We start from the raw sequence: 72,089 nt of genomic DNA, 5'->3' as shown, positions 1-72,089 counted from the left end.
TTTTCCCTGTGCTTCCTTACCTCCCATAGGCTTTCTCATAGTCCATACGTAGGGAGACACTAGCAATTATTTTTTTCGATTATTTAATTTTCCCCTGCACTCCCTGCTTGCTATTGGTATCTCATGGGTCATATGCACACATCAGCAATAGTATTTTTAAGGATTGTTCCATTTTGCCCTGCACCCCCTGCCTGCCACAGGCATCTCTCAGACCTTAATGGCACATAAAGTAAACGTATCAATCTGGAATGAATACATTATTGATAATTATTTCTGATGACCTCACTAAATTATATTGACTGTAGATTCAAATTTCAAAAGTCACATTTCACTGATTGTATTTATTGTTTGTTTGCTGTTGTGTGCACAAATAGAGAAGAGAAGAGACATCACACACACAGTACTGCCAGACAGAAGGCTGACAGTGACACCATCTGAGTCCTCCTCTGTTTCCACATGTACAGTTATGTGACAACTGCCAGAGATAAGAAATAACTTGAATATGGCAACAAAGAAGAATGTACCTGCCTAGTAAGTGGCCAGTGAGGAGGAGAAGAAGAAGGATATTGGCCCCACTGGGCAGCAAAAGGCTGACAGCAGCACTCCCACGTCAATAGCACCACCCCAACCTAATGCTAAGCCCAAACGCATGTCTCTCAGTGATGCAGCCACTGCAGTCATGGTGATGATCAGTGAGACTGAACTGGATCTGTTTCAACCGCAAAATACCCTATTGCAGCAGAAAAGTGGAAAACCTCAACGGTTCTCCCTGAGGTAGGAGCAGATCGGGAAGTTGAGCGTCATGCTGAGAAAGATGTTGCTCCCAAGCCATTGGCCTCACAATCTCCATAAATAAAAGGAAATGATACTTCACCCTGTTCTCCAAGCCCCCCTTCTAATGTTCTGGACATGGATTGGACCCCGGCCTGACAGACAAGGGAAAATGGAAATTCTTGAAAGCCTTACAATTAGGGGAATTGGCAGTGATGATGAAGAGCCAGTGATTGTCAATAAGAAGAGAGGCTCAGAAGACACCATTATGACCCCTCATATTCAATCTGCTCAGAGTGATGTGGTTCCTCCAGCTTCCATATTTGTATGACCCCAGCCAAGACAAGCATTCACCACTATCACAGTCAAAGCACGTCCTACAGAGAGGCAAACAACAGAGCCACCTACCTCCAGGACTTCAGGCATTAGCAACGAAACACTAAAAAAGTTATCCTTCCTAGTGTGGTACTTCTTTACAATTACAAGCAGGAGGATAACATTGCAATATGCTCCCTTTGCCATGGGAATGTTCATCAAGGTAAGCCAGGTTTGCACTACGATAATGGAGGCCAAATGTCCCATCTGCGAAACAATCGCCGAATTCAGTGGAGTACCAGCTTATAAGGATAACCGCTGGTGGTGGCTGTGGTGATGAGAGAGAGGAAGCAGCTCAATTCACAGTGAATGAAGAAGGTGGTCATTAAAAAGAAGAGGATGAAGGCATTACACAAAGCAGCCCAGTTTCTTGCAGAGTGCCACCATCACCGGCATCAGCAACCTCCAAATGACACAAGAGTCAGGCGCAAGACACTTATTGCATCTAACACCTCCTGGTTCTCTCCAGAAGTGGTCTGTGTCAGTGGTACCACAAAAGAAAACAATCCTAGCTACTAATAAGGGCATGTTTATGCATGACAGGCTCTACAAACGCTACCATCCAAAGGAACATTTGTACAACAGGAGGCGGGTTAAAATATTAGTGCTGGACTGCCTCCATTTTTTCCTTATGGAAGAAGAGGGAATTTTAGAATTTGTAGTGGCCATATGCCTTAATTGGAAGATTCTCAGCAAGACCTATTTTGAAAGAGTTGCTGTTCAAGTGCTGTATAATAGTGTGCTGCAATTGGTTGGCTAAGCTATGCAGCATAGTGCTGTTCACCATATTCACCTGATGACAGACATGCAGACTAGTTGTCAAACAACTGATTATATGTGTATCACTGTATACTGGTCCCAGTTAAAAAAGGTGACTTAAAGGTTTGCCAGTGTGAGCAAAGAAGCAAATGAGCTAGGTCAGAGTTTAATTGTTTACTTGGCTGTTAATCCAAGGTTGAAAGGAGAGATCTTGTCCTATAAAGCAGTACATATGTGCCACAATTATTGATTTATCGCACAAAAAAATACTAGGCTCTTTTATTCCATTTTCAGAAGGGGATGTTTTACTTTACAAGATGGGGATTGTCATTCAAGCAAGAGATGTGGAAGAAGAACAGCTGGAAGTTAAAAGCTTGGGCAAATGTTCCGGTGTGAGGCCTTCAACCTCTTGGGAAGGCAGTACTGTTGTCTCATGGCCAACACTGTCATCACCAGCAACACCAGCAACAGAAGAATTCAAACCAAACTTGGCAATTGTGTTGTTTCAAGTGGCAGGGTTTAAGGCAATACAAAGGTGAAGGCATCAGAGTTCATGCAAGTGGTAGCACCAACAACCCTTCCGAGGATGGGGTGTCTTCTGAGTGTGTGTTCAATGCAGCTGGCACAGTTGTCACAGTCAGAAGGATCAGTCCCTAACCTCAAAACACAGAAAGATTTACCATGACATTTTACTTACAAAAATGTTTGCAACGGATTCTCCGAGCTGTCTAGTTTTTAACAATGTGCAGGTTTGCTGGGTTTCCCTAGATGTCCCCTGAGTTAGGGCCCAAAATCCACAGCCACTCACTTTGCAAGAAAAGGGTCAGTTTTGAGTGAATAAATGTGATGTATCCATGTTGTGCTTTAGGTCTTTCCCTGTCACTGGCACTAGGCCTACCAATACAAGTGAGGTACTATTTTAATTTGAAGACTCGGGTGTACGCCAAGGCTCTTCACAAAGTCCCACCCTCTTTAATTAATATGTTACTCTACTGGCCAGCCACAATAAACATTGGCTTTTCTGTGATATCCTATGCTAAAGACACTCAGATCATTGTCTCAGTGACCCAAAACTTACAGGACATAGCAACTAGATTTCACAACTGCATGCAACGTGTCAGCAGGTGGAAACTTAAGAACTGCCCACAATTGAATTTGGGTAAAACCAAGGTCCTCATATTTGAATACATCTTTTTTGTCACCCAGTTGGTGGCCACAAGAACAAGGTATGCTACCCATACCGGCAACCAAGGCAAAACATTTAGGAATTATTTTTCATAATACTCTTTCTTTGAAGAGCCAGATTAGTGCTGTTACCTCCTCCATCTTCCTTACATTACAACTTCTCAGGAAAGTGTTTCCATTCATACCTGATGAGCTATAAAAAACAGTGGTCTCAGCTCTCATTTTGTCTAAGTTAGACTATTGCAAAGCTCTCGTGGTTAATCTTCAGAAAATACTTCTGTGTAAACTACAGCCCATCAGAATGTGGCTGCCTGGCCCCAGTTGGGATTGTCGGATATCAGCCTGCCAAAGAGTCCCTTAGTCTGCTTCATTGCTGTTCTGTAAAAAAAGCTGATCGACTTTAAAGCCTTGTGCACCACCTTTAGGATCTTGCAAAACTCCGGAACTGAATATTTAAAGGTTGCACTGGTATGCCCCTCTCAGAGCTCTCTGCTCCTCTACAGTCAGCCTCACAGTAGTCCCTATGTTCAGGTTGGTTAGTTAGGGAGGCAGATGTTTCATCATCACTGCATCTAAACTGTGGAACACCATTCCTTCTAATTTAAAAAACTCCTTTGGACTGCTTCAGTTCAGGAAGGAACTTATCACCTGGCTTTTTAGCCAATTGGCCTTACTTTGTTCTTCTGTATAGGTCTAGCTGCCTCTTTTCCTTTCCAGCCAAATCTTCTCCAATTTGGATATCAGCGCCTAGACGCCCTTGGGCATTAGTTCCCATTTTAGTCTGGGTAAAACAAGCTGGGGAGAGCCATGCAAGTTACTCTACACTGGATTCTCCCATGTAGACAAATCTGATGTATCCATATTGCCTTTTAGCCTGTTTCCTGTTGTGGGCACTAGGCCTACCCAAAGTGAGGTGCCATTTTACCATTGGTAGAGGAATGCTTGGTGGAAGGAAGTATGGCTTCTTGCAGATTTCAGAACTTTCCATCACAAAAATATGAAGAAAATTTGGTTTTTAGTCAAATGGTGAGGTTTGCAAGGTATTCCGGGTGAAATAACCTGTTCCACACAAGTAACCCCACCCAGGATTTCCCGAGCTGTCTAGTTTTAAAAACATGTGAGGGTTTGCAAGGTTTCCCAAGCTTCTGTCTGAGCTAAGATCCAAATCTACAGCCACCCAGTTTGAAATAAAACGGGCAAATTTTGAGAAGAAAAATTAGATGTATTCGCAGGCACCAGGATTACCCACACAGTTTTGGTACCATTTTCATCAGAAGACATGGAGAGCTTTGAATAGTAGGATATTTGATATTACCAATTGGATTTTGCTGCATTTGTGCCTTCTTAATGTAAGCCAGTGTTTAAGAAAGAAGACATTTTGAGAAAAATACCCTCTAAATCATATGCTCCCTCATGTACCCATAAATTTAGAGATGTGCAAATAACCACTGCTCCTAAATTCCATATCTTGTTTCCCATTTTCAAAATATATAGGTTATCTTGATACCTATTTTTCACTCTAGCTATTTCACGATATGAATTGGTCTATACTTACTACACAATGAAAAACAATAGTATGGCTCAGTTCAGTTGTTGGCTCTAGGTAACTCGGGTTCTTGAAGAACCTACAAACTCCAAATATCACTACAACCAAAAGGGACTAGCAAACGTAAGGGTCTACTGCTTTTGTAAATTGGCCGTCGTGACAAATAGTTACAGATAAAAACATTTACATAAATGGCTGTTTTTTCCTACTCATTTTCAATATTAGTTTAGTTTCACTGAGAAAACCAATCTACACACATACACCCTTTGCTAAATTGAAATCTTTTCCACTTTTCAGAAATGTATAGCTTTCCTGGCTCATCTTAGGTTTTTACCCTAGTTTACACCATAGACTGGAAGTTGGTTGGAAGCACATAAAATAGGAAAAACTGGCTACCTCTTTGAAAAATATGAAAACTGTGATTACAAAATTATGTTTTTTGATTCAGCTCTTCATATTCCTAAAAGTCTTGAAGAGGGCGACTCTAGCGCAGCAAACCATTAATTGATGCCATTTTCCTGGAAGTGAAACAGACACTTTTATCCCCAAAAACTCCAGGGGTATCCACAAGCTATTTGTACCTGTACAATCCAAAAGGATGTTATAGAAAAAACACACACATTTGGCATGAATATCTTATGTGGACAAAAACATTAATTCAGGCCTAAGCATGAACTACCTCAAATAGCCAAAAAGGGCTCAGCACTGGGGGTGGATGGGATGCCCATTCATTAGTGCGTTAAGCAAGATTCTTACAGTACCCATAAGACAAACACTCTTCAATCCAGGGCACTCCTAGCAAACAGTATGGTGCACATCTGCAAAGCACTTCATCGTCTTGTCAGTGTTAGGAAGGGCTTTGCAAATGCAGTAACAATGGGGGGCGTTGCATGAATCCAGATGGCCACCTCCGGCTTAGTTCCGGCGGTGAATAACCTTAGTTGACAGTTTTTGGAACGATATTGGGCTAGTCTTACAGCATGTTTCAGCTTGCCGTAGCTCCATACTGCTGTCGCTTCAGAAGGCTGTGTTTGCTATTCCATAGTTCATCAAATTAAGGGAGATTTCCTTCTTCAGCCTTTCACCAGGTGTCTGCCTGCAGGTACTTCCGAGTTTTCTGTCAGGAGGGTAGAGTCACTTTGAGGAAAGGGTGCAGCTCAAGCCTTGGCCACTCCCAGAGCTAGTATTAGCTGCTGTACAGCTCAGTATCAAAGTTTTCTTTTTCTGGCTGAATAATTTGTTGTTTATTTTTGTGCCTTGCCTTATATTAATGATTTTTTGGTATTTGAGCCAAAAATATCCGTCTTAAGAAAAATACTTCTCTTCCTGTTGAATCCAAATTAGAAGAAACTAATAAACTTTCATTACCCACATTACTTTAGGAAATACAAACTGTTTGATATAACACTGATACTATTGAGTCAGATATACAATATATATAAGAAAGTATGAGACAATGTTAAAAAATTTCAAGTAATAAAGCAACAAATTACAGTTTCATGCCTATGGCAGCAACAATGGTACCAATGAGTAAATTACTACTTGACTTAGAAAATCGTAATTGACAGTACAACTTGGGAATATTTTATATACTGGATAATGTGGAAGGTAATGACTTTAGGTTGTATTTGGAAAATCTCTTACCTGTTCTTTTACGTATAACATTTCTAGGAAAATGTGAGGTTGATAAGGCACACAGATACCCTTCTCATCGCAGTCCTAACCATAGAAACCACGTCTAATCATATGCAAAGTTTTATGTCATCAGCATTTAATACTGAAACGGAAGGTGGCAGGAGATATTCCTTCCTTGATGGTTAATGAGATCAAAAATATAATTCATCAAGACTTTGCCAAGGAGCCTATTATGATCTGCAAAGAGTTTGCTGATATTCAACCAAGACTGAGAAGCTCTGGTTTTAAGTATGAACTTTTTGACCTATAAACTATGCGAATTTGGAAAGATGGTTTTGCCAAGTCCTTTCAGCATTGGGAGGATCTTCAACTCTTCTTAGCTCAGCATTCACAGCTTTCCATGGAAACAAATGACTCTGTTACTTGAATATTTGGTTTAGGTTTCTTATAACTAGCATCGATAATAGAGTTCTTTGTAAGGGCATGTAGAGTTAGGTCATTCGTGTTGCGCGTGTGCGTGATTCAAAGTACTATTTATATTTTCTTTTAATGTTGCTATTTTTAGTTGTTTTATTATTTTATGTTGTTTTTATGTTTGTCTGTGTCTTCTTTTTTCCCTTTTATCACAATGTTAGACCTACTTATTCTTCTGTCAGTCTATCTGGTTATTTCTTTTCCTTTCTCTTTCTTATTTTACGAAGACGTCTAATATAAAAGGTATTACAATGGTATTTTTTCATGTTAAATGTTTACAACACCCTGTTAAATGTACTAATGTTTTAGATTATTTAGCTAGACATAAGACTGATATATGTTTACTTCAGGAGACCCATATAGATGATACTGTTTTCTCTAATATAAAAAAAAATGTGTAGGCACTATTATTTTTTCCACTACACACGTTAGGAAAAATGGAGTTGCTATCCCCTTTGCAAAAAAATAACATCTTCAAATTTTGCACAAATGCTCCGATTTTAAGCAAATTTAACAACACAATTTTGTGTCCCATTAATGTGTATGGTCCAACCAATGATTACCTAGATTTTTGGTCTCTATTTACTAGTGAAGCACTAAAATTGGGTAATGTACCACTTATTATAGGAGACTTTAATATTACATGTGACCCCTTGTTGAATAGAATTTCCCAACTCAAATATCATCATCCAAAAGTTTATTTCACTCTAGAATGTTTTTTAGAACCACCAAGTTGATAAATGTTTTGCGTTTGCATCAGCCAACAGACAAATAATTTACTTTCTTTACTAATCCTTATAATTCCTATTCTCAGATTGAATATTTATTAACATCCCATAATTTAATGCATTCTATATAGATATTTCTGATGATGTGCTTATCTCTTGCACTTTATATCCTACCTCTTCTCAACCATCTCAAGGTATATGGCGCATAATTCCAATAATGTCATTAATGAAAAAACAGGCCAAGAATGTTGTCAGCAACTCATGACTATTTTTCATTTACTCCTGGTGGTTATATGTCACGTGTCACTCAATGGGATGCATTTAAGGCATGTTAGAGGAGGGACAATTTCAATTATGGCAATTGATAATAAATCATTTAATTTAAGGATTGAAGAATTAGATAACCAAACAGCTAAATGCACTTGTTCATTTGTTATTTCTCCTCATATCATATATAAATTACATCTGCAAAAACTTCGGTATGAACTGAACGCCATTCTAAGAAAAAGAGCTGGTATACAGATTTCCAATAACAAAGCTAAATATTGTTTTAATGCTAACAGATCTAGAAGATGTTCGGCAAAGTATCACAGTATTAAGAAATATCAAAATTACATTAATGCTATTCAAACACCTAGTGGTCAAATAGCTTTATCTCATAAAGAAATAATTAATACATTTATGAATTTCTATTCAACTGTATATAACAAACTTCCAGCTAATGATATGTTACATATTGACAACTTTGTGGATCGGTTACTTTACCTAAACCTACTTGGTCAGTTGGAAATAAATCAGATTTACCAATTACTTTATAGTTCAAATCTTTTTATTATTGTTATATAACCAAAAAACAAATACAAGTGCCAGCCCGGAACATGGCGCAGTTCTGGGCTACACAGAGCCCTGCGATAGAAACATGAAAGTCAGCAACTTATGAACTAACAAACACCCAACCTACCCATCCCCCTCCCACCCTCCATTCAACTTCGCTTCAGCTCTGAGCATGTATACTTTGTAGCCATATATTATAACTGCTGTAGGGATGTTGACGTTCTTGACTCCAGCAGTCAGAGTAGGAGCAGGTATTTAGGGCATGTTAATTTACGAAATACTTGTGTCAATAGGGACAAGAAGGGGAGCCATAACTCGCGAGAGTCAGACCCTTTTCTAGCAAGTGTGTAAGGATATTTTTCATGGCTATGCCTAAAGCTATGCTGATTAAGCATTCTTGTCTAGATTTCAGTAGGTAATTCAGTGGATCTGGCACTCCCAGCAGAATATGTGCAGGAAATCTAAGTAGTTGGGTCTCGAAGTGTTTATCAATCTCGTCTAATACCTGGGACCAGTAATGTTGAGGTCAGGGGCATTCTCAAAGTAAGTATACCAGTGTACCTCTGCAGCCGCAATTTCTCCAGCAATCTGCGCTCTTTGATGGGTTAATCTTGTGTACTCTCTCTGGTGTGTAGTACCAGTAGGTTGCGATCTTTGTGAGCATGTTCGTTAGAGCCATGTTGCTAGCTGTGTGTCGCGCTCTGTGACAGATACCCTCCCATTTTTTGTTGCTTAAGGGTCTCCCTATATAATTTTCCCATCTACCATGCCCAGTGTTGTGCATATGCATGTTCCGTGCATTCAGCACCTTGTATAGGTCGGAGATCATTCCCTTGTCCGTGGACTTGGATAGGAACCATTTCTTATAAATAGTGAGATGACGTTTAGCGGTGTCTATTTTGAGGATGTAGTACCCAATGCCTGAGTTGTAGGTACCGTAGACGCTTTGTTTCTGGGCTGCCAAAGTCTGCTTTAATCTATTGGAACTAGAGCATCCCTTCCACATAAAAAAAATGCCCCACGGCACGACACTCAGAACGGAGCCACAACATCAACTTTGTCTCGCCCATCCCTGGTTTAAAGTCTGGGTTATTGAACAGTGAGGTCATGGGGTGATGGAAATGTTGTAAGATTGTGTCTAACATTGACCTGATCCCGGACACCTAAATACTATGTGGTCTATGTGCCTTCTTTAGAAAGGGGATTTTCATCAATGACGTGCTGGCTACTGCCCTGTCCTGGAATAACCAGTGCATTTCTGATTCGGTGGGGATCCATTCCACTAGGTAGCGCACCAGCGCTGCCTGAATGTCAGGGATTCCAACCCCCCCCCCCTCGCCAGGTGATAGAAAGCTAAGGATTTTCTTCATCCTGGGTTTGCAGCCCTGCCAAATGAACTTCATGATCTCCGTTTGTAGTTTGTGTATCATGCTTGGTGGCGGGCATAGCAGGAGTGTTTGCAACAAGTGCAGAATTTTGGGGAGGATCATCTTCATGGTAGCTGCTGATCTACCCAGGCAAGAGATTGAGTGATGTTTCCACCTATGAATGTCAGCCCTGAAATGGTGGAGTATATTACTATAGTTGACTGTGGATGTGGTGTGCATGGACGCCGTTATTTGAATTCCCAGGTATGAGATTGTGTCGTGTGACCATTGAAACTGGTGTTCTTTCTTAAGGCGTTCCACTGTTTGGGGGGAAGTGAGAGGTCGAGGGCCACAGATTATCCCATGTTCAATTTGAAGCTGGATGCCCTGCTGAAACATTCTACTTCTGTGAGAAAGGCCCCTAGTGATGTGTCAGGTACGTTAAGGGTGACCAGGACATCGTCCACGTATAGGCTTATGATATGTTCATCCTTCCGAATGGGACGCCATGTATCTGTGGATGTGTCCAAACTCTATGCACTAGCGGCTCCATGTATAGTGCAAAAATCAAAGGTGACAGAGGGCATCCCTGCCTTGTGCCTCGAGCTCTCTTGAGTGGGGCCGACCCATGCCCATTGACTCTCACCGTTGCTGTGGGGAAGCAATAACAATTTGAAATCTGTGTGCAGAATGGCTCCCCGAGGCCAAAATGGGACAAGACTTGCTTAAGTCTGTGCGCTAATATACCTGTCAAGAGCTTTAGATCTAAGTTAAGCAGCAAGATGGGCCGGAAAAAGCTGCCGGGAGATTTGTCTTTCCCAGGTTTGGGAATAACTATAATAACAGCATAGCATGGAGGCCGGGATTGTGCCAGGCCTAGTCTGGTCAGTAATGGAGCAACCTCTGGGCAGAAAGTTTTATAGAAGGCCGCTGTGTAACCATCTGGGCCTGGTGATTTAGCTAACTTTAGCCTTGAGATTGCTGATATCACTTCCTCAATACGTAGCTCCTCTTCTAAAATTGCAGTGTGATCTGGGGACAGTTTAGAAGTTTGCGCGCCTTGGAGATATCTAATGCCCTCTGTACCATCAAGCCCTTGCCCTGCATAAAGCTGTTCGTAAAAGGTCCGGAATGTCTCAGCAATTGCAACATCGTCTGACACTTAGTTTGCTCCTAGATCAAGTATCGTGGGGATGCTTTGCTTCTGCCTGCTCTCCCGGAGCTTATGTGCTAAGCGTCTACCACATTTATCCCCCCTACATAGAAGGAGTGGCCCAGCCACAGGGCTGCTTATTCTGCCCTGTCCAAGTCTAGTGCAGCTAGTTGTGAGCGAAGCGGCGATAGTTGGCGTCATACCCTGGGTGCCCCGGTCCTCTGGTGTATACGCTCCAATTTCTTAACCTGTAGGGATAGGCTCTCTCATTTCTCCCTCCGGAGTTTATTTTCAGCGGCTGAGATTGCTAAGAACTTGCCTCTCATCACCAGTTTAAATGCGCTCCATAGGGTTGCTGCGCTAGTCTCTGGGGTGTCATTATGTGTCAAATAGTCTCCCGTCACCTGCTTAATGTGCTCCACTACCTCTTTGCGTTGGAGGAGTGTGTCCCTCAGGCACCACTGCATATAGGGGCGAGTCTGAGGGGGAAGGGACACCGTTGTCACCACCGCTGCTTGATCTGAGAGTGTTGCTGTGAGTATCTCCATGTTGGATGTCAGAGTCTGTAGTTGTCTGGAGCGCTATAAGTAATCCAATCTTGCAAATGTTTTATGGGCGTTGGAGAAGTAGGAGTATTCTCTTGCTTGGGGGTGGGAGGGCCTCCAGAGGTCGATCAGGCCTAGCTCCTGCAACCTAGCATGTCCTTCTTTGGATAATGCACCCACTTGCCCGTATCTTTGAGCTGACCTGCCTGTGGTGTTGTTAAAGACTAGGTTGAGGTCTCCCCCCAGTAAAATGTAGCATTCATCCTTAGTAAAAACCTCTGTCAGTGCTGTGTGTAGGAATCCCTTCTGCCCCTCATTCAGTACGTAGATCGTTCCCACCGTTAGTCCCTGACCTCCAACTGAAAAGCAATAGGTGAGCAGTCTCCCTTAGATCACCACCTCTTTCTGCAGCACCCTTCCCTGGATTGCCTTAGCCAACAAGATGGCAACCTCCGCTGTTTTAGTGGAATTAGAGGAAAACAGTTGGGAGGGTAACACCCTAGCTTTAAGCCTGTAACAATCCCTAGATAAGAGGTGAGTTTCTTGCAACAGGCATATATCGGCTTTTGTTGGTTCCAGGTAAGAAATATCACGCGGCGTTTGATTGGGTTGTTAAGTCCCCTCACACAGAGGGAGAGGATTTTAAGGTTAATGTGTTGCATTTTTGGCGTATGAACTTGTTTTTGGCCTAGACCATCTACTGCCTAATAATTCCAGCCAGGCTGTGACCATGTCCTGTGTAGGGTCAAGTAAAGTCAAGATATGTGGTGAATGGAGGTCCCCCCAACTATCCTTTAAAAAAAGTGTCCCCTAATGACATAAACTACATTACCTAACATGAAATTTGAAGTCTGTCCTGTGGCCAATCGTGACCACTCAGAAAAGAATATGGAGCCCATTTTGTGGCCCAGCTGTCTCCACCTCTCCCCCCACCACCCGCTAAAGAAATCTCCAAAAGTTGACCCCCATCCGGTGTGCTTAGTTATCTTCAGTTTTCGCCAACACAGCAGGGAGAGACTCCAGGACCTTCTGCTGTCCTTTCGTAATTTCAGCTTGATCTGGTTTGTGCGGGCTCCAGTGGTGACCCTGCCTTCGCAAGCTCAGTCGCTGTTCCCCACCTGCAGATGACCCTTCATCTCCACCCCTTGCTCTCCAGGGGGATCCAACCCCAACTGTTGGCATGCTTCCATAAAAGAACGCATCTGCCAGAGCCTGCCGTTCTAGTAGTGACCCCATGCGTATGCAATGTTTTCATTTCGCTGGTAGGCGGTCACTGGGCAGAACTTTTGTAATGTTAGTGCGGTCAGGTCTTGAAAAAGGGTGGGAGTTTGAACTCAGAACGAGAGAGGGTGCATTGTCCTTGCTTTGGGTAGTAGGTCTTCTTTGGTTTGGAAATCATGCCCACAGACCAGTATGACCTCCGGGGGGGGGGGGGGGGCTTGGTCAGAGCGAGGAACCCCTACTCTGTGTGCTCTGTCCAATATGAGAGTTGTGCCTTGAGGATTGCCCAGTACGTGGTTGAAGATGTAATGCACAAATCCAAATATGTTGCTCGCCTCTGCCTTTGGTGCCACTCCACGGATCCGTATGTCTTTTTTCCGGGAGCAATTTTCAAGATCCTCCAAGTGAGTATGTACATTCTTGTATCTTGTTCCTGTAGGCGGATAATTTCTTGTCTCATGGCCTCAGTGTCCCCCTCAAGGTTATTACCTGAATTTTCCAGCGCTGCCACTCTGTCCCTGAGGGGGTCTGTGTCCCTTCGAATCTCCTTTATCTCTAAAGTAAGTTCCTTCTTGACAGTTTGAAGGTCCTCCTTCAGTAACAGAGTTAGGGACTCCAAGAATGCTAGGGTCACTGGCTCCTCTACTGCCGAAGTCACTAATGTATGTGGCGTTTCTCCAACGGAGGGCATATTGCTCACATTGCCACCCGTTGACTTCATGAGCATGTCTTTAAGGGAGCGGTCTTTTTTCACTCGGCTAGTGGTCATACTTCCACCTCTGCACTCTCCCCGGCTGCGTCGAAAGTCCCATGCCTTCCCCCCTTGTGCCGGTCTTTGCTGCCTCTGATGGTCTTAGCCTGAGACCCCTTGGCCCCCACCGCTCTCTCTGCTCTGGTGGACCAGTCAGGAGATCTACAGACCAGGTTTCTGTGCCCCTCCACTGCTGTCGACTCAGTCACCAAATACAGTGCTTGTTAGGCCGACTGTCATGCCCCCTCGGCCCATGGGCGTAACCGCTACAGCTCCGGGGATTTCCAGCTAATCTCTAGGCAGGACGGCCTGATGTGCATCAGCGTGGCAGTCCCGCATCCATGCTGCACCCAACCAAAGGGGGACTTCCATATTGTGAGGTATTTTGAAATATGTTTTGAATTACGAGGAGTCGAGATCTGCAACCTGCGACAAACGTGTGTTCCCAGGTTTCTGCCTCCCGGTGTTCTACGGGTTTGTCTTCTGGCCTCCCCAGCTGGCTCGGTGGCGCTCTGCACTTTGCTAAACCCCTATGCCACCTCTGCAGGCCCATGTTAATGTGTTGTCTTCTCCGGGGCGGGCCCTTCACCACACCGGTGCACTACGCAGCTATCAGCCACAGTCGCTTGGTGTTTTCCCCCGAAGACGTCTCACCTTCAGCTTAACGCCCAACCTTCAGGCCTTGTCACTTCAAATCGTTGTGTGCACTTTCTGGTGCCCGCAAGTTCCTGGAGGGTCGCCGCCAGGCCCACCTCTAAACTCTGACTGGGCACCACTATCTCAGCTTTCAGGGGGAGCACGCCAGGAGCATTGCCTCTCTTTCCTCGGTGCCTCCACTCTTTCGCTCGCTGCTCCGGACGGCTACACCTTGGGTCATGGGGCACGCTTCCCGGGGTCCACAACGCTTGGGAGGCCGCTTGGCTCATGGTTAGGCCCAACTCCTAGCTCCGGCAAGATGCCATGGCTGCAACCTCGTCCTACCAGGGGGATCGCACTGGAACCCTCATTTGATGACTCTTACATCCTTTCCTTGGGGCTCCTACCATCACACCTCCGGCGCTAGCGTCTCTGGGCAGCCAGTCTTCCCAGAGCAGTGACTCTGCTTATTCCGCTCCTAGCGCCCCATGGTCCGCTGCCGATGCTAGTGGTTCCGCTCTCCTTGCAACTTTTTCCAGGAGCCCCAACGAGTCGTGTCTCATGGCCGAGATTGTGCCATTCTACCTATCATGCAGTGGCTGCAGTGCTATGGGAAAAGTGCTGTAAGGATGGTGGTGGGAGGGAGGGACAGCAAGACACATCCTACCTCGCCACCATCTTGGCCACACCCCTACCAATTACTTTAGATGAAATACATTAAGTTATTAAAGCTCTTAAGTTACTTAAATCGCCAGGTCCAGATAACATCCCTGCAGAATTGTATATCTCCTCACCTTTGTTCTCATTTACTCAAACTTTTTTACTACTGGATACTTCTCGGTCCTTTATTGAAGCTTTGATTATAGTTCCCAAACCTGATAAAAAACCCTTCTCAAAATACTAATTATCTATCCATCTCTTTATTCAATCAAGATTGTAAACTTCATGCAAAGATTCTTACAACTAAGTTGACTTCTGTGCTTCCTAACATAGTGCATATTGATCAATCTGGTTTAATGAAAAATAGGAGTTCAGTTAATATTGTTAGATAAATATTTCATGAAATTGAAGCTGGATCATCACTACCTCATCCAGCCGGGGTCTTGGTATTAGATGCGGAAAAGGCTTTTGATAAATTCCATTGGCAGTATATTTTCCGTACATTATATGCATTTAATTTTGGTACCTCCTTTGTGCGCATGATTTCAGTTCTATATTCTGGTCCCTCTGCCAAACTTTATATTAATGATCAAACAATTTGTTTCCTTTGTAGAGGTGCCTGACAGGGTTGCCCCTTATCTCCTTTGCTTTTCCTTCTTGCTATTGAACCTTTCCGAATTACTATTAGAAATTGTATGGAAATTGAAGGCCTTAATATACATAAAGTTTCTATTAAAACATCAGCATATGCTGATGATATGCTCCTATATATTGGTAATCTGGAATCTTCTATTCCTCCATTATTAAATCTAATTAACATACACTCTAAGATTTCAGCATCTACATTAGACATTAATAAAACTGAATTGTTACCTTTAAATGTTCAATGTAGAATTGCTATTCTCCCAAACAAAGAAATATTTTGGCAGAAAGACAAACTAAAATATCTTGGTATATTAATTTCAAATGTTTGCCGGATCTGGATAGCAGGATGTGACTAAAGGCCACGTGACATCATGGTACGGCCTCTGAAGCGGCTGTGGCGGGGTTTCAGCTGTTTGCTAATCAATACAGGCAGCTGAGTCCAGCCCCTGGCACTTCAACCGAGGAGGTGAGAGCAGTTGCAGGCTGCTTAAATAAATCAATGTTCAATGTCAGTCAATTTATTAATTCTACTGCCACACAAGACCTGACTGAGGCCAGTAGGAGTGTCACAGTGCACTGTGCACAGCACTTATCACACTGCTGGTAATGTGTCCTCCGACATTCGCAGTCAATCCCAACTTTTCCCTCGCAGGTGGTGTCAGGGTGCTAAAAATGCATGGCTAATGCATTTTAGTGCTGTGATGTGGCCCACCACACAAACATGCATTATTCTTGACAGGGCTGTCTCTATTATACCTTTCATAGGACTCCAAAGGTGAAAAGACGCCTAAAAAGCATATAAACCACCCACCTGTTTAATATTAGCAGCCAAAACCGCCTCAACATCCCATCTTCTTGTCAATACCTGATGGTTACGATAATAGGACCACTGGAAAGCGTATATTCTCTGCTTTCTGACGTAGAATATTTGCCCACAATTCACTTTGAGCCCAGAGCATGGGTCATACAGGCTACATGGAGAAATATAGGCCATTACTTACCTTTCTATCGGATTCTTGAAGGTTTTCTGACTAATAAATCTGCATTCCTTATGCTTTTGGAAGAAAAACGTGGCCAGATTGATTACACTTTTCATTGGTGAGCAGGCAAGGTCCTTTTAACCCACTCCAGCTACATCACCCTAGTGGAACCTGGGAACAGATTTACGAAGATGTTGCATCGGGTTGCATCACTTTTGTGAAACAGCACCATCACAACATCATGTTTGTTATTCACTGACTTTGCGTGTCTTTGCATGGCTTAGTAAATGCAAAGTAATGCAAGGCAGTTCTATGTGCTGGCTTGCATTGGGAAGGTATTCCATGGGTGGAGCATGGGTGTTCCTTTGCATCCACCCATGGACTATGGCACATTTCCAGATTTACAAAGACTTGTAAACCAAGGAGTGTGACAAAATGGTACGCATTCCTCAGTGGGGTGTAACAATGAGAAATATCTTAATATCTTCTCGTTAATTCCTCTTCAGAGAAAGAGAAAAACACTGTTATGGATTGTTTTTGTGCACTAAGGTGTCCTTTACTGCACAAAAACCATCCTGCCTGTAACCTAGACACCCTTGTACCATGATGCATTGGAGCCTGGACTGTCGCTAGGCAGCACGCAATGCACCAGTGCTAGGAGGTAGCAGAGTGCTCCATATCTTAGTTGATATGGTGCATTTCTACTGTCTCCCTTTCACTCAATGATGTGCAGCAACTTTGCCTGTTGCCCTGCGTTGCATCAAAAATTAGCAATTCTGCTTCTTGGTGTCAAATGTTATCTCCACTGTGATAGAGGTCATGTCGACGGAAAGTGGAGAATTTCAACTATTAAGAGACACCACCCGATGGAGTCATTCCTTGAAAGCACAGAAAGTAGCACTCTTTTCTCCTCCCTCTGAAAATACGTAGAAACCAGGAACTGTTTTCTTGGAAACCGATCCTGCAACAAATGTCACCACATTTAACATGAGTGCATGCGTTGTAGGATGGATCAAAACCGTTAACTGGAGTTAGATAAAATACTTTGGATAGTGCAGGTCTCCCAGTGGTGGGTGCTTGGATATGACTTTTCCATCCACTGCTCACGATGGGTTGTCCATTCTGCAGCAGGTGTTTTATGAATGGAAACCACTGTTCTTGATCAATAAGACTGAACATTCATTCCAAGGTTTACTGTTTCCCCTGAAATTATTTTGCCGACTCGATCTGGGTTTAAGCGTGTCTTTAGTCAATCAATACCTTCCCTCAACTGGCGCAAACGGATGTATGACGTTACAACGCACACTTTTACAACGCATGCACTTACAACGCATTTTTTACAACGCATAATCCATTACAACGCATGACATTACAACGCATGACACTACAACGCATTTTTAAAAAATACCTTTACAACGCACTACCATTACAATGCATAATACCTTTACAACGCATACCATTACAACGCATACTATTAAATTACATTTAAGGTAAGTATTAGATAGTATAGGGGTAAAAATTACTATTCTAACTCCAGGGGGTGCAACAGTAGGGTAAGTGTTGGATAGTGTAGGGGTAAAAATTACTATTCTAACTCCAGGGGGTGCAACAGTAGGGTAAGTGTTGGATAGTGTAGGGGTAAAAATTACTATTCTAACTCCAGGGGGTGCAACAGTAGGGTAAGTGTTGGATAGTGTAGGGGTAAAAATTACTATTCTAACTCCAGGGGGTGCAACAGTAGGGAAAGTGTTGGATAGTATAGGGGTAAAAATTACTATTCTAACTCCAGGGGGTGCAACAGTAGGGTAAGTGTTGGATAGTATAGGGGTAAAAATTACTATTCTAACTCCAGGGGGTGCATCAGTAGGGTAAGTGTTGGATAGTATAGGGGTAAAAATTACTATTCTAACTCCAGGGGGTGCATCAGTAGGGTAAGTGTTGGATAGTATAGGGGTAAAAATTACTATTCTAACTCCAGGGGGTGCATCAGTAGGGTAAGTGTTGGATAGTATAGGGGTAAAAATTACTATTCTAACTCCAGGGGGTGCATCAGTAGGGTAAGTGTTGGATAGTATAGGGGTAAAAATTACTATTCTAACTCCAGGGGGTGCATCAGTAGGGTAAGTGTTGGATAGTATAGTGTAATATTATGCGTTGTAATGGTATGCGTTGTAATGGCAGTATGCGTTGTAATGGAATGCGTTGTAAAGGTAGTTTTTAAAAATGCGTTGTAGTGTCATGCGTTGTAATATCATGCGTTGTAATGGATTATGCGTTGTAAAAAATGCGTTGTAATGGTAGTGCGTTGTAAAAGTTGCGTTGTAAAGGTTGTTCCCCGGCGCAAACGTGCGCCACCCCTCCCCATCCGCCTACGGCCAATGCCTGTCCCGGTAGTCCGGGACATGATCAGGCATGGCGACTTGACATTTCCCCCTTTTGTAAATTAGCATGTACCTTAAGTCCTTATTCTTTAAAGTTCTTGAATAAGTCGAATTGGCCTTCAAGTAGTCCTCTGGGTCTGGCGAGGAGGATGTTGTTCTCTGGATTCATCTGCGTTGGTTACACGAAGGCGTTCTTCAAGTTTGACCACTCCTGGATCTGAGGTGTCTGTGTCTCTGTCCGTTTCGTCTTCTCGACTGTAAGCTGCTGGATGACACTTCTTGAAGTGTGATATGTTTCTCGTGATTCTCTTTGTTGCGGAAGCAGCTGTGATCATCGTTCCTTTCTTCTTCATTACTTGTAACGGGTGGGCATGATATCGGCTATCCGCTTTAGTTTTCTGTTCCTGCTTTACTAGGACCCAATCTTCTTCGTGGATATTGGATGTTTTTGCATGGCGCTGATTGTCGGCGTAGTCTTTCATCTTTGCTTTCTTGTCTCTATCAATGTCCATCAGTGTCTCATGATCTAAAGTCGGGAGTCTGAATTGTATGACTGCATCCAATGTCGGGATTCTGGTGCGTGGGGTTCTCCCGAGCATTAGGGTAGCGGGGTACCTGTTGGTGGTGCTGTGTGGTGTGGTTCTGTATGCTCTTAGTACTTCGTTAAGCGCAGGTTGAATGTCACGCTGTGACAACTCGGCTTGTTGTATTGTTTCCTTCAGGGTGGCCATGAAGTGCTCAATCATCCCATTGGCTTGTGGCCATAAGGGGGTGATTTTCCGGTGTTTGAAGTTCAGATGGTTGCGAATTCTTTGAACTCGCGTCCATTGAAAGCCGGTCCATTGTCCGTCTTCAGAGCAGATGCTCTTGTGGATGGTAATTGGTGTGCAATGGGGAAGCGAGAATATTCATCCATGATGACGACCACATATTTCCCAGACTTTAGTGGGCCAAAGAAGTCAACAGCAACTTGATGCCATACGCTGCCCAGAAGATCAGACATCTGCAGTGGGGTGGGTCCCACTAGTTGGCATTGTGGGCAATCGTGAAGCATGGCTTCTACCATTTGATCAAGGGATGGGAACCAAACCCGCTCTCTCAGTGCTTTCTTTGGGGCTACGGCACCTCTGTGGCCTTCATGGGCTAAATTAACAGTCCCTTGACGTAGTTGGTGAGGAATGACGATCCTCCTGTCTCTCAGTAGTAGTCCATCCGCACTGATTGTGAGGTCATCCTTGACGTGTTTGAAGGATGACAGTTCATGCATGTTGATAGCAGTGGTATTTTGGGAAGTCTCCAGATGTCTCCATGATTCTGCTCGAATGCGTTGCATGACGTCTTGGAGTGTGATATCCGTGGCAGTGGCGTCTGTAATGGCATCTAATGGGACAGCAGCTGGGCACGCTTGGTCAATAACGAAGTGAAAGTATTCTTCGGCTAGCGAAGTGCGTGTCTGTGTCAGTATTTGACGATGGCGTGAGAAGCAGTCCTCTGGGTTCTCTGCCTTTCCTGGTTTGTGAATAATGGTGTAAGTGTAATCCTGCAAGCGGATCCCCCATCTCTCGATCCTTGGAGGCATCTTTGCTCGAGGGTTGCCGAAGATGGTAATCAAGGCCTGGTGGTCAGTAATAAGTGTGAAGTGCTTCCCATAGACAAACAGATGAAAATGCTCACATGCCCACACGACGGCCAGACTTTCTTTCTCAGGTTTCGAGTACGCCTTCTCAGTGTCAGTGAGGCTGTGGCTTGCATAGGCTATGATGTGACGCTGGTCCCTGTCATCATCGTACTGGGCAAGAATGGCGCCGAGACCTACGGGGCTAGCGTCAACGGTGACTTCTGTTTTCTGTTTGGGATTGAAGTAAGCCAAGTGTGCCAGCGCCCTTGATCTTGTTGAACGCATGATCACATGCCTTGGACCAGTGGAATGGTTGGTCTTATCTCGTTAGCTCTCGCAGTGGATAGCTGATGGTGGTATAGTCTTTAATGTATCTGGCACAATAGCTGGCCATGCCCAGAAATGACCGAATGTCACTGATATCACGAGGTTGCGGGGTGTCAGCGAGTGCTGAGACTTTGTCAGGGTATGGTCTCATGTCGTCTTCAGAGAAGATGTGGCCGTAGAATTTGAGAGTTGACTTGTGGAATTCACACTTGTCTCTGTTGAGTGTGGTGTTGGCATTGAGAAGGGCATGGCACACGTGGTCTAGGGCTTTGTCATGGTCGTCGCGTGTCGTACCAAATACGAGTATGTCGTCACTGTAGTTGAATGAGTTAGGAATATGATGTATCACTCGCCGAACGGCTTCTTGGAAGATTTCTGCTGCTTACGAAATGCCAAAATTAAGGCATTTGTTTCAGAAGAGTCCTTGATGGGTGGTAAACGTTGTAATATATCTCGACTTCTCATGGAGTTCGAGCTGGTGGTATCCTTTTTTGAGGTCTAATTTCGATAAGACCATCGCTCCAATCAAACGAGTAATCATGTCGCTGATATGGGGTCCAGGATGTCTCTCCCGTTCTATGGCCGTATTCGGGGCACGCTTGTCCACGCACAGGCGCACCTTGTTTTCATGATCTCGTTTTGGGACCACTACCACAGGAGACACCCATGGAGTGGGTCCAGATGACCGCTCTATGATGTCAGCTCGCAGCAGATCTTGGAGCTCGTCATCGACAGCTTGTTGGAGGTGGAACGGTACTTTCCTGTGGTGTTGGGCCACTGGTGTTATTTGCTCATTGATGTGGAGTTTGACTTTGATGTTGGCCAGTTTTCCTAGGCCTGAGAACAGCTTCAGAAACTTGTTGATCATGTCAGGTGAGTCGTCGACTTTAAATAGGATCTCTACTAACCTCAGCCGTTCCGCTGTGGGTAGGCCGAGTAGACAGTCAGCAGCTTCAGGGCCTTCTATGACGTGGGTTTGGGCCTGAATTCTCCTGTCCTTGTAAGTAAGCGTTGCGGGAAAATGTCCTAGACATGGCAATGGCTCTTTGGACATCCATGTGTAGACGCGTACTGAGGCCTGTTCTAGCTTCGGTTTCGGGCACATCTTTTCATATGCATTGTGCAGATATAGTTCAGTGATGCTCCCGTGTCCAGGAAAAACTTGGCGGAATAATTTCCCATTCGAATGTCTAATCAGGGGTATTTCTTCAACCGGTCTGGGTCTGCCACCATGCATACGTAATCGTCACTGTCTTGTGATATGGGAGTGAGTGCGGACGATTCTTTTGATGATGACCAGTGAGATCGATATGAAGCTTGAGACTGGGTGCTAGAACTGGATGAGCTGGTTGAACGGTCTCTTCTTTCGTGCACTGCCCTCACGTGGTGGCATATCCCGACGCTTCGTCTGACCGGTCTTGTTTCTTTGCGCCGTGTTTGGCAAAGTGATTGTCTCTCCGGTACCTGCGGCATTGTTGCCCTAGGGCTGGGCAGGTGCCGGTGTGTGGATATTCCAGGCCGCAGCGGTAGCAGTGTGGTGGTTGTTTCTGGGTTTTACTGGTTCTGGCCTTACAGTGAGACGAACTTGTGAGTTTGTCAGGTTTCCGATGATCTGGCCGACGCTTTGTGTCTGTCCGGGATTGGACTCGGAGGGCTTGTTCTCGCTTTTCTGTTTTCCCGGCTTCCATTTTCTTGACATGCTCTTCAGCCTGATCATTTATGCGAGTAAGTTCTTCAATGTCATCAAGCGAGTAGTGTTTTTTGAGTAGTCGATGTCGCAGTGACTCTCACTGGCATCCTTCGATAATGCATAAGCGAAGCGCATCTTCAGTATTAAAGTTGTTTAACTCAGAGTGGCGTGCCAGATGCTTTGGTCGTGGAATGAAGTCGCCCATAGATTCATCGCGTTCTTGGGACGCAAGGTTGAAGGTGTAGCGTTCGTATCCTAGGTTACGTTTTTGGAGAAATTTCCTGTTCAGAGCGTCCTTCCCATCTTCATAGGATGCAGCGTTTGCTGGGGGCAATTCTTTGATTATTTGTCCAATGTCTTTGCCCACTAAGTTTCTCAGAGCTATAAGTTGATGGTCAGGGTCTTCTACACTTGAACCTTTCATGAAGTCTTCGAAATCTTCCAGCCAGCTCTTCCACTTGTGGCCCATCCTGTTTCCTGAAGTCAGTATTAGAGGTTCGGGGGACGCAGGAACGATACACCCATTAGTAGGGGACCATGTGGCACTGGCGGCGCGGCTGGAGCTAATCCTGGTGGTGCATTTTGCGTGGAATCAGTTCGGGTGGACATGGTGATGTATTGCTATTTCCACTGTCCCTCCTGATGCATCCCACTGCGCTTGCACAGCTTCAAATCTCCTTTTGGTGGGCTCAGGGTGCTTTTCTTCCCCTTGCCTGACCTCAAAATGGCTGCTGGACTGGTGTAATGTCTTCCTATGGGGATGCGCCTGACCTTAAAATGGCCACCGAGCGTGATGCTTGTATGCCAGTTCAAACGTGTGAAAGACGGTGTTCTTACCCCAGCGCTGTATTTTCAGCTCTTTCAGGCCTCAGGGACTTGCCTCTCCGGGTGTTCTTGTGGGGCTGCAGAGTGAGCAGATCAGCAGTGCTTATTTACTTGGCCGGATGATATGTCTCTCTTTGGCTGGACGCTGCTCGCTGCTGTCCACTCGTGTTTAGCTGAGGGGAGTGTCCTCGCATCCCACCCTCCCCTGAAATGATTTCGCCGACGCGATCTGGGTTTAAGCGCGTCTTTAGTCATTCAATACTTTCCCTCAACTGGCGCGCACTCGCGCCGCCACTACCCATCCGCTTATGGCCAATGCCTGTCCCGGAAGTCCGGGACATGATCAGGCATGGCGATGTGACACAAGGGTAAGAAAAGCAGCTCTACCTTTGCAGCACACATGGAAACACCCAAAGGGACCTCTCACTTTTATTTTGAACCACTGAGTACCACACCTGCATTACATCACTCACGCTTACATGCCTGTATCAATTGCACACTGTCTGCATAGGTATGCTGAGCCACCCTAGTGGTGCTCAGAGGCTACACGAAGAACTTCTGCTGAGCCCCTATAAATGAAGCATGTAGGAAGCAATATACCAGCGATGACACGTGTCACATACAATTAAAATGAGTCCTTCCTTCTCTGCCTGTGACTGGTAAATTAAGACCTTATACCCCTTTCCCTATGGATTTGGTTCTCATTAGCTGTGAACAGTTGTCTTAAGAGAGTGAGGTTGTTTCTGAATCATTAGCTCCAAATCCCCCAGAGGACATTATTGCTCACTGCTGGCATCCCTGGCAAAACAGTCCCCTGAGCAAGAACATGAGAGATATATAGTGTCATTTAGATACGCATTGCCTCATTGGACCATTGACTTGCGGTGAGGACAGAAGTAAAGCGATGCAGTTCAGAAAAAGGATATACAGCGCCGTTGAAAGGCAAGACCCTGACACTCTTCCAGTGCACATGCTATGACTATCTCCAGCGTCTTCATCGGCTTTGTCATTCGTGATAGTCTTGTAATGACACCAGAGATCTGCAGGACCGGCTGCTGCTTTTTCCAAGTTTGTGCTTGTTCGTTCATTACATTATTGTCTGATGTCATCGCTGCAAATAGAAAATCATGGCAGGGTAGATGGAGATGTTCAGGCTGGTGTCCCTCCTTTCATGCGCAGCTCATAAACACAGATCAGGAATATTTTGCATGAAAATAAATGAAAGGTAAGGCCATAACAATACATTGTTTCTGATTCCCTGAGATGGAAGAAACAAGGGTTATATTAATTTTCTGTGTATCCACCACAGTACATCTCAGACAACATCAGTGCAGAGGTTCATGCGCATAAATTAAATACATATTAGATATAGCACAAGCAGTGAAAATGAGGACTTGTCCAAATAATTGAAAAGATACAAGTACTGGGCACAAATATAGTTCACCAATTTTGAGCTCCTCCTTCCATGCCATGTTAATGTTAAGGACATTTATTGCAATATTCCACCCTCCTTTAGGTACCTACGTACAGTAGCGAAGTAGTTACCTAAAAAACTGCAAAGGTATCAGTAGTACCAAAGGGAAATAGAGTTGTGGTAATGATCACATCACAAAGGGAGGGCTGTGGTGCAGCAGCCAGAGTGGCTGACTCGGGAAAGCAGAAATCATGGTTCGATGCCGGTGCCAGCTCACCATCATATGACTCTGAGCAATAGCTCGCTTGAAGGCATATTTTCAAGCCCCTATCTCCACCACAACTTTACTTTTAGTGACGTTGTGATGGCTAATGAGGCCTCACCCTATTTACAAGGCAGCATAAAGCCACTTAATGTAATACTGCCTTGTAAATAAGGCATCCCTTTCACACTGTATGTAGCCTGAAAGAGGTGGGTAGTGGGTGTTGTGGTGAGTGTTTCACCGCAACACCCATTGATTTTTGATGCTGCCCCCTATTTACAAGGGCATTGTAAATAGGAGGCAGCGCCAAAATTAAGACCAGGGAAAACCTGGACTTAAACAGGCGAAATGAGGAGAAGCGCTTTATTTCTCTGCGTTTTTGCTGTTTCCATGTGTACTGTAGTGTGCGGCACACATAGAAACAGCGAATTGCCTATGATTGTTTATGTGCAGGAAGGTCCGCCTTCCTGCACATAAACAATCATTTAAAAAAATGCAGTTTTGCAACTTCATTGTGTGCTGCATTAAGCAGCACACATTGAAGTTACACAACGGCATTTAAAGATTGTTTATGTGCAGTAAGGGGGTCCTTCCTGCAAATAAACAATCTTCCCCACAATGCAGCCATTATGGTGCAAGGGCGCCTGCGTTGGTGCTAAGCAGCTGAAATCAGCGCTAGCAGAAATGCAGTGGTGCGCCCCATTCTTGTGAATACGGCACATCCCTGCATTTTCAGAATGGAGAAGTGTGTCGTTAGCAATGTTTGCATAACGCCACCCTTCTCCATTCTGCTGTAAAGTAAGCCTGGGCAAAGCACTACGCTACGCTTGCGTAGATTGCAAAGTTTGCGCTACGTCGCACTACCCAAATTGCACGTAGCACAGTGCAAACACACGTAGCGTAGTGCAGCGGTCATTTTTTGCTTTCACGCGGTCCTCAACATCAAGTTGGCGACCGCGAGCAAGCAAAATGACATCCCGGCGAGACTTTTTACTCGTTCACGATCAGCAACATCAAGTTGGCGATCGTGAGCGTGGAAAATAAACCTCCCGGCGAGATTCTCAACACGGGGAGGTCAGGTTTCTCATTGTGAGTGGTCGCGTATACTCGCAACCGCTCGTGATGAGAAACTACCTGTCCACGTTGAGAAAGCTGCAGCTCGAGTAAAAATCTACTCAAGCGGCAGAAAACTACAGCTCGCACTGTGCAAGATGCTGTTATCAATGATTGCACAGTGCCGGATGCTTGTCCGCACTGTGCAATCATTGAAAACGGCATCTTGCACAGTGCGAACAGGGTACTACGCAGTTCACGAAGTGCTACACGTAGCTCGCATAGTGAGAAGTGCACTTTGCGTAGCTACGCATAGCGCTACTTTGCGAACTACACCCAGGGTTACTGTAAAGATGCCCCTTAGTCTCCCTGACAGCCCCCAGCACCTTGAATCCTCAAGGGGTGATATGTTCCTGCTTTACAAGTATGGATTATTACTGGTATATCACTGGAATGTGACAGGATTTGAAACTCTGTACTGGCTTCCTATGGCATAGGTTTTGTATTTTAAAATGTCTTGCAAACTGCACCAAGAGCGTTACCACTGTGGGCTGCCATTTCTGATTAGCAGGATTAAACAATATCCACCAATAAAATACTGAAAATCCTAGCACCTTCAAGATATGATACCGATTGATATGTTTCAATACAGGAAGCTGTGAAATGACCTTCCACTGGCGCTTAGAGATGCTGAACCTCAACCAGGTGTTTCATCCTTTCCTGTGATGATTACTGTGACAGGCTGTTCATGTATGATTAAGACCCAACCTCTAAACCTTGCAGTTTTTATAAATGACTATATTGTGCTAACTGAAGACCTTAGATGAGGGGAGCCAATCAACAATACATTGCAGAGTCTTCATGAAGTGCCTCATTCAACGTCATGTGTGGCACTGACAGGGCTACACACTTTGTTTTATATATATGCGTGTTTCTCTCATATAGCCTTGTTGATGCTGGATATCTCTGCACCGTGTTTGCAAATCAGGGTGGTGTGTGAGATTTCACAGCGCCAATTCTAGGACGCAAATGCGTCAATATCTTATGCCGGCTTCACAGCAGGCGTAAGACTGATGCAGGCACATTTAAAATTAGACTTTCCCATATAAAATGATCCATTGCTGGAGTTGCGACACTTTTGTGACACACTCCAGCAATGCCTCATTTTTGCGCCTACAGATACATCAGAAATACTGACGTATCTGTGACTCCTTGCGACATGATGCGTCCTACTGTAAATATGATGCATCATTACTGCCGCAAGGAGGGTGCAATGAAAAGTGACGCATCGCTGCGTCACTTTTCATAAATGAGGCCCAAAGTTCTTTAATCTTTTCAGAAGGCCAGGAGCGTGTGGGTCACACTGAGGTAAAGGGGAAGATTATTCCAGAGCTTGGACTTCATACGGTAAATACCCAGGCATTCTCGTTAGATTTTCCCAGCAGAGGAAAGGGGCTTGGTCAGAAAAAGAAAGTTGAGGAGAGAAGTTGGCCCAACGGCTAGGGCGGTCGACCTTGAATCTGGGGAACTGGGTTCGAGTCTCGGCAATGACGCTGAATATCCTGCGATTCTGGGCAAATCACTTAATCACCCGTGGGCAGATTTACAAGCCCCATGCACCACATTAATGCTGCCGCTGTGACGCAGCGGTGGTGTAAACCATGCGCCACGTTGCGCCTTATTTACAATGTGACACATCTAGCGAGATGCGTCGCGTTGTAAAGCCGTGCGACACATGAAACCTGCTTTAGGTTTCATGTGGGTGTTCCGGCGCAGGGTGGGCACTACGTCGCAGGAACGTTTCGTAAAAGTGACGCAGTGAAATTTACAAGATTTCACTGAGTCACTTTTACGTCCATGCTGCGTCAAAACCCTGCGCCTGCTTGAAGCAGGCGTAAGGAGTGACGCAGCATGTTAGGCATAGGGCGCCCCAGAGAATTGCTGGAGCCGCGTCGCGCTATTGACACGACTCCAGCAATACTTCGCCCTTATGCCACAGGATGCGACATGCATCGCCCTATCCTTGTGCCACGGTGCAGCGCATTGTAAATGCAGCGCATTTGTGGTGGCGCAGGAAGGGAATTGCGTGTCGCATCTTTTCTGGCGCTTCCCTGCTGATTTACAGAGATCCGTCAGAAATTGTAAATCTGCCCCCCGGTGCCTAACAAAAAAATGAACTGGTGCTATGTAAAGCGCTATGATACCCGATTAGGGTCAAGTTCGAGTTTGCGCTATATAAAACTCTGTAAAAAAATTAAAAAGTTGTTTTGGGATGTTACTGATTCTGTTACTGATGTGGTTTGAGGAAATGTGAACTTGATGATGTTCTTGGATTCAGCAAAGATTCCGAAAGATATGGGAGATGATCTTGAGTTGTCCAGCACTGTGGATGTCAGCCTTCAAAGGGTGTGGGGTCTCTAGGTGGTCGGTGAGCAGAGCCATGCCTCAACTGATGTGCAAGAAGAAAAGTGCTTCAACTCAACTCTGGTGTGGAGAATGTGGATTTGAAGGAAGGGTTTGCTATTGAGGTAGAAACATTAACTAATATCAAACCATCTCCAAGTTCCTATTTGACTGCTCTTTGAGTTGCAGGCAGGGATGGTGGTTACTAGTGAGGATTTCCAGTCCAACTTGTATTTGTGATCACTGTGTGCATTTGGCCAGTTTTCAGTTTGGCAGTCTTGAGCGAGGTGTTGATGATTTCCAGGCATTATGCTAGAGGACAGAGTAGAGAAAGCTCTGCTGAGAACAGAAGGGAGGATGTCTCTATCATATGCATTTGCTTGAGGATGATGAATAGGCTCTGATAGAGAGGGGGCATGGTGTGCATTAGAAGCCATTAACATTAACGAAAAGCACTACTTATTTTGGAAACCTTGTGGTCCTTATTAAGGTTGCATTTCCAAACAGTTTTCAGTGGTCGTTTTTAAAATCCCAATAAAATGTATACCATCACATTTTAGAATACCTACATAATACAGCATATTATAAGGCAACGCTTAAACCAAATTACTTCACCTAACAAAACATGGAATAGCATATCTGTTTCTTTGTTATTTGTTTTTGAAACATGCTGGAACAAGCAAACGTGCTCTCCTTTGAATAGTTAACATACTGTTAAGCCAGGTTGCACTTTACCATTAATGACCTGGTGGCATTGTGCATATACGGCTTAGACGGCTAGTTATGCAGCCAATAGGGTTGCTGTTTCCTCCACACACATGGCCGTAACAATGGAGTTTTCCTAAATTCTGAAAACACTTGCAGGCCTGGATTGGAAGTACCAGCCATTGGGTGTTTCCCCGGGAGACTGAATGGTGGGGGACATTTTTGTTACAGAGGCCAATTTTGTGATTGGGGAACAATTTTACTGCAAGCCACCTACCACCCACTTCCAGCCACCTGGGGGTATTTGGCCTTAACAGTCGGGGCTCCTTGTGGGAGTGCTGCAGGTAGGTGGGGCGGTGCAGGGGTGGGGAAGGGTGGGGGGCTGAAGTACTGGGTAATTTAGACCCAGCGGTGCAGGGACACACACCCTATGACTTCTGGGTTCACCCTGTTCCGGACCTACAGAAACACAGAGTCTTCTGGGTGAAGTCAAAGAATCGTTTATTGGCTGCAGACCAATGACAGGTATCCTAGAAGTACAACAGCGTGTATGTTCTCAGGAGACTGCTGGAAATCATAGGAATGGACTTCATCTTAAATACCCTTTTTCCTGCCTCAAGCATACATTCCTAGGTTTTATGATACGGCAATATGCAAGTGTACATTACAAAGAAAAGGCAGAGTCATGATGACCATCCCACATTCCAGTTCGGCCAGCCCACAATGATTTACACAACAAGGTTCAGATCCCACATTACATGTAAACAGATCCCCCCAATAAACATGAGCATCTCCTGTTTTGGGAACCAAGTCATAAAGCAGGAACAGCCAGGTGCGAAAGAGATTAGCCAGGGGCTTGTGTAGAATGAAAGGGTTTTATGACGGGTCAAGCCCTGATGCTAATCACAGGTGGAGAGAGGAAGGGGAGCTCGTGAGACCAGTTTGACCCGGGGCAGCAGAGCCAGCTGCCCAGGTCACAGAGAAGTCAGAGAAGAAGCCCATGTACTGTGAGGCCCGTATTTGCTCCATTATAGCCTATGTGAGGGCAATGACAAGATGGCCACTGCTTCCAAAATGGAACCCGCGTGGTGCAGCAGAATAACGTGTACACAGTGCATTCATAGCTAGAACGATAAGTAAAGCACTCGTACATGCCGCATTTACCATTTGCGGTTCGCTAATACCAAGATAGACAGGGGTAGGGCCCTGTTCCCTACGTGGTCCCGAATATTAAAGTACGACAGACCCTCCTTTTGCCCTTACATAGGCAATCACTATACTCATCTTAATCCGAGTCTAGGTCAATGTTCACGAAGTCATGGAGATGTTGCTGTAGCATCATCCTATTACTTAGCTTGTCCCTCGATACAGGTTTCCTTACACATAAGGTAGCACAGAGGCCACATATCGCAGGAGCACACTGTATACACAGACAGAACAGGAAAAGAATGGCTAAGATCATTCCAATGATCATCAGAACTTTCCAACCCCAGGCAGATATCAGTTCCCAGAACCACCCCACCAGTGACCAATCTCCCTTATCCACGTGTATGGATTCAGATATTTTATGGAGTTTGGAGATGGCTTGATACACTGTTGGAGCATTATCTGGTATGAAAATGCAGCAACTGGATTGGATAACCCTGCATACCCCACCGCGGTCTGCAAGAATAACGTCTAGAACCATGCGGTTCTGCAAAGTCATAAGGCGATCCGCTTGGAGCTCAGCTGTCAAATTACCAAGGGCACCAGCCGTTACATTAACGGTGGATTCAACCACACGAGTCAGCTGTCTCAGGTTCCTACTATTGACCATAGGTCCCCAAAACGGCAGGAAACCCAAGAAGAAGTCTCCCGCTTCCTGACCGGCAGTGTCCTCCTTACTAATCACACCTCTCACAACTCTGGTCTTGTGATAGTCGGAGGCGGCAGTAAATGTAGGCGGTAGCAGATTCGCAATATAACATGTGCCCGAGAAATCAGGGGGCAACCATGTATATGCTCGGTCATTACAGATGAAATATGTACCCTTGGCAGTTAAAAACGCAGGGGAAAACTGTGACGGGAACGTGTACGTTTCAGTGCAGTCACTTCTTCCCAGTTGAGCTCTAGGGTTCTGACCATTACCCTGTAAGCAGAACCGACCCATGTGGGGTACGACCCAGATTGGAGATGAGATTTTTCGCTGTCTTTCACCCAGACTAATACTATACCCCGTTGCGTTCCATCCTACATAAGGTCTCAACTCTTCTTTGGGAATGGATGAGTATGCATCAATATCCCTACTCATATCGGCAATTCCTCTCACTAAGGCTTTATTATTTGTACCAGGTCTGATGGAACGCGGTTGGCGAGGGGAGTATGTCTCTAGGGCGTAGAGAAACATGGTCTGGAATGCCCATGACGATCCATTATAACTATATGGCAGCACCAAATAAGGAATACCCTTGTTAATGGTATGTGGCATTAACCCACACACCCAGCAATTGGTCGTATTCACTACTAGTTGGTGCTGGTGCAAGAGCTGGATAAACGAGTTATTTACAAACTCTGATCGTCTGGTCTGTTCGTGTTCAGGCAAAGGGTGAAAAGAGTGAGAGGAGGCAGTAGAAAGAGGTATAGGCTGTTCAGTGGGTGCAATGGGCTTTTGAGTGGAGAAAAACACAAATCCTACGATAAACATCATTATGCTACACAGTGTAAAAAGGCACAAAAAGACAAAACATTTACTTTTTACAATTCTACACATTCTGGTTTTAAAGTTCATTTCCTCAATCGGTCTCTCCATCTTAAAAAACTCCATCCTCTACTCGGGCCGCTCGCGGCGGATGAGTTTCTTCTGCTAAGGAGTACGCCTGTCAGTCCAGGGAAACGCCCTAGACCAACCAGAACCGTTGACCTAACGTCTTCGGCCTGTACCCCAAAGTCTTGGCACCGCGACCCTGCGGCAGAACCCGGATGGTGGTTCGAAAAACAAAAATCAAGAAAGTCCTTCAGATGGGAGAGCAAAAAGTGTCCAAAAAGGAAATAGTAAGGAAATCTTTATTTGTCCATGGGCCTGGGTCTCAAATTATAGCGGAGACGGCCAGGTGCCGTTTGGTCTTGGAACAAAAGTTCAGGCTCAGTGGTGTCCAGTCGATTTGATGGTGGCACAGCTTCCTGCAGAATATTGTCACTCTCTTGGACTGAAGCTGTGTCTTTTAGGCGTGCGTCACTGAATGGTACAAAACGAGGTACAGTGTCTGTCTCAGTGTCGGCGATACCCTCCTTGACCCACTGGTCATATGGCAGAGGCAAGGGGACTATTTTGCAGTGGGTACCATGTATCCAATGCTTCCTTCCTTTTACTCGCACCGCTGATCTCGTCGACAGGAGCACAAGATGAGGGCCGATCCAGCGAGGCTCGTCGTTGCCCTTACGCTGGAAATTCCGGACCAGGACCCACGAACCAGGGTTGATAGGGTGTCCAGGAGGTTCAGAAGCTTGGGGAAGAGTATCATGTACCTGTTGGTGCAAAACACGCAGTTTAACAGTCAAATCATACAGGTAATCGAGCAGTACTGGATGCTCAATCTCACTGAACTTCGTAGGCCTTGGCACACCCCATACGTTGGCCGGGCGGCCAAAGACTACTTCATAGGGACTAAGTCCCACTCGTGAGTGTATGGTCATTCTGGTGGACAGGAGTGCTAAAGGCAGGGCGTCAGGCCATTTAAGACCGGTGCTCGCCTGGATTTTGGCCAGCTTGAGCTTTAAGGCTCCATTGTAGCGCTCTACTAGTCCAGCCGATTGGGGGTGATTTGCAGCGTGGAATTTCTGCCTTATGCCTAAACCTTCACATACGTTCTTCATCACTTTACCCACAAACTCACTTCCATTATCACACCACACCATTCTTGGCATTCCAAACCTAGGGAAAAACTCTTTCACAAGGGCTTTGGCTGTGGATAGGGCAGTGTTATCTTTCAGAGGATAAGCCTCTATCCATTTTGAGAAAGCACAAACAACCACCAGTACATATTTCAGGTTGTTGCATCTTTCCATGTGAATAAAGTCCAGCTGCAAAACTTCGAATGGACATGATGGGGGTGCAAAGTGACCGGCTGGAGTTGGGGTTCCCCTACCAGGGTTGTATTTCAAGCATACCATGCAATTCTTGACCACATTCTCTGCACACTTGGGAATCCCAGCATTCTGCCATACTGGAGCCAACAACTTACAGATACCTTTTGTACTGATATGTGCCATTCCATGTGCCATAGTAACCACTGGAAGCACATATGCATCAGGCAACAACCATCGCTTATGTTCTGTCAGATCAATCCAACAACCATTCTCATCCAACTTACCCATACTCTCTCTCCACTTGCTTAACTCTTCCTCTGTGGCTTCAGCCTGAAGCAACTTCACACTCTCTATTGTGTTCTCACACATTCCAACATCATTAACCCATCTTGCGGGGCCTGCAACATACATTCTAGTCTTCACATTCTGTGCTGTTTCTTTCGCGGTCTCATCAGCAAACGCATTCCCACGTCCAACATCATCTGTAACTTTCCTGTGCGCACTGCATTTCATGATCGCAACTTGCAACGGTAGGGTCAGTGACTCAAGGAGATCATTCACCAACTTGCCATTCTGAATTTTAGCTCCATGTGACGTCAGGAACCCACGCTCTTTCCACAGTCGTCCAAAATTATGAGCCACGCCAAAGGCGTACTGGCTATCTGTGTATATATTAACTCTCATTCCTTCAGACAACACGCATGCTCTCGTGAGGGCAATTAATTCTGCTGCTTGGGCCGAATTATGTGGCACTCGTGCAGTTTCCACGACCGTGTGTAAAGTCGTGATAGCATATGCAGCAGTCGTGTCACCATTAGGGAGTTTGAAGCATGAACCATCCACCCATAAAGTACCATCACACTCAGTCAGGGGAGTATCTTTTAAATCTACTCTCCCTTTCGTCTCTTCTTCTGTTCTGAACAGACAATCATGTTGCTCAATCTCATCTGAGTCTGCTGGAATTGGCAATAACGTAGCTGGATTCAGCGTATTACATCTTTTTATGTGTATATGATTCGCTAACAGTGTGAGTTCATACCCTGATAATCGCGCACTAGTCAAGTGTTGTGTCTTGGTCCTATTTAATAATGTGTCTACAGCGTGTGGGACCATAACGATCAATGTGTTGTCCATTACCAGACCAGCAGATTGTCGGATAGACATTGCTGCAGCAGCTGTCGCTCTCAGACAGCTTGGCAATGCCCTCGCTACAGGGTCCAAGGTGGATGAAAAATACGCGCATGGGCGCGGTCTGTCGCCAAAAGGCTGTGTTAACACTGACAACGCACATCCATCTTTCTCGTGAACATACAATGTAAAAGGCTTGCTATAGTCAGGAGTGCCCAACACAGGTGCTGAACACAATGCATTGCGCAATTCCACAAAACTTTTCTGGCACTCTTCAGACCATGGGATAGGATTCGGTGTGTCTTTGCATGTTAATGCTAATAAAGGTTTTGCCAACAAAGAAAAACTAGGAATACAATGCCTACAGTATGAAGTAATGCCCAAGAAAGCACGCACTTCTCTCTGTGTTTTTGGCACACTCAACTGTGCAATGGCTTGAATTCTTTCTGGGGTCAGTTTCCTTCCCTCCTTCGATAAGAGATGACCTAAGTAGGTCACTTCTTGTCGACAATATTGCAGCTTAGAGAGAGACACTTTGTGATGAAAAGCGGATAAATGGCGCAACAATGACAATGTGGCTTCTTTACAGATCTTCTCAGTATCCGCGGCGATTAGTAGATCGTCCACGTACTGAATCAGGATAGCGCCACTAGGTAAGACAAGTGCATCAAGCTGCGCTTTCAAAGCTTGACTGTATATGGATGGACTCTCGCAGTAGCCCTGGGGAGCGCGTTTGAAGCGGAAGCTTCGGCCTCCCAGACTAAAACCAAAAATGTCTCTGCTCTCTTCTGCAATTGGGATACTAAAGAAAGCATTTTTTAAATCAATCACTGAAAACCATGCAGCAGAGGCTGGAATCATCGTTAACAAGGCAGTTATATCAGGGACAACCGGAAACTGTGGCACAACAATCTTATTAACCTCTCTAAGATCAATCACAAATCTGTAAACAGGTGGCTGTGAAGGGTCCGTTCGTTTTAAGACAGGTAAAATCGGACTATTGCAAACGTTGCCTCTTGTCTCTTCAATCACACCCTTATTAATCAAGTCGCCGACAATGTCTAACAATGCTTTCTGGCCTTCATTAGAGATTTTGTACTGGGGAATACGTGGCAGTCTGACATTAGTCTTTAAAGTCACCACGTATGGCGGTATCTCCAAGAGGCCCACGTCATTGGGACCAGTAGCCCAAAGGGCATCCGGAAGGGATGACAATTCAGGTGGCATTGTGTTTTTAGACAAGTACATTGGGGAAATCACTTTCTTGCCTAATGTAAGTTGTACTCCTGAAGGAGAACAGTACAGTGTAGCATGCAATCTTTTCAACAAATCTAATCCCAGCAAATTCTCACCACAACCTGTTGTCAGAATCAGGGGTGCTTTCAGCTCGCAAGACCCAACAGAAAGTGACATGGGACTAGAAATCGGGTTCCTAACCGGGGCGCCAGAAAAACCTACTGAAACATTTATATCGCCAGACAAAGGTGCGCCAGGGAGTTTTGAATGCATGATTGAACTCTTTACAGCACCAGTGTCTAGCAGAAAAGGCTCCGTTACATTTGCTGTAGTCACATCAACATACGGTCCACTCTGATCCACTGGCACTGAAACAACTCCCTCTCTCTGTCTATGGCTGTCCTAGTAATCACTACTTTCTGCATCACCGTCCTCCACATAATAATCATTATTGTAATACTGGGCCGTATTACTAGTCGCGTTAGCTTGCTGATCAAAGCTATTAATGGCGCTTTGGGGCGGAAGAGGACGCGCGTTCTGGGGAACACTTCCACGCCCTCTGCCTCTAGGAGCTTGCTGACCACCCCTACCTCTAGCGCCATACACATTACCGTTCCGTTGCATTAATTTAGGGCAACTATATTTATAATGACCTTCCTCTTTGCAGTATGAACATTGGTTGGGACCCACAGGGACACGTGGTTGATAATACCCATTCATTTGCTGATTGTTCTGAAATTGTTGGGGTTGGTGATAAACACCTTGGGGTTGCCTATAATTATTCTGACCTCCACGTGGTGGATAGGCCTGCTGTAAAAGGACCTTTGTCTTTAATTCCTTTGTTTTCTTCTCTGTCCTATCTTTCTCGTCTTTATCTCTATTTTCATAATACTGTGCAGTAGCCAGTATTTGCGCTGAAGAAGAAACAGCCCAAGAACTCTCTGAATCTTTCAACTTTTTACACAGGTCAGGAAGTAAATTCTGCACAAACTTATCCACAAATAACCGTTGGCCACCCTCAGTACTCATATCCTGCCCACTGTGGTCAATAAACGTTTCCTCAAACCTAGTAAAGAAGTCTGACACTGTCTCATCCTTCTTCTGTTTACACGCAGATAACTTGTCCCAATTTACGCGCATTGCAGGCATTAGTGTCTTCATATATGTGATGATTCTACCAGGCAGTTCAGCTACTAAAGGCTCAGGTTTCGCGCCACCAGTTTGTCTAGTATCAGCAGCAATAATGTTAGCCCATGTATCCCCTAGTTCTGCATCGTGGTCTGCATTACGTATTGACCCCCATAGAGGCTGTGGAACAACATTACCAAACAACATGTCTATGTCTGCCAAATTCATAACGCATGATCCTGCTGTTTGTGACAACTCTTTATAATAACCTGCTGGGTTTTTACGGGGATCGGGTAATGTCTGCTTAAGCGCTAACACCTCAGAGCGCTTCCATGGAACATGCACCCAAACACGTTGGAAATGCGCTGGCACAGCGGGGTTACCACCGGCAGCTGCGACTGCTTCCTTCCATACCGGGGGAACTTCTCTCATGGGGTATTGTCGCGCTTTTACCTTTTTCCCCACAAGGACATCTTGTTCAAACAATGACTGTTGACAATCATCATTCCTGAAGGACAATACAACTGCAACTGCTTTATCTATATCGCGGTCCACGATTATACCAGTTCCAAAATCAAACCTCACTCTACACAATTCCTGCGGGCTCGGATTTTTACCACTATCCTCCAATTCTTCAGAGAGAAATTCGCACATTTTCTCAAACACATATCTCTGTTTTGGGGCATCCCATTGATGGAAAACGCTGACAACTGATTCCACATCATACAATGAAGGGAAAACAATCCATCTACGCGCCATGCCGTCTATTACCTTTTTCTCATCAGGGTTAGGCAATTGACTACGCAATTGCTTACGCCGTAAACCAGGAGTCGCACCCGACGACTCAAAGAGAGGCGACATTAATGTAGTAACCACATTAGCTAAACGCTGTCGCGCTGAAGGAGAAGTTGAAGCGGAAACAGGGGGAAAAACAGAGGGAAGAAAAGAGGATGTAGAAACGGGTACTGGAGTGGTGCAAGGAAGAGTGTTAGGGGAGGCAGCTGCTGAATTAGGCAAAGTCGCAGGAAGTGCGGGGGCAGTTGGAAACACAACTGGCAACCCTTGAGAGGGTTGCGCTACAGGGATAAGAGCCGGCTGCAAAGCAGCTGGCGGTTGCGGCAAAGCTTGCGGCATATTGACTGGAGGAGGCATATTCACAAGCTGGGGAGGCGCCGTGGCATTTTGCGCATACGGGGGTGGCGAACTCAACAAATGCGACATCAAGGGATCTTTCTCCTTTTCTTCTAACTCATTCTGCTTAGAATGTGGTAAAGCTGGGTAACATTTGTCAATCCCTAACTTGCGCTGCCTGTGTAATTGCTCGCTCATCTGCTCCTCCTCATTGTCTTTAAATTGTACAGCTGCTTGCATTACTGTCATACCTTTTTCTCTCTTATTCTTTTTCGCTAGCTTAATTTCCTTTTGTTTGGCTTCCTTTCGCCATAAGCGGAAAGAGTCAAACATCGCCGGCCGGGCTTTCTTCTTAAACAATTTAATTTCCAAATTATCTAAAATATCGGTATCAAAACTACCATTTTGGGGCCATTTTAAAACACCGTCTTTTCTGGTGTAGTGGATCCATACTTCGTTATATGCAATGGGGCCTACGCCATGTTTTACATAGAGCTCATAAGTTGGAGTTCCAACCGGAGGAACCGGGCATGATTCTTCCAGCTGGAAATCTCTTCCACAACCCAAACAAAATATTCTACCAAATATTCTAGAGCCAGGCATCTTCGCTCACTAGTCTAGATCCAAACGTCAAAGGATTATCGATTACGATTTTCTCGTGAATACACGAGTCCTCTGGCTTTGGGGTTTGCAAACACCAAATCACCTATTACCAAATCAAACCAAACGATCCCGAAGGATACCAAAACAAATGGGAGACGCTCCACGTATACTTAACTGAATATTGCTAATCGATGGCGTCACCAGAAGACTCTCTCGATTGTTTCGCTCTCTCAAACTCGTCAAGGGTCCAAAACAGGTCGATTAATCAGGGCAGCAGTCCTTCGTAGCCGTCGGGACGCGGAGAACCTCGCAGAAAAGACTTTCGGACCACGTCGACATGCAGGGGTCGATGAAGTGGCGGCCTTCCTCCAGAATTTCCACACGAAGCTCCTCACGAACCTCTGGCTTGGACTGGTACCGCTGAAATCGTCCCGAGTTGGGCGCCAAACTGAAGTACTGGGTAATTTAGACCCAGCGGTGCAGGGACACACACCCTATGACTTCTGGGTTCACCCTGTTCCGGACCTACAGAAACACAGAGTCTTCTGGGTGAAGTCAAAGAATCGTTTATTGGCTGCAGACCAATGACAGGTATCCTAGAAGTACAACAGCGTGTATGTTCTCAGGAGACTGCTGGAAATCATAGGAATGGACTTCATCTTAAATACCCTTTTTCCTGCCTCAAGCATACATTCCTAGGTTTTATGATACGGCAATATGCAAGTGTACATTACAAAGAAAAGGCAGAGTCATGATGACCATCCCACATTCCAGTTCGGCCAGCCCACAATGATTTACACAACAAGGTTCAGATCCCACATTACATGTAAACAGATCCCCCCAATAAACATGAGCATCTCCTGTTTTGGGAACCAAGTCATAAAGCAGGAACAGCCAGGTGCGAAAGAGATTAGCCAGGGGCTTGTGTAGAATGAAAGGGTTTTATGACGGGTCAAGCCCTGATGCTAATCACAGGTGGAGAGAGGAAGGGGAGCTCGTGAGACCAGTTTGACCCGGGGCAGCAGAGCCAGCTGCCCAGGTCACAGAGAAGTCAGAGAAGAAGCCCATGTACTGTGAGGCCCGTATTTGCTCCATTATAGCCTATGTGAGGGCAATGACAAGATGGCCACTGCTTCCAAAATGGAACCCGCGTGGTGCAGCAGAATAACGTGTACACAGTGCATTCATAGCTAGAACGATAAGTAAAGCACTCGTACATGCCGCATTTACCATTTGCGGTTCGCTAATACCAAGATAGACAGGGGTAGGGCCCTGTTCCCTACGTGGTCCCGAATATTAAAGTACGACAGGGCGCAGTAAACTCCGGCATACGGCCAACCAGAGTTAAGTACATAAATAAATAAATAAAATGAATTACATTGCGTGCACTACAGCGCCATTTGCGCTGCAGTTCCCAGCCCCAAAGCCCAGCAGCACTCCCACTAGCCTTAGTCAGCACCAGGTTGAGGGCAGCAGCTCTTGGTTCACTGTCCGTCTGACATCAGAGGTCATGGACATAATAGAGAGACCAAACCATGGCGCTCTACGCTCAGTTACGCGGTCGCAGACGGCACAACCTGCAGCAAGTGGACCAGATCGCAGTCAAGATGATACTATGTCCAGCGTGTGCTCGTTCTTGACAACACATTGACCCCTTTGACCATGCAAGTGACAGGAAGTGCCATATTTTTACAGTGTTCGAAATTAGGTGAAGTCCCTTAACATTACTTTACATTTTAAAGATTGTACAAAAATTTCAGTAAAGCTGTTAGTTCAAAATCAGTGCCCATGACGAGCTGGACTCGTCATGGGCCGCGGTTGCGCTGTGCCCATGACGAGTCCAGCTCGTCATAGACCCCGCCCGCTAATGCAATGGCCGGCACAGGGCGGGGAAAGGGGCGGGCACTGAAGGGGTTAATGCCCTTGGGTGCATAGGTGCTTCTGTCTCCTGTATTAACTTGGCAGGGCTTTTCTATGCCTGACTCTTGGATGACGCTATAAGCAGGTGCACCCAATAGTTGAGCGCATACCTCTGACCGTCCCTGATTTCTTTACAATGCATTGTTTGGACAGAGTGTGATCTAAAGAGGATCTTTAAAAAGTTAAGTATCCACTCTTAGAAACAGTTTTAGCTTCAAGCATAAACATCCCAATTGTGCATGCTATCTCCAGAGAGTGCATTTCAGTTAACAGGTCTACTGCCTGTGCATGATTTTTGATATCATATTTTAATAAGATTGGACACTGAAACAATTTCTGTGCAATGAGGATTTCAGACAGTCTAATACTATGTGAAAAATATCGCATGTTGCGCCCAGATTACAGGTACACTGCCCTTCAGAGTCCATCATAGCCCCTTGATCCCATCATTAGCATAGCAAGGACTGATTCCAATTCATAACCTTAGTATTTCATTTCTCAGGCAATGGTTGGGTAGTTCATCTATATACGGGATCTGTTGGTCGTTTTTCTATGAATTAATCATAAAACACACAGATTGTTTCCCCTCCAAATACTGTCGATCATGGTCTTGGAATATTTCTTTCTCTAGTATCCTAAGTTCCCTTTTAACAATATCAATTTGTAGATTCAGTGGCCACAATTTAACTGTCAATTGACTGCATGCCATAGCCACCATTTCCCTGACCCCCTTTGCTCACTTCAGTTCACTCAGCAATATCTCACCCGTGCATTATTGTGATATTTTTTCTCCTCCCTGCACCCTTGGCATTGTCAGAATCTTTTTAGTGCCATACTTGCCATTATCTCTTAAGCTGCTATTCAGGTTTCTGTTCTTACTGCCTGAATCTTAGAGGACCTGGGTAGGGACAATACGTTTTTGTACACATTTCCCCTCTTCAGCGTCCCACCCCCTTTGACCACTTACATATAGCAATTCAGCTCCATATTGGAACTGAGGAGGTATCATGGCTGTGTAAGCTTTCAAAACAGGTCTATCTGACATTTCTATGTAGATTTTGTTAATTTTCTTTTAGGCCACTGACTGAGGTCAGCGCTTGGATCTCAGTGTGTCTAGACGAGTGTTCCATTTTAGTGATTTCTTCAACCATATTCCTAAATATTTATACTCATTTACTATTTCCAGGTTTGTGGAACCCAGGAACAAGCTAAATTTCTTCTGATCTTTTTGCCAAAGCTCAAGACCTTGTTTGTTTCTAGATTTACTATTAGTTTTTTATGGCTACACTATTCACTGAACACCTTCAGCTTCCTTTGCAGGCCTATTTGTGTCTGGTCTAGGAATACCAGATCATCTGCACAAAGTAATCATACAATATGGTCCCCATTTAATTTAGGGCTTCCACCCCATGCCATGCTCAAAATAGTTGGCAGGTCTGCTGTGAATAAGGAGAAAAGCAAATGGTCCAAGATACACCCTTGTCTTTTCCCATTTCCAAATACTATCTGCTGCGACAAGGTTCCCTCTGTACCCAGGATGACTGGAGCCCAATTGTGGCCAGGAGACCCTAAAGAGTGTCCAAACTGATTAACGTCTCTCACAACCGATTTCTGTCTACTAGGTCGCACGTTATTCCCACTTCAAAGGCTGGCGCTAGATATACATACTGGACTCTCACACAAACTTCTCAGTTAACTCCTGGACCTGTGGAAGAATTCAAAGAACGACTACCTGCTGCCTTGCTTCCAGAAGGACTGCTGGAAGGACAGTCTTGTTGCCCTGCTGACTGAAGGAAGACTGGACCTGCTGCTTGTGATGCAGATTGGGGTGTACAAAATCTCCCTACTTCCACGGATAGAGTAATTTCACAGTTACACGCACATACACTCACCATACACTAGGGCCCATTTCACTAACATACACTCAAATACTCTACCAGCATTGAACCTGTGGAAAGAAAATTCCTAAACTCCTAAACCCCACATCTACACCGAGGTCGATAAGACCTAGCTATTGCAATTGTCATAATCTAAACAATCTATACATCAATAATCAAATAGAGTACTCAATAATTGACAAGAAATAATCACCAACACCGTATTTAAAATTATGATTCTTTATCTAAAATTAGTCAAAAGAAATTAATCAGAATAAATCATTTTCTCATAATTACCTATTCTAGCTAAATGTCAGAATGGGTCATCAGGACAAGTCTCTCAGTAGAAATCTCCCAAGTCACCGTCCTCTCAGCATCGATTCTCACCAACGCAGATTTGGGCATCAAAATCCCGAATGCAATGAACGCAGACCCTCTCTAGTCTAGTATATTTATAATGAAACTTGCAATATTAAAGAAACATTAAATGTTTACACATCCGCCGAACCTCTGAGCAGAGCGAGCAGGAAAGGATGTAGCATCGCTACATTTGGAAAATCTCCGCTCAGGAAATCACAAAAATAAAAAGACAGAACAGGAACCAAAAATAAAAATGTATCCTTTAGCAACCACATTTCTTCAGCGATGACACAATGCTCAGAGTTCTTTCTTAACAGTTCCTTTGTCCTCCAAGGCTGTCCAATACATCTGGAAACCTGCCCAGAACTGCTGCTGTCCTCACGGAAAGTTTTAACCAGGCAAGGACTGTGATCAAATGTGTTCAGCAAGGCCTTCTCATCACAAATTCTCACTCGAGGCCAGGCTGCAAACGGCGGACATGTTTGGTTAGGCCAAAATGGACCATCTTAATTAAAAGAGACAAAAACAACGTTACCACAGCATAGTGATTAAACAGTGTTAACCCCACTAATACCCTTATGTGTATGTAATTATCTAGCTTTAGCAACACAGAAAAGCATTAATTCAAAAGCGTTTCGTGCTTAAAATAAACAGCACTCAGCAACGTTTATTTAATAAAACATGCACACTGTTAATAGCAACACATACGCGTTCCCACGTGTAGTTCTCTCTTGTTAATACATACATACATATTGGTAAGTAAAACACTTACACAAAACAAATGATTAGTAATTAATAATTAATAATGTTAATCTTATGACAAATAGACAAACCAGAGCTTCAAAACCCTATAGATTTTCATTAGAAAATCCTGCTCCAGCAATCCCCCCTTTGGTGATTTTATCACCAAATAACCCCAAAAAAATAAATAAAAAAATTAGTGAAATTTAATCCCATTTTAGGAGAAATTGGAAATGTCTTTTTCCTCCTTACACAACACTACACACCAGACACTCTTTCATCATCCCTCTTTGTTTCTAAGTAGACACTCTCCCTTAATTCTTCTAATTCAATTTCTTGTGGTTCTCTTTTCAAACTTTTATTTCTCTTTTCATTGTTTCTTTTAATTAATTTCTTTTTCCCTCCCCTGTTTTTACAACACAAACACACCAATCTCAATATCAATAAAGCAACAATTATACAAGTTAAAGGAAACAATATCTTACCTATAATAGTACTACCTATTTTTGCAATAAAACTTTTAACAGCTATCACCTTATTAGCTATTTTAGTCCAGATACTTTCAGCTTCAAGTGGTACTAATTCTTCATGCAAATCAGTAATATTTTTGATATAGACCTTCAGGTCTTTGCTTTCGTCTGGAATGTAAGTGCAACAATGTTGAACTTTCAGCATTCCACAAACTCCACCCTCCTTAGCCAATAAAATATCAAGAGCAAGTCTATTTTGCATAGACATGGCACGTACGGCAATTAGTTCCGTATTCACCAAAAGAAACCCTCCAGCGGTATTTGTCGATAAGCGATCCACCACTGTTGACAGTTTCTGAATCCCATTAGCATTTAAAGACATTCCCACTGCTGGAATTAAAGCTCCAAAAATGTCACCCACAATTTCAGACCAAGTTTCCCTCTTGAAGCGCATTAGTAAATTAATATGTTCTACATCTTCTATTCTATCTATATGAAAAATCTTTGGAAAAACCAGGCCCACATAACACGTGCCATACCAATGGTCAGGCAACTTGTAATAAGCTTTGTTCCCACAAACATAATACACTCCTGGAAAAATTGTATCTTCTCCACCTCTGAAACCCCATCCTGTTGCAATGAAGTATGTATCATGACATTCACTAGTCCCAACAAAATATGTATCATATTGGGATTTCCCTCTTGTAATGCACAGCTTACCCTTCTGTGGTGCATCTAAAGCTAAAGTTGGACTAGCTCCATTTCTCAATTCTTTTCCCATCTCAATGTCCCAAATTGCCTCACTCACTTTATATTTCCCTGCCTTTTCATGCATACTCAATCTCCTTTCCTCCACCATGTTCAAGAAAGCTTTCTCCTCTTCTTCCAAACTACAAGTTAAATTATTCTTAAAAATGTAATCTAATGTTAATTCTTCTTTCTCAATAAAAATCTCACCAAAAATGTTAGCTTCTTTAGCTGGATTCAGCTCTTTGTTCATTGGCAAGTGCCCAAAAATACTATCTTTGTTAGACATCTTATAATCTATTTTCCCTAACAAATAAAAAACACTACTTAATACACTACAAGAAATTCCATACGTAGCTGGTAAATGATGATAAGTAACACCCTCTGAAATGGATGCAGGTAATTGCATACAAACGTAGCAATCCCTTACTTCCATTGTTTTCACATATTCGTATAACAACTTTGAAAAAACATTACTAGAAAAATCATTAATTGACCTATCTTTATGCATGTAAGTATTACTAATTCTAGTTGGAACTACTTTTTACAAATTCTTTTCTACATTTGTCTCATTCTCAGTATGTATTTCAAATGTACCTATTGAAACTCTAAATGTAACTAATAAAGCTAAAATACCCCATAGTAGCATTAATAATCCAGTACAGCAGCGGCGCATTCTACACCATCTTTTTAAGAAGGCACATCTACTTTGATTATTCTCTATGTTAGCCATTTTACTACTTTGACCTTGTCTTTTGACTTAGCCTCTACTACTCCACTACTGTAATTTCTCAAACTTTGGATTACTTCAGACAGCTGAATTTCAGACTTTCTCCTTTTCACTTTCTCCAAGTGATTTCTTCAGTTCACTCAATTTGGATATTCATCACTTTTCACCCCTCCTTCTTCAGCAACATCAAATTGTATCAGATCATCAACAACATCTTGTGCATCCGACTCTTCTCCAATGTCAGTCAGAATAACTTTTAAGATTCCAACAGATTCTTCCTTTTCCTCAACCACTTTTCTCAAGATCCCCTCCGGATTATCTCGAGTCACTGTTTCTTCTTCTCCTTCTTCAGACAGTGCCACATAAGACCATTCCGGTGATCTGTAATTTTGGTTGGGTCTTCTAATTCTCTTTATTTCCTCAGGTTCTCTTGACTCCTTTTGCTCCTTTCTTTTTACTTCGTTTTGACTTGACACTTCATTCACTTGTTCAGCTTTCAATGTATTTCCTCTTATCAATCTGTATCTCAGCCTCTTTACTCTGTTGTTAGGCCAAAAATCTCCTCTTACGACCTTTTTCGGTCTTGTTTCTGTATTATTTCTTTCTCCAATCCAAGTTCTCTTTCTCAGAACTCGACCCTCTGATTTTCCATTCTCACTTTCATCCGATTCTGTTTCAAATGCCTCTTGTTCTTCAGCAGTTTTCTTTCGCTCCACAGTCTTTTTCACCACTATTTGAGACTTCCCTACTTCTTTCCCTCCTCGGGTCTCCGACACGCAATCTTCTTGCTGTCTACTTGTCCCTTCACCTAGTTTATTAGAAGTGTTCCCTACACCTCCTAGGGGGTCTTCCGCAATCTGTCCCTCTCTATCTTCTTCTGACCCTATTTCTTCAGATATAATCTCAAGTGGTTCTTCAATCTCCTCCTCTTCTGATTCAGGAGTAATTTCTGTGGAACTGCTCTTTTCTTTTCTTTTTCCTCCACTGCTTTTTGGAACTTCAGGCTCTTTTTCAGAATCTAATCTCCTTTCTGAGATTCTCAATGTTTCTCTTGAACTTGAAGCCTTTTCTGCTTCTTTTCCTGAACTTTGATTCTTTCTCACTGGTTCTGGGTCTTCATCATCACTGGAATCTGACTCTTCAAAATACTCTCTACCAGTCCCATCCTTTGGGTTTGGAACTCTCAGAGTATGACTCGCATGCACCCAGTTTTTCACACCAGCACACTTCACTGCAGTCGTCGTAGTTAGAATGACTTATCTTGGTCTTCCCCACCTCGGAACCAAGCAATTTCTTCTTCTGTGAACTTTAATCCTCACCCAGTCTCCTGGACTCAGATCATGAGCTTGCTTCTTCTCAAGTGTAGTAGCTTCTTCTCCAATCTGGTGAAACACAGAATGAACTGCGTCAGCCAGGCCTTTACAGTAATCCAAAATCATGTCATCAGTTATTGTCATCAACTTATTGACAGGTACATATGCATGTCGCATTGCACGTCCCATTATGATTTCGTGCGGACTTAAACCAGTAGTTCTATCTGGAGTAGATCTAATAGTCATTAGCACTAGAGGCAAGACATCCGGCCATTTCATGCCAGTGGCTAAGCACATCTTACCAATCCTGTTCTTGATTGTGCCATTTATCTGCTCAACCACACCAGAAGCCTCTGGTCTGTATGCACAATGTAGCTTCTGCTGTATGCTTAATGCTTCACAAATCAAACTCATGAGTTCATTATAGAAGTGTCCACCTCTATCAGACTCAATCGTTACCGGAAATCCGTACCTAGGAATCAACTCTCTTAACAGTAACTTTGCCACTGTTACTCCATCATTTCTCCTAGTCGGATAGGCCTCAACCCATCTTGAAAACAAACAGACTACAATTAGTACATATCTCAGTCTGTTCACTTGGGGCATTTCAATGAAATCAATCTGCATTCTTGTAAAAGGACCTCCTTCTCTGCCTATTGTTCCCAGACTCACCACTGTCTTTTTCCCAGTGTTAAATTGCTGGCAAATCAAACATCTTTGACAGATACTTTCTGCAATTGTCCTGAACTTTGCATTGTACCAGGTTTGCTTAAAAGACCTAATCATTGAATCCCTTCCCAAATGTCCCTGGCCATGATACATCCTTGCCATTGCTGACAGCATGGAATTCGGCATTACTGGTCTGCCATCTCTATAGACCCAAACATGGTCTGTCTCTCTCGGGGCACAACCTGCCTTAATCCAATCTTTCCTTTCTTCCTCCTCTGCCTCATCCTGCAACTGTTTCACTTCATCCCATGTCTCTAAGACATTAGTAAACATCACAGAACAAAAAGACATTTCACCCTCTCGTTCCCGATTAATTGACTGGTTATTTTTGGCACAATATTGAGCAATGCCATTTGCATATCGGTTGCCAACTGTCACAAAATCATCTCCTTGTCCATGAGCAGCACATTTTACAACTGCTAATTCTTTAGGCAGCTGTATCGCCTCAAGTAATTTCCCAATCACTTCAGCATTCTTTATTGGAGTCCCACTCGACGTCAAGAAACCTCTTTGTAGCCAAAGTTGGCCAAAATCATGCACAACTCCAAATCCATACTGACTATCAGTCATCACAGTCGTTCTCAAATCTTTCCCAATTTCACAAGCTTTTGTCAATGCAACTAATTCAGCAACTTGCGCAGATTTCACTCCTTTCAATGATGATGCTTCCATTACTTCTGAAACCTTACACACTGCATATGCTGCACATAGCACACCCTCATCATTCCTCAGGCATGATCCATCCACAAACAACACATGATCACTCTCATGCAAGGGAAGATCCCTTATGTCTGGTCTCGGTTTTGTACAGTAATCAAGCACATCCAAACAATTGTGATCATCTTCTGTTTTCACACCCACATTTTCAATATCCGGCAACAATGTCGCTGGATTCACATTCACACACCTCTCAAGAGTCACATTTGATGCTCCCAGAATGACTTTTTCATATTTAGTCAACCGACTATGTGACATGTACTGAGTTCTGCTTCTCGTCAAAAGAATTGCCACATTATGAGGTACGAATACCCTTACAGGATATCCCATTATGATTCCCTCACTCTGTTCTAGGCTTCTGCATGTTGCAGCCACAGATTTCAGACAACCTGGTAAACCCACAGCTACAGGGTCAAGTGTCGATGAGAAGTACGCAATAGGCCTTCTCAGTAATCCATGCTTCTGAATTAACACTGAAAGTGCACATCCATTTCTCTCACTGCAGTACAATTCAAATTCTTTTTCATAATCTGGCATACCCAAAGCAGGGGCTTCACACATTCTGCTTTTTAACTCTTCAAATGCTTCCATTTGTTCCCCATCTAGTTCCAATGGGTCTGTCATCTCACTTTTAGTCAGCTTAATCAGTGGCTTTGCTATCAGCGAAAAATTAATTATCCACTGACGACAATAACCCACCATTCCCAGGAACATTCTCACTTCCCTCTGGGTCTTTGGGGCTTTCATTTCCCTGATGTTTTTGATCCTGTCATCAGTCACTTTTCTCAGACCTTTCTCAATATTGTGTCCAAGATAATGCACCTCTTTCTTGCAGAACTGCAATTTAGCTGGAGATACTTTTAACCCTCCATCTGCCAGATGATTCAGTAAAGCTATAGTATCTACTTCACAAGCTTCACGTGTCTTTGATGCCACAAGTAGGTCATCAATATACTGCACTAATACTGAGTTTTCAGGCATGATCAAACTCTCCAATGACTTTTTCAATAACTGATTGAATATTGAAGGACTCTCTGTATACCCCTGTGGGATACCACACCATGCTTAAATACGCTGGCCAAATCTAAATGCAAAAATCGGCTGGCTGTCATGATGCAATGGAATTGAAAAGAAAGCACGAGCACCAATGGCTCTAGTATGGGCTTCGGGTGTATGCTATTGAACACCAGGTCAGCTTGCAAACATGCGCAGGACATCTATGAGCTTCTGGATGTAGATAAACCACTATGTCTCATGCTCACTGAGACATGGTGGGGCGACTCCTCTAACCCTGATGTCGTCCTGGCAATCCCGCCCGAATATAACATCTTCAGAAAGGATAGAGCCATCGGTAGGGGAGGCGGAGTAGCGCTAGTGGTCCGGAAAGGAACTCCTTGTGAGATCCTGCCAGCTATTGACATTCGTGGCTCGGAAAGCCTAGCCTTTTCTATCACTCTGTCGCCCCACCAATCCTTTAAGGGATTGCTTGTTTACAGACCGCCTGGCTCCCCCGGCACCTTTTTTGAAGATCTGGATATGGTGCTGGTGGAGCTGGCCCTGAAAGCCGAACATTTCATCGTGGCTGGCGATTTCAACTTCCGGATGGATGATTCATCCGACCCGGCGGCTGCTAAACTTTCGGAGGCACTGACCCCGTTGGGGCTCATTCCCTATTTTCAGGAGCCTACGCATGAGAAGGGGCATACCCTCGACCAGGTCTTTTCGTCTGTTCCTCTCGAGGGTATTGAGATCACTCCTGTCTTATGGTCTGACCACTTCCTTGCAAAATTTGTGATCAAGGGCATAGTTAAATCTGTGGCTATCCCGGTACATCATCAGGGTCGTGTCTATCGGCCTTTCCATTGTGTTACCTTGGAGATGTTGGCCCAGGCAGCTGAGGCCCATCCCTGTCTTCTTTCAGGTGATCTAGACAGGGATCCGCAGACCTTGCATGATTGGCTACTGGATAGGCTCAACGATCTTGCCCCGGCAGTAACATCACGCTCGATACCAAAACGGGTCTCTGCGCCTTGGTTTACCGCTGCACTGTCGGCTACGCGGCAGCAGTGCAAGGTAGCCGAAAGAGCCTGGCGGGCACAATATGACACTGTTGCCAAGTTGGCATACAAAACGGTGGTTAAGGCTTACCACCGGGACATCCGTTTAGAAAAAAAAGCTTATTTAGCCAGGAGAATCGATGCGGCTTCAAACTCTTGCAAAGAGATTTTCTCTATTGTGAGAGAATTCACCTCATCTTGGTCTAACGCCTCGGACCAAAAACCATCTGGCACCTGGGCCACGGACCTTGCTGATTTTTTTACGAGTAAGATCCTACGCATTCAGGAGTCATTCCTGGCACCAGTGTCTGCCGGCCAGACTGAACCTGACATCACCATACTGCCACAGGCCGGGCCAGGGGCGACGTTGAGTGTGTTTCCCTCCATCTCTGCTCCGGACTCCCTGGCTCTTATGGGCAATTTAAAATCGGGTTCTCCTCTTGACCCATGCCCTGCCAAATTTTTGGCGAAAGTGGCGGAGGTGGTCAACCCGTTGGCTAATCCGCTTTTAAATCTTTCGCTGAGGCTCGGTGTGGTCCCGCAGTCCTGGAAGCAGGCGATGGTGATTCCATTGCTCAAAAAATCTGGTTTGGATCCGAAGGCCCCGGTTAATTATAGGCCCATCTCTTTGCTGCCGGCCCTTACGAAGATTCTGGAAAAGCACGTCCAAGGCGTGCTTTCCAACTTTCTTGAATCTAATGGGATTCTGCACGCCACCCAATCGGGCTTTCGTCCCCATCACAGTACTGAGACTGCGCTCCTGGAGGTCTCGGAAACCATTAAAGGGGTTCTGGACTCCGGGGGCAAAGTCATGCTGGTGATGTTAGATCTGTCGGCGGCATTCGACACCGTTCCCCATGTTGGTCTTCTCGCTAGACTTTCCGAGATAGGCCTACGGGGGACGGTGTTCGACTGGTTTTCTTCTTTTCTAGCCGGCCGCCGGCAGTCGATCTGGGCCCCGCCGGACTCCGCCGTGATGCCGCCTCTGGGAGTCGGGGTCCCTCAGGGCTCTATCTTAAGCCCGACCCTCTTTAACATCATTATGACCCCATTGGCGGCGTTGGTGGAGTCGCATGGTGCCCAGATCGTATCCTATGCGGACGACACCCAGCTCCTCTTCTCTTGTAAGAGAGGAGGCGACTTTGATGGGGAGAGCATTCGGGATTGCCTTGGGGCTGTTTTTCATTGGTTCCATCTAAACAGCCTTAAGTGCAATTCCGACAAGTCCGAAGTACTTTTCTTTGGGTGTGATACAGAACCAGACTGGCAGACCTGGTGGCCACGGGATATGTTCCCTCCGTCCTGTTCCTCTCAGGTTGCTAAGAATCTGGGGGTGAAGATGGATAACAGGCTTACCTTGAAATCCCAGATCCTGGGGGTGTCGGGCATTTGCTTTGGCGTCCTCAGGATGCTGCGGAGGTTTCTTCCTCTGTTATCCGTGGAACACAGGACGCTGACTGTCCAGGCTCTGATCGGGTCCAGGTTGGATTATTCCAACGCTCTCTACCTGGGCCTCCCGGAGTACTTGTTGCAGCGGCTTCAAGTGGTACAGAATGCCGCTGCAAGGGCAATTTTTGGCCTTAGCAGGCGATCCAGGGCCTCGGGCCTGCTGGCAACTTTACACTGGCTTCCTATTCGCAAGAGGATCGCTTTTAAGGCGTTGACCTTGGCCTATAAGGCTCTTCATAAGGAGGGAGCCAAGTACCTCCAAAAGAGACTGGTTTTTTACCATCCAACCAGGTCTCTGAGGTCGGAAGCCCTGTATTTTTCTGTTGTCCCCCGGGTAAAGAAAGCGCGCCTCGGAGGCCGCTCGTTTGGATTGCTGGCTTCTCAGCTGTGGAACTCTTTACCACTGGCCCTGCGGGGAGCCAGCAGCCTATTAGCTTTTAGGAAAGGCCTTAAAACTTGGTTGTTTAGTCAGTAGCTGGTTCGGCGTGAATCTCTGGCCCATTCTTCTGTTAGTTCTATTTGGTGTTATGTTTTTTATGTTGCAGTATTATCTCTTTCTCCATTAAAGCGCCGGGACACTCTTTTTGAGTAGCCGTGCGCTATAGAAATGTATAAATAACATAACATAACATAACATGACACAAATCAATCACTGTATACCACTCAGCATCATGTGGAATCTGATACAAAATCACTGATGGATTTGGCACAATAGGACAACATGCCACCACAATTTATTAACTTTTCTCAAATCCTGTACAATCCTGAACTTCCCATTAGGCTTCTTTAGCCCCATTATCGGTGAATTACACGGACTACTCAGTAGTTCTCTCAGAACTCCCTGCTGAATCATTTTCTCAATTATAGGAGTTATTCTCTCAATTATTTCTGGTGTCATTTTGTACTGAGGAATGTTAGGATAAGTAATTCCCTCTTTCACTGAAATTTTCACAGGATCTACATTATTCATCAATCCCACATCCTCTCCAGTAAAATCCCAAACTGTCCTTTTCACTGTGTCTCTCAGCTCTTGAGGCAAATCCTCCGGATCAAACACAGCATATGCACCAATTAACTCACTCTCTCTATTTTCTAGAGTCATTCGGTACAAAACATCCTCATCTGGTGTTTCAAAAGCTATTCCATCTGGTGTACAAAAAATTGTACAGTTCATTTTACATAACAAATCCCTACCTAACAAGTTCACTGGACTTGTGTCACAGACGATAAATCTGTGCATGTCTGAGAATTTCCCTATTTGTACTCTTACTGGTTCAGTAAGACGTGTTCTGATTTGTGTATTGGCTACACCAACTACTTGGATTGCTTCATCCGAGAGAGGAAGATTTCTAATATCTGTTCCCGGAACTTGATGCAGATTGGGGTGTACAAAATCTCCCTACTTCCACGGATAGAGTAATTTCACAGTTACACGCACATACACTCACCATACACTAGGGCCCATTTCACTAACATACACTCAAATACTCTACCAGCATTGAACCTGTGGAAAGAAAATTCCTAAACTCCTAAACCCCACATCTACACCGAGGTCGATAAGACCTAGCTATTGCAATTGTCATAATCTAAACAATCTATACATCAATAATCAAATAGAGTACTCAATAATTGACAAGAAATAATCACCAACACCGTATTTAAAATGATGATTCTTTATCTAAAATTAGTCAAAAGAAATTAATCAGAATAAATCATTTTCTCATAATTACCTATTCTAGCTAAATGTCAGAATGGGTCATCAGGACAAGTCTCTCAGTAGAAATCTCCCAAGTCACCGTCCTCTCAGCATCGATTCTCACCAACGCAGATTTGGGCATCAAAATCCCGAATGCAATGAACACAGACCCTCTCTAGTCTAGTATATTTATAATGAAACTTGCAATATTAAAGAAACATTAAATGTTTACACATCCGCCGAACCGCTGAGCAGAGCGAGCAGGAAAGGATGTAGCATCGCTACATTTGGAAAATCTCCACTCAGGAAATCACAAAAATAAAAAGACAGAACAGGAACCAAAAATAAAAATGTATCCTTTAGCAACCACATTTCTTCAGCGATGACACAATGCTCAGAGTTCTTTCTTAACAGTTCCTTTGTCCTCCAAGGCTGTCCAATACATCTGGAAACCTGCCCAGAACTGCTGCTGTCCTCACGGAAAGTTTTAACCAGGCAAGGACTGTGATCAAATGTGTTCAGCAAGGCCTTCTCATCACAAATTCTCACTCGAGGCCAGGCTGCAAACGGCGGACATGTTTGGTTAGGCCAAAATGGACCATCTTAATTAAAAGAGACAAAAACAACGTTACCACAGCATAGTGATTAAACAGTGTTAACCCCACTAATACCCTTATGTGTATGTAATTATCTAGCTTTAGCAACACAGAAAAGCATTAATTCAAAAGCGTTTCGTGCTTAAAATAAACAGCACTCAGCAACGTTTATTTAATAAAACATGCACACTGTTAATAGCAACACATACGCGTTCCCACGTGTAGTTCTCTCTTGTTAATACATACATACATATTGGTAAGTAAAACACTTACACAAAACAAATGATTAGTAATTAATAATTAATAATGTTAATCTTATGACAAATGGACAAACCAGAGCTTCAAAACCCTATAGATTTTCATTAGAAAATCCTGCTCCAGCAATCCCCCCTTTGGTGATTTTATCACCAAATAACCCAAAAAAAAAAGAAAAAGTGAAATTTAGTCCCATTTTAGGAGAAATTGGAAATGTCTTTTTCATCCTTACACAACACTACACACCAGACACTCTTTCATCATCCCTCTTTGTTTCTAAGTAGACACTCTCCCTTAATTCTTCTAATTCAATTTCTTGTGGTTCTCTTTTCAACCTTTTATTTCTCTTTTCATTGTTTCTTTTAATTAATTTCTTTTTCCCTCCCCTGTTTTCACAACACAAACACACCAATCTCAATATCAATAAAGCAACAATTATACAAGTTAAAGGAAACAATATCTTACCTATAATAGTACTACCTATTTTTGCAATAAAACTTTTAACAGCTATCACCTTATTAGCTATTTTAGTCCAGATACTTTCAGCTTCAAGTGGTACTAATTCTTCATGCAAATCAGTAATATTTTTGATATAGACCTTCAGGTCTTAGCTTTCGTCTGGAATGTAAGTGCAACAATGTTGAACTTTCAGCATTCCACAAACTCCACCCTCCTTAGCCAATAAAATATCAAGAGCAAGTCTATTTTGCATAGACATGGCACGTACGGCAATTAGTTCCGTATTCACCAAAAGAAACCCTCCAGCGGTATTTGTTGATAAGCGATCCACCACTGTTGACAGTTTCCGAATCCCATTAGCATTTAAAGAAATTCCCACTGCTGGAATTAAAGCTCCAAAAATGTCACCCACAATTTCAGACCAAGTTTCCCTCTTGAAGCACATTAGTAAATTAATATGTTCTACATCTTCTATTCTATCTATATGAAAAATCTTTGGAAAAACCAGGCCCACATAACACGTGCCATACCAATGGTCAGGCAACTTGTAATAAGCTTTGTTCCCACAAACATAATACACTCCTGGAAAAATTGTATCTTCTCCACCTCTGAAACCCCATCCTGTTGCAATGAAGTATGTATCATGACATTCACTAGTCCCAACAAAATATGTATCATATTGGGATTTCCCTCTTGTAATGCACAGCTTACCCTTCTGTGGTGCATCTAAAGCTAAAGTTGGACTAGCTCCATTTCTCAATTCTTTTCCCATCTCAATGTCCCAAATTGTCTCACTCACTTTATATTTCCCTGCCTTTTCATGCATACTCAATCTCCTTTCCTCCACCATGTTCAAGAAAGCTTTCTCCTCTTCTTCCAAACTACAAGTTAAATTATTCTTAAAAATGTAATCTAATGTTAATTCTTCTTTCTCAATAAAAATCTCACCAAAAATGTTAGCTTCTTTAGCTGGATTCAGCTCTTTGTTCATTGGCAAGTGCCCAAAAATAATCAATCAAAGACATTTATAGAGCGCACTACATACCCATAGGGTCTCAAGGCGCTGGGGGTGGGGGGGGGGGTGCCGCTACTGCTCGAACAGCCAGGTCTTCAGCTTCTTCCTGAAGGAGAGGTGGTCTTGGGTCAGGCGCAGGTCGGTCGGGAGGGAGTTCCAGGTCTTGGCGGCCAGGTAGGAGAAGGACCTTCCTCCTGTAGTCGCTCTTCGGATGCGGGGGACGGCGGCGAGGGCGTGGTTGGCTGATCGGAGGTGGCGTTTGGGAGCGTAGAAGTTGATTCGGCTGTTGAGGTAGCTCGGGCCTTGGTCGTGTAGTGCTTTGTGTGCGTGGGTGAGGAGGCGGAAGGTGATTCTTTTGTTGACGGGGAGCCAGTGTAGGTCTCTCAGATGTCCGGAGATGTGGCTGGTTCGTGGGATGTCGAGGATGAGTCTGGCTGAGGCGTTCTGGATCCGCTGGAGTCTCTTCTGGAGCTTGGCGGTGGTACCGGCGTAGAGGGCGTTGACTAGTGACGAGGGCCTGGGTGACGGTCTTCCTGGTCTCGGTGGGGAAGCACGCCGAGGAGACGTTGTTGACTTGCCTGGTCATGGAGAGGGAGGAGTCCAGGATGAAGCCCAGGTTGCGTGCATGGTCTGTCGGTTTGGGTGCGGTGCCCAGGGCGGGAGGCCACCAGGAGTCGTCCCAGGCGGAGGGTGAAGAGCCCAGGATGAGGACCTCCGTCTTGTCTGAGTTCAGTTTCAGGCGGCTGGTCGTCATCCACTCGGCTACCTCTTTCATCCCTTCGTGCAGGTTGGCTCTGGTGGCGGCGGGGTCGTTGGTCAGGGAGAGGATCAGCTGGGTGTCGTCGGCGTAGGAGATTATGCTGAGGTTGTGTTGGCGTGCGATGGCCGCGAGGGGGCTCATGTAGACGTTGAAGAGAGTAGGGCTCAGCGAGGATCCTTGAGGGACGCCGCAGATGACTTCGGTGGCCTCTGACTTGTACGGATGTAGGCGGACTCTCTGTGTTCTTCCGTCGAGGAAGAAGATGATCCATTCCAGCGCCTTGTCCTGGATTCCGATGTTGCTGAGGCGCTGTACTAGGGTGCGGTGGCAGACAGTGTCGAATGCCGCGGAGAGGTCTAGGAGGATGAGGGCCGCTGTTTCTCCGTTGTCCATCAGGGCTCGGATGTCATTGGTGGCGGCGATGAGGGCGGTCTCGGTGCTGTGGTTGGCTCGGAAGCCAGACTGTGAGGGGTCGAGGGATCCATTCGTCTCGAGGAAGGCGGCCATCTGCTTGTTGACGGTCTTTTCGATGACTTTGGCTGGAAACGGGAGGAGCGAGATGGGGCGGTAATTCTTGAGTTCGGTGGGGTCCGCTGTGGGTTTCTTGAGTAGAGCGCTGAGTTCGGCGTGCTTCCAGCTCTCAGGGAAGGTGGCGGTGTCGAAGGATGTGTTGATGATGTCTCGTAGGTGGGGTGCGATGACAGCGTCGGCCTTGTTGAAGACGTGGTGAGGGCAGGGGTCGGTCGGCGATCCGGAGTGGATGGAGTTCATCGTGCGGATGGTGTCTTCGGTGCTGATCGGGGTCCAGGCGTGGAGGGTGGTGGTGGGGGGTGGTTGTTCGGTCGTGGTGTGCGTTGGTTGGTTGTTGAAGCTGTTGTGTATGTCCGCGATCTTGTTGTGGAAGTATGAGGCGAGGGAGTTGCAGAGGTCTTGCGATGGGGTGATGTCGTTGTTTCCTGCGCTGGGGTTGGATAGCTCTTTCACGATGTTGAAGAGTTCCTTGCAGTTGTGTGCGTTGTTGTCCAGCCGGTCCTTGAATGCAGTTTTCTTGGCGGCGCGGATCAGCTGGTGGTGCTTCCGGGTGGCCAGCTTGAAGGTGGTCCTGTTGTCCGGTGTAGGTTCCCTTCTCCAGACTTTCTCGAGGGCTCGGCAGTTCTTCTTGGAGCTCCTGAGTTCGTCGGTGAACCATGGGACTTTCTTGCTGCCGGGTCTGCTGGGCGGGGTCCTCAGCGGGGCGAGCTCGTCCGCGCAGTTGCTGATCCACTTCGTGAGGTTGTCAGCGGCCTGGTTGGGGTTCGCTGAGCTGGCAGGAGGGTGCTGGCTCAAGGAGGTGGCGAGCTGGTCTGCTGTGATCTTGTTCCAGCTTCTGCGGGCAGCCTGTTGTTGGTGGTGGTGGGTCGTCGTTCTTTTGAAGGTGAAGTGGACGCATACTATCTTTGTTAGACATCTTATAATCTATTTTCCCTAACAAATAAAAAACACTACTTAATACACTACAAGAAATTCCATACGTAGCTGGTAAATGATGATAAGTAACACCCTCTGAAACGGATGCAGGTAATTGCATACAAACGTAGCAATCCCTTACTTCCATTGTTTTCACATATTCGTATAACAACTTTGAAAAAACATTACTAGAAAAATCATTAATTGACCTATCTTTATGCATGTAAGTATTACTAATTCTAGTTGGAACTACTTTTTGCAAATTCTTTTCTACATTTGTCTCATTCTCAGTATGTATTTCAAATGTACCTATTGAAACTCTAAATGTAACTAATAAAGCTAAAATACCCCATAGTAGCATTAATAATCCAGTACAGCAGCAGCACATTCTACACCATCTTTTTAAGAAGGCACATCTACTTTGATTATTCTCTATGTTAGCCATTTTACTACTTTGACCTTGTCTTTTGACTTAGCCTCTACTACTCCACTACTGTAATTTCTCAAACTTTGGATTACTTCAGACAGCTGAATTTCAGACTTTCTCCTTTTCACTTTCTCCAAGTGATTTCTTCAGTTCACTCAATTTGGATATTCATCACTTTTCACTCCTCCTTCTTCAGCAACATCAAATTGTATCAGATCATCAACAACATCTTGTGCATCCGACTCTTCTCCAATGTCAGTCAGAATAACTTTTAAGATTCCAACAGATTTTTCCTTTTCCTCAACCACTTTTCTCAAGATCCCCTCCGGATTATCTCGAGTCACTGTTTCTTCTTCTCCTTCTTCAGACAGTGCCACATAAGACCATTCCGGTGATCTGTACTTTTGGTTGGGTCTTCTAACTCTCTTTATTTCCTCAGGTTCTCTTGACTCCTTTTGCTCCTTTCTTTTTACTTCGTTTTGACTCGACACTTCATTCACTTGTTCAGCTTTCAATGTATTTCCTCTTATCAATCTGTATCTCAGCCTCTTTACTCTGTTGTTAGGCCAAAAATCTCCTCTTACGACCTTTTTCGGTCTTGTTTCTGTATTATTTCTTTCTCCAATCCAATTTCTCTTTCTCAGAACTCGACCCTCTGATTTTCCATTCTCACTTTCATCCGATTCTGTTTCAAATGCCTCTTGTTCTTCAGCAGTTTTCTTTCGCTCCACAGTCTTTTTCACCACTATTTGAGACTTGCCTACTTCTTTCCCTCCTCGGGTCTCCGACACGCAATCTTCTTGCTGTCTACTTGTCCCTTCACCTAGTTTATTAGAAGTGTTCCCTACACCTCCTCGGGGGTCTTCCGCAATCTGTCCCTCTCTATCTTCTTCTGACCCTATTTCTTCAGATATAATCTCAAGTGGTTCTTAAATCTCCTCCTCTTCTGATTCAGGAGTAATTTCTGTGGAACTGCTCTTTTCTTTTCTTTTTCCTCCACTGCTTTTTGGAACTTCAGGCTCTTTTTCAGAATCTAATCTCCTTTCTGAGATTCTCAATGTTTCTCTTGAACTTGAAGCCTTTTCTGCTTCTTTTCCTGAACTTTGATTCTTTCTCACTGGTTCTGAGTCTTCATCATCACTGGAATCTGACTCTTCAAAATACTCTCTACCAGTCCCATCCTTTGGGTTTGGAACTCTCAGAGTATGACTCGCATGCACCCAGTTTTTCACACCAGCACACTTCACTGCAGTCGTCGTAGTTAGAATGACTTGTCTTGGTCTTCCCCACCTCAGAACCAAGCAATTTCTTCTTCTGTGAACTTTAATCCTCACCCAGTCTCCTGGACTCAGATCATGAGCTTGCTTCTTCTCAAGTGTAGTAGCTTCTTCTCCAATCTGGTGAAACACAGAATGAACTGCGTCAGCCAGGCCTTTACAGTAATCCAAAATCATGTCATCAGTTATTGTCATCAACTTATTGACAGGTACATATGCATGTCGCATTGCACGTCCCATTATGATTTCGTGCGGACTTAAACCAGTAGTTCTATCTGGAGTAGATCTAATAGTCATTAGCACTAGAGGCAAGACATCCGGCCATTTCATGCCAGTGGCCAAGCACATCTTACCAATCCTGTTCTTGATTGTGCCATTTATCTGCTCAACCACACCAGAAGCCTCTGGTCTGTATGCACAATGTAGCTTCTGCTGTATGCTTAATGCTTCACAAATCAAACTCATGAGTTCATTATAGAAGTGTCCACCTCTATCAGACTCAATCGTTACCGGAAATCCGTACCTAGGAATCAACTCTCTTAACAGTAACTTTGCCACTGTTACTCCATCATTTCTCCTAGTCGGATAGGCCTCAACCCATCTTGAAAACAAACAGACTACAACTAGTACATATCTCAGTCTGTTCACTTGGGGCATTTCAATGAAATCAATCTGCATTCTTGTAAAAGGACCTCCTTCTCTGCCTATTGTTCCCAGACTCACCACTGTCTTTTTCCCAGTGTTAAATTGCTGGCAAATCAAACATCTTTGACAGATACTTTCTGCAATTGTCCTGAACTTTGCATTGTACCAGGTTTGCTTAAAAGACCTAATCATTGAATCCCTTCCCAAATGTCCCTGGCCATGATACATCCTTGCCATTGCTGACAGCATGGAATTCGGCATTACTGGTCTGCCATCTCTATAGACCCAAACATGGTCTGTCTCTCTCGGGGCACAACCTGCCTAAATCCAATCTTTCCTTTCTTCCTCCTCTGCCTCATCCTGCAACTGTTTCACTTCATCCCATGTCTCTAAGACATTAGTAAACATCACAGGACAAAAAGACATTTCACCCTCTCGTTCCCGATTAATTGACTGGTTATTTTTGGCACAATATTGAGCAATGTCATTTGCATATCGGTTGCCAACTGTCACAAAATCATCTCCTTGTCCATGAGCAGCACATTTTACAACTGCTAATTCTTTAGGCAGCTGTATCGCCTCAAGTAATTTCCCAATCACTTCAGCATTCTTTATTGGAGTCCCACTCGACGTCAAGAAACCTCTTTGTAGCCAAAGTTGGCCAAAATCATGCACAACTCCAAATCCATACTGACTATCAGTCATCACAGTCGTTCTCAAATCTTTCCCAATTTCACAAGCTTTTGTCAATGCAACTAATTCAGCAACTTGCGCAGATTTCACTCCTTTCAATGATGATGCTTCCATTACTTCTGAAACCTTACACACTGCATATGCTGCACATAGCACACCCTCCTCATTCCTCAGGCATGATCCATCCACAAACAACACATGATCACTCTCATGCAAGGGAAGATCCCTTATGTCTGGTCTCGGTTTTGTACAGTAATCAAGCACATCCAAACAATTGTGATCATCTTCTGTTTTCACACCCACATTTTCAATATCCGGCAACAATGTCGCTGGATTCACATTCACACACCTCTCAAGAGTCACATTTGATGCTCCCAGAATGACTTTTTCATATTTAGTCAACCGACTATGTGACATGTACTGAGTTCTGCTTCTCGTCAAAAGAATTGCCACATTATGAGGTACGAATACCCTTACAGGATATCCCATTATGATTCCCTCACTCTGTTCTAGGCTTCTGCATGTTGCAGCCACAGATTTCAGACAACCTGGTAAACCCACAGCTACAGGGTCAAGTGTCGATGAGAAGTACGCAATAGGCCTTCTCAGTAATCCATGCTTCTGAATTAACACTGAAAGTGCACATCCATTTCTCTCACTGCAGTACAATTCAAATTCTTTTTCATAATCTGGCATACCCAAAGCAGGGGCTTCACACATTCTGCTTTTTAACTCTTCAAATGCTTCCATTTGTTCCCCATCTAGTTCCAATGGGTCTGTCATCTCACTTTTAGTCAGCTTAATCAGTGGCTTTGCTATCAGCGAAAAATTAATTATCCACTGACGACAATAACCCACCATTCCCAGGAACATTCTCACTTCCCTCTGGGTCTTTGGGGCTTTCATTTCCCTGATGTTTTTGATCCTGTCATCAGTCACTTTTCTCAGACCTTTCTCAATATTGTGTCCAAGATAATGCACCTCTTTCTTGCAGAACTGCAATTTAGCTGGAGATACTTTTAACCCTCCATCTGCCAGATGATTCAGTAAAGCTATAGTATCTACTTCACAAGCTTCACGTGTCTTTGATGCCACAAGTAGGTCATCAATATACTGCACTAATACTGAGTTTTCAGGCATGATCAAACTCTCAAATGACTTTTTCAATAACTGATTGAATATTGAAGGACTCTCTGTATACCCCTGTGGGATACCACACCATGCTAAAATACGCTGGCCAAATCTAAATGCAAAAATCGGCTGGCTGTCATGATGCAATGGAATTGAAAAGAAAGCATGACACAAATCAATCACTGTATACCACTCAGCATCATGTGGAATCTGATACAAAATCACTGATGGATTTGGCACAATAGGACAACATGCCACCACAATTTGATTAACTTTTCTCAAATCCTGTACAATCCTGAACTTCCCATTAGGCTTCTTTAGCCCCATTATCGGTGAATTACACGGACTACTCAGTAGTTCTCTCAGAACTCCCTGCTGAATCATTTTCTCAATTATAGGAGTTATTCCCTCAATTATTTCTGGTGTCATTTTGTACTGAGGAATGTTAGGATAAGTAATTCCCTCTTTCACTGAAATTTTCACAGGATCTACATTATTCATCAATCCCACATCCTCTCCAGTAAAATCCCAAACTGTCCTTTTCACTGTGTCTCTCAGCTCTTGAGGCAAATCCTCCGGATCAAACACAGCATATGCACCAATTAACTCACTCTCTCTATTTTCTAGAGTCATTCGGTACAAAACATCCTCATCTGGTGTTTCAAAAGCTATTCCATCTGGTGTACAAAAAATTGTACAGTTCATTTTACATAACAAATCCCTACCTAACAAGTTCACTGGACTTGTGTCACAGACGATAAATCTGTGCATGTATGAGAATTTCCCTATTTGTACTCTTACTGGTTCAGTAAGACGTGTTCTGATTTGTGTATTGGCTACACCAACTACTTGGATTGCTTCATCCGAGAGAGGAAGATTTCTAATATCTGTTCCCGGAACTTGATGCAGATTGGGGTGTACAAAATCTCCCTACTTCCACGGATAGAGTAATTTCACAGTTACACGCACATACACTCACCATACACTAGGGCCCATTTCACTAACATACACTCAAATACTCTACCAGCATTGAACCTGTGGAAAGAAAATAATCACCAACACCGTATTTAAAATGATGATTCTTTATCTAAAATTAGTCAAAAGAAATTAATCAGAATAAATCATTTTCTCATAATTACCTATTCTAGCTAAATGTCAGAATGGGTCATCAGGACAAGTCTCTCAGTAGAAATCTCCCAAGTCACCGTCCTCTCAGCATCGATTCTCACCAACGCAGATTTGGGCATCAAAATCCCGAATGCAATGAACGCAGACCCTCTCTAGTCTAGTATATTTATAATGAAACTTGCAATATTAAAGAAACATTAAATGTTTACACATCCGCCGAACCGCTGAGCAGAGCGAGCAGGAAAGGATGTAGCATCGCTACATTTGGAAAATCTCCGCTCAGGAAATCACAAAAATAAAAAGACAGAACAGGAACCAAAAATAAAAATGTATCCTTTAGCAACCACATTTCTTCAGCGATGACACAATGCTCAGAGTTCTTTCTTAACAGTTCCTTTGTCCTCCAAGGCTGTCCAATACATCTGGAAACCTGCCCAGAACTGCTGCTGTCCTCACGGAAAGTTTTAACCAGGCAAGGACTGTGATCAAATGTGTTCAGCAAGGCCTTCTCATCACAAATTCTCACTCGAGGCCAGGCTGCAAACGGCGGACATGTTTGGTTAGGCCAAAATGGACCATCTTAATTAAAAGAGACAAAAACAACGTTACCACAGCATAGTGATTAAACAGTGTTAACCACACTAATACCCTTATGTGTATGTAATTATCTAGCTTTAGCAACACAGAAAAGCATTAATTCAAAAGCGTTTCGTGCTTAAAATAAACAGCACTCAGCAATGTTTATTTAATAAAACATGCACACTGTTAATAGCAACACATACGCGTTCCCACGTGTAGTTCTCTCTTGTTAATACATACATACATATTGGTAAGTAAAACACTTACACAAAACAAATGATTAGTAATTAATAATTAATAATGTTAATCTTATGACAAATAGACAAACCAGAGCTTCAAAGCCCTATAGATTTTCATTAGAAAATCCTGCTCCAGCACTTGAACCCAGGACCACCAGAGTGACTCAAAGTATTATTTGACTAATCTCCTGGTTGAGCTACTGAGGCATAACAAGCTCCAGAGACCTGGAACCCTAACCTGAACCATACCTGGATTCCTAATCCCCCAAGTGGTACTCTCAGGTCCTGGACCCTTGGAAGTGGTGATGGAGGTGCTGCTTTTGCCTATCCGTAAAAATTGGGATTTAGAAGAAAATCCCAAAAGTCCCAGAAGAACCAACGAGGACTGGGACCGACCTTCTAGATGATCCACCCAAAGGTGCATCACCAATTGACCTGACTTAGCTCCAACTATGTTCTTCTCCACAGCACCGAATCCTTTTCAGTTAGAATTCTGAGCAATGGTATCTAGCTTCCTAGAGCCCTCTTTATCTAAGGCTTGCAGTTTTGTTCTGCTAGAGTTTTTTGACTTCCAATAAGTTGTCTGAGTCTGAAGGTCAAAATCTTCACTGTGCTCAACGGGACAGGCTCCCCAACAATGACCTCCACTGCTGGGCCTCAAAATCCAGCTTTTTCCACTCAGAGTTTTTTTCCGCAATCATCTATGGCCACACAGCAACTTTACCCTTTGTCTCCCCGACGATGACGATGCCTCCTCGGACACAGCCTGCTGCCTTGCCCTGGTAAACTCTACCTCCTCCTGGACTTTTGCCCCACATACTTTGTAAGTCTGAAAGTAAGCAGAGACCAGGCACTCCATCTCATCTATCCTACCTGCACTCCATCAGCCTTCAGACTTTGCCCCGGTCTCACATCGCCAGAAACGCCTCCGCTTTGATCTTTTAGGCGTTAGATTTCATTAGAACATGTAAAAATAATAAACTTCACTTCTACTGATTAGATTTATTTTTAATTTGGTGTCATTTTATTTATTAACATGTACTCCTTCTTGTGCTGTGTTTTCCCTTTGTTACTGTTTGTGTGCTGCATAAATATTTTACATGTTGCCTTTAAGTAAAGCCAGACTTCTTTTATGCCAAGCTACCAGAGGGTGACGCACAGATCAATTTAGTGACTTTTGTAGTTCACGCTGACAAGTATTGTGGTTGTGGAGAAGGGTATTCTCTTCCTTCAATCAACACTCATTTTTACAACCCACTTACACTAGTCAGACTTGCTCACTACATACTCTCTCGATGTACCATATGGGGGCTGGTCTGACAACATTTTCCAGGGCTACTTTAGGATCCCATTCCAGCCCTGCACATGTTATGCCACAACTTCATCATGGATGTCAATTAGAAGCTTATATATTTTTAGTCAAAGACTACTAAAATGTCTTTAATATTGCCCTCTTTTGAAGCACTAGGGCAATGGTGAACTTTAAACTAAGTTGTCATCCATGGCATGAAGTTGAAAGTATATGCTGTCACAATTGTTAGGCAGCCTGTTAATTTACACAATGAAGTTATGTTGTTATATGCATTTCTAGAGCGCATATTCACCAAAAGGTTTCATGGTGCCAAGGTGAATGAAGCATGGCATGTGATAGACCATTATACATATGTTTGCCTGAATTGCCAGGTCTTCAAGAGCTTCCTAAACAAAGAGGAGCAGGTGTAGAACTGATTTCAGGTGAGAGGGAATTCCAGATGCATGGAAGTGCACTACCACAAATGCTCCAGAGATTAATGGTTCTGCTTCCTGTATTTTACTCCAGGCTCTCTTGGATAACCATCATGCTTTTTTAGTAGTGGTAAGCCCAATATTAAACCGTACCTGGGAGGTTTGAAAAACCAGCGAAACTCTGCCCCACAGCAGCGGCTCATCATCTTGTCTGCCTGAGAATCCTGTCCGACAGCTCCTCCATTGCTGTAGTACCCCCGCCGCCGCTCCTGCCATCAGCGGCCGCAGAGCGGGGGACTACATTTCCCTTGGTACTTTGTGGCAGGAGCCGCCACCGGCATCTCCCGCCCCCCAGGAGGCTGTATAAAGGCCTGTGCTGCCCGCGTCGCGGGACGCTGGGCTAAGCCCGGGCAAAGGGCGGGCCCTCTGTGGCCCTCAGAGGCCTGAGGAGTCTGGGCTGGGCCAGAGACTTTCGTTCTGCAGGGAATGTTCATATGTTGCGATCTGTGAGTGTATATTTTAATACTTGTGTGGGTAAAAAGTGCTGACTGTTGTAGGGCTGTATCATTGTAGCAATTTTTAGACAGTGGGTAGAAACAAGTTAACTTGATGTCTAAAGGAAAAAGTGATAACATTTCGTCTGGGGTGGGTACAATGGATAATTATCTGATCAGGAAGGTAAATCAGATCAATAATGATAGAAGGGCATCCCTGGGACAGGAGACCTCTATAATGATACAGGAAGAGGCGCCTCTCTTAGTGGCGGATACACTCGTGCACAGTAATCCCACTATTGGCCTAAGGAAAGTTGTAACGGCTATAGCCCAGGTGCATGCTGAGAGGTATGAAGATCGGCCAGACATCTCTAGGGCTGAAATAGAGTATGCTTTGTCATCCCTAAGATCGGTTAGAAAATATAAAAAAGTACAACGGAGATGTAGGGGGAAGTATAATCAAAAAAGAGTAGTCATATCCAATCATAAAAGGGGCTTTTCCCTGGAGTCAATGGCGGGAAAAAGTTCTTCTCTGGGGCAAATAGGGACTGTGCCATCGCCATCGACAAATCCAACAAACATCTTAGTAGAACATACTGGGTTATTAAATACTGGTGATACAGAGGATAAAGGAGAAGTACTGGTTAGTTTCTGTACTGATGATTCTCTGTTAAGTACGCTTGCCAATACCAGTGAGTTTTTGCCGAGTTTTTATAATAGCAATGATGATGAAGGGTTACCAAATCTCCCTAGATTCTCCATTGCATCTCCCTCAAACTCAAACAATATGTCATCACCTAAGGTTAAAAGCAAAAAAAGAGGGGGTGGTCTATTAAAAAAGCGGCAAGCCAAAATACAAAAGAGGAGTTCAACCTCAATTTTGAGGGATGTGGTTGATTCATTGGCTCCTCTCATGGTCCCCTTAATGGCAACCCACTGTTCTATTAGTGAGGGTGGTTTGTTGGAAAAAATTGAAAACTTGGTAAAATTATTATTGCAGCCCCTTTTAGAAAAGACGACTTTGATTAGCACGCACTTGGACTTGGAACGAGAAAAAGATAGAGGTTAATACACTCTTACTATCTGACTTGGCGAAAGGGTTAATTAATATAAACCCCAGTAAAATACCTGCAAAATTGACGACAGCAATAACACAAGCCCCACTATGTCTTACTCCCTCTTCAAAATTTAACCAGGTCGGGAAAAAGCCAACTTGTCCTTCCCCGAATAAAGTACAAACACCTCCCTTGCTGAAGAAGTAGCCTGCCTTTAAGGTGCAGCTCCAAAGTAAAGTAGGTGACCAAATGGGGTATAACCTGATCCTAGAAGAAAAAGCAGTACCACCGCAAAACAAGGCCAATAAGGATAATGGGCCCGGGAATATACATAACAAAAACTGGCAATCACACAGAATAGTAGATTTACCGCCAGAAGCTGCCCCTTATGCGATTGTCATGGCGGGTGTCCCCGAGCTCCCTTTTGGGAATAGGGAAGATCATCAAGCCTTAAGGAACAAAGTCACTCATTGGCTTCGTAATAATAGACCCTTGCCTGCCTACATAAATGGGGACATTTTAAATGTTAGGCGTTCAAATTGGGTGGGGTCACGACCTAAAGAAAAGAAAGGGGATGTAATCATCGTAAACTTTAAAGATCATAGAGCTGTTAGGCATATTGGGGATTGGTATGACTCAAGTAGTAGTGACTCCATCTCTACACATTATCTTAGTTACTTCTATCCATACTCTCCAGTTCAACATCCTATAAATCAGGAAGTAAGAAGCAGCATGTAAATAGGCTTGGCTTTAACCATCATGGATATAGCCGTTTTCCTTTTTTGCAACCACAGAGCTCTTTTAATTTCCATCCTAGGCAGTTTTATCCTTCCACCCTAGGCCCTAATTATGGAAATAATCATTTTTGGGACAACAGAGGTATGGCTCTACCTGCTTATAACATACCAACTCACAATCGGTTTGATGCTTTTTCAGGCCTTGAATATGTGGATTGACACAAGAAGGATACTCGTTATAGTAAACATTAGGCTTAGGTGGGCACACTGACGAAATCAAGGGGAACGCAAAAGAACAGAGGAATTGGGATGGTAATGAGGATATTATACAAGTACAAATTGCCCAAAGAGTGATTTGTGCTGATATCGAGGAGGACTGTTGCAAGATCTTGTGAAACCCTGACTTAAAAAAGGATGGAAATAATGGGGGAGTTAGTTACCCGCGACATGAAAAGGTGTTGGGCAATGCCTCCTTGGGTGATTTTGGAGCAAATGAAACAAGGAAATCCTGCACACTCCTATTTTGGAATGTGGCAGGATTAAGGGAGAGAATTAAAAACCCATCCTGGGAAACTGATATAAATGGACATGACATTTTGGCCCTCCAAGAAACCTGGTCTATTGAACCAGTGTATATAAGTGGCTATAAAAGCTTTTTTACTCCGGCCGTGGGGGGCCAATATGGGAGAGCAAAGGGAGGTTTAATTACGTTCCTCTCAAACCAGCTCAAATGTGAGCAGGTTTGTTTTACGCCGAAATCTAGTTATTATCAATTAATAACCTTAAGCAACAAGAAGGGAGTTAATGTTGTTGTTATAAATTTTTATAATAATATTCCGAGAAAAGAAATTCCTAGCATTTTAAAAATGCTGAGGGAGGACATACAACACGAAATAGATAAAACCGACAGGGAATTAATAATTTTATGGGGGGGGGATTTTAATTGCCCACTCTGTATAAAGGGCAAACAGGGTATCTGTGGCTTAATGTTAGAGCAGGAGTTAAACCTAACCCATTTTGATCACTCTCTGACCGGGGACCTATTAAATGATATATTGTTTATGTACGATCTGGGCTATGCAAATTAAATAGCCCAAAAACCTACTACCTTTGTGCCCACATTTATTGGTAGAGGAGCATTGTCCACTATTGACTTCATTATTGCCTCCAACAGTTGCAGCCATAAGATCAATAGGATAAAAATTATGGAGTTGCCATTAAGTGACCATCTGCCTCAAATAATGGAGGTCGAAGACCCATTTTTTGATCGGCATGAGGATGTGCCCTCTATATGTATAGCTCCTGATGTGGCTCTTGGGAGACAGAATGGGTACACTCTAAAATGGGGTAAGGTTGTCCCAGATATGTTTTTAGGTAAATTGTTGAATGTTTGCTCAAATAGTTTTGTGATCTGCCTGGAAGAAAAGTCTAACAATGAGCTGATAATAGAGCATTTTAATATAATAGCTTCCACAATTAAGAATAGTCTGCGGGTGGAGGTAAAGAATAGGGCAAAGGGTAATAAAAGTTGGTTTGACAATGCCTGCACAAGGGCATTGAATGACTTGAAACATGCTATTCATAGGATACCCCGAGATCTTTTAGAAATAAGAGGTTTTAGGAAAAAATATAACGAGGTTTTAAAAAATAGAAAAAATGCTATAAAAAAGGAGGCCCTAGAAGCTCTATGTGAAGCATCACAGCTTATGGATGCATTTGCATTCTGGAGGGCCGTAAATACCCCGTTCCTCTGTGACAAGTTTAAAGCGCGCATGGAGATTGCAATTGCTGTGGAGGACTGGGTGGAGCATTTCTTGAACCTTTATAGGTCCCAAGATGAAAGCCATATTATAGATCCTGTTACAATGGGTAATATAGATGCAGGGGCTGAAAAATTGGTAATAACCCCGGAGGAAGTTATGATGGGTCTGAAAGCAACGAAGGGCGGCAAGGCCGCAGGGCCTGATGGGATCCCAGCAGACTTGTACAAAGCAAACATGGAGACCTGGGGACCCATGCTGGTACAACTCTTTAATGCAGCACTGGCAAGGGGTTTAAACCCGTCCTGGTTTACCTCGGTCATTGTACCTATATTCAAGAAGGGAGATAGACAAAGCTGCGTATGTTACAGACCAATCTCCCTTCTAGACTCATCTGTAAAAATCCTTGGGAGAATCATTCTGGCAAGACTACAAAGCTGGACTGAGGAGAACGAGATAATGAGTGACCTACAGTATGGATTTCAAAAGGGCATTGGTACTGTCGAACAATGTTTAAACTTAACGATTTTGCAATCTAAGTACACGAGGATAAAAGGTGAAAGTCTGTATCTCACGTTTGTTGACCTCACGTCGGCGTTCGATTGTGTGTCACATGTTAAATTATGGGCAATCCTGAGAGGGCTGGGTGTGGAAGATTTGCTTTCTGAGAGAATTATACTCAGGAGCCACAGCATCGGTCCGCTATGGTAGGGGGGCCAATGTACCAGAAAACTTGGGGTGGGTCGTGGTGTACGCCAAGGGTGTGTCCTGGCCCCATTCTTATTTCTGGTGTACATAAATGGACTTGAGCATCGCCTGCTGCAGGAGTGCAGGGATATGCCTAGGGTTGGGAAGAGATCTATCCCTGCACTCTTGTATGCGGACGATGCAGTCCTAATGGCCCGCACCCCCTTGGCCCTACAAAACTTGATAATATCTTTTGAGAAGTTCATGTCGAGTTTAGATTTAAAAGTTAATTGTAGCAAAACCTTCTCCATGAACTGTGGCACAAGATCTGGAAAGCAGACAAAAAGAATGTTTTTAAATAATGTTCCGTTGGAAAACACTTCTACTTTCCCTTATCTTGGTATTTTGTTCCATGAATCTGGGGTGTGGACAAGTGCTGTAAAGGCCAGAACCCTTTTGTTCTTAAAAACAATAATGGCCTTAAAGAATTTTATTAAAAAGCTGGGCAAGAAACCGATAAAAGAAATTTTAACAATATATAACGCCATGTGTACATCAGTAGCTCTGTATGGCTCGGGTCTTTGGGGGTATTCCAACATAGATTCAATTCAAATAGCCGAGAATAAGTTTATGAGGGATGTCCTGACAGTACCACAAAGTGTTGCCACCTACATCTGTCATAATGAATTTGGACAACCTCATATATCAGACTTAATTAGAATACAACCCATCCTCTTGTGGCATAGGGTATGGATAACAAATGAGTGTGTCATGAACCGGGCTATATTGCAGGATGTATTAAAATTGGAAAATGTGGGTAGATCTGATTGGCTAAATTATGTTAAACATTTCCTTATTGAAATTGGCTGCCAACTATATTTTGATGACCCACCTTCAATGGGTAATATATCCAGAAAAATGTTGAAAAAGCTATGTATGGAATACCTCGAGGAAAAGAGCAACGAGAGGAAATGAAGAAAAAGACAGTAACCTTGCATCTCTTGTTGTTAACTGGCAATAAAGTACAGCCATACTTAACCCTGCCGATGTCAAATTATGATCGATTTCTTTTGACCCGTTTTAGATTAAATATTGTTTTTAGGCTCTTGTCCTTCCCAGAAATGAATTCATGGTTGCGAAATTTGCCTATGTGCCCGTGTGATGACTCCTCGTCCCAATCTGACATCCATATTTTATTTTTTTTGTAAATTTTATATTTCATCACGTAGGAAATTCATTATCCCACTCCTCAAAGAAATGAACTTAAATAAATGCCGCCCAGCTTTCTTAGAATTTCAGAGAATGGACACTGTTTTGACTGTCGCTGTAGTTTTAAGCTTTTTAAAAAATGTTTTTAAATTACGGAAAGCAATGGGTAATGATGAAATATAATAGATTTGTTCTTTTTATATTTTCGCTGTGTAAATTGTAAATTGATGTTGTTGCTTTCACGGTTATTGTCTTTTAACCGAATAAAGTACTTTTTGAATTTGAATTTAGTAGTGCCTTGCATATGCTGATGGGCCATCACCTGGCTGATGGGCCTTCCTTAGCTAGAATGTTGAGAGGAGTTCTCACTGACACCTTAATAGAGCTGTACCTGTCCTCAAACAAAGCTTTCTCCACCCACCCTTTGGTGTGTATGAAGACACTTGAGGTAAAGGCAGGATCCTTTACACTTTCCATTTATGTTTGCCTACTTCAAAGACAGAAAAGGGGTATACGTATTGGACCTCTGACACCACAAAATCAGAACACTTCTGGACTAAAGGACATTCTGCCAGGAGGAAAAACTGGATGCTATAGGAGGAACTGACACTCTGCCTGCTGTTTTGTTGTGTTGGCCTTCTGCTTGCTGCTTCTGTCCTTGGAATAAAAGGACTGGACTTTGCTTTCTGCATTTTACTTCCAAGGTTCTCCAAAGGCTTCTGTTTGCCTGCT

Source organism: Triturus cristatus, chromosome 4_1 (genome assembly GCF_964204655.1).
Source record: "Triturus cristatus chromosome 4_1, aTriCri1.1, whole genome shotgun sequence".
Taxonomy (NCBI): domain Eukaryota; kingdom Metazoa; phylum Chordata; class Amphibia; order Caudata; family Salamandridae; genus Triturus; species Triturus cristatus.
Note: the sequence above shows the minus strand (reverse complement) of the source record.